The 72,089-nt window shown below is 40.4% G+C and overlaps 1 protein-coding gene, 1 long non-coding RNA gene and 1 pseudogene across 3 annotated transcripts; all 3 read left to right on the forward strand.

Annotated features, from left to right (window-relative positions):
• Window positions 1-22,265: 22,265 nt before the first annotated feature.
• Window positions 22,266-29,236, forward strand: LOC139463574 (uncharacterized). Of its 2 annotated transcripts, XR_011653051.1 has the most exons (4): window positions 22,266-22,312; window positions 26,820-26,880; window positions 27,259-27,340; window positions 28,352-29,236. It is a non-coding gene; the product is annotated as an uncharacterized lncRNA (long non-coding RNA). The 2 variants fall into 2 exon arrangements; XR_011653052.1 differs by lacking the exon at window positions 26,820-26,880.
• Window positions 29,237-33,220: 3,984 nt separating this feature from the next.
• On the forward strand, window positions 33,221-34,460 carry LOC139463703 (sonic hedgehog protein-like; annotated as a pseudogene).
• A 9,420-nt stretch (window positions 34,461-43,880) lies between these two features.
• LOC139463704 (uncharacterized) lies at window positions 43,881-51,096 on the forward strand. The gene is made up of 8 exons (XM_071244959.1): window positions 43,881-43,956; window positions 44,333-44,449; window positions 44,668-44,721; window positions 45,174-45,395; window positions 48,235-48,340; window positions 48,915-49,090; window positions 49,399-49,719; window positions 50,450-51,096. Exons 1-8 carry the CDS (start codon window positions 43,881-43,883, stop codon window positions 51,094-51,096), a joined length of 1,719 nt encoding a protein of 572 aa, XP_071101060.1.
• Window positions 51,097-72,089: the final 20,993 nt, after the last annotated feature.

Below are 72,089 nucleotides of genomic sequence, written 5' to 3' on the forward strand. Positions count from 1 at the left end.
ATGAATGGACCACTTAAACTGACTGATGACACCAGGTGTTCGGAAAATGGTAAACATGTCCTGCCCTACCCGTAGCACCCGCCATTCTCACATTTTCTTAAACAAAGTAAATATTTATCGTCCGACGTCGCACAGCACTACTCATGTAAACAAATCAGAAAATCAAATGCTCGATGAACCAGAAAATCCAGTGACGCGATAGTGCATTTACTGATTTTGTTGATACTAATAAAAGCGGAATGTTAATTTCACTAAATGGACATTTTCATCCCCTGTAGACATTCAGCAAAACACGTGGGGGATCTCCAGTGGTCTGCCCTGACTGAATTATTTACTTCAATGGAATTGATCTGGAAAATTGATTCCGAAAATGCACCCCTACACGAGAAAGGTAATTTTACATGATGCACGTAGAATGGAAGGGACGTTGGAATTTCTCCAAGTGGCCGTGCAATCATTCGCTTTAATTCTAGATCGCAACCTCTTTTCCATTTTAAGAATAGAGCATTAGAGTTGAAAAGCTGCTTGTTGTAACAGTATAACCCTGTTAGTGTGCCCCAGCTGTACTCACAACCTTCAGAGACTTACAGTGAATACCAGTTCCCCACAACAATGGACAGTCTCTTGTGTAATGTGCTGCTCAAAGGGCTTTGTTCTCCCATTTGCCACTGCGTAATTAGTTCAGGTCAGTCCCTGATCTGACCTGTGTACATTGAACCTTGACATTATACCATTCATCTGATGCCACACAACCGACGTCTGGAAAACACCTCAGATAACTTAATAACGTATCGAGGTCATCACTTCAAAATGGTTCCAACACTGAATATGGACCGGTGATCACTTCATATAATAATCACCGCATTTTGTTCCTTTAACGCCAAACGCTCCTCTTTCGGCAGATAATAGAAACTGATTATTTTCTGGTGTTGACGTGTAATATTATCTTGTCAAAGATTTCGCTTTTTAGGGGAATTACATCATATCCTTTACTAAAACTTGAAAATAGAATACCAAATTATTTTGACGAATCAGTGCTTGAGTCATTAGTTAAGGACTAACATGGTTATTTTTCAAAAACAAAGAAATGTATACTTACGCGTACGATGATAATGCAGAGATCCGGTTAAACCGGAAAATCATAAGATGCAATAAAATCGAATAAATGCACACTTAACGTTTTTGCTACCAGGTACATTGTAGGATAGGGTCCCTGTTTCCTTTACTTCACATATGCAGTCCGAATCTCATAACTATCCATCAAATACTCCCTGTCACAATGAACGTGATAACACCTTGGAAACAATTTACGTCGAGTCGACATTGCACGCCATATTGACGTCAACACTGTAAATCGATAAATTGTTTCAGCTTAATTCTGAGGACCCTTATCAATAGTTATAAATTACGGTTATTTCATCCGTGAAGTAATACTCCATATCCTTGGCTGGTGCGATCTACTCCAATGCATTAAGTGATGCATGTTATTTAGATGAATGCATTTACTGTACGATAGGACATGTACATCGTCCCGTAAAGATACAGGTTAGAGGGGGTCAATCCATGCTTATCAACTGACGGGGTAGGGGTGTCAGGTTCGCTGACGGGGTTAGTTCATGTTATCGTTTCACAATTGTGTATATCGAATTGTTCATATTGTGAATCACTGGCTTGTTTACAGACCGCCGTCATATAACAGAACTATTGCTGAGTGTGGCGTTTAACAACAGACAAACAAACAGGTATGTCATTATCCTCGTGCGCTGTTTGTGCTAGCCACACTACACAGTGAGCACTCCAATGCCGCAGCCGACACCTCATGAAACCATTATTTGCCAAACGGGTCTACCTACACGTGTGACATCAGTCTTCCGTGTAATAAACTGCACCCAAGACATAACGCTGATTCGTCTATGCTTACCCTTTGCGCAAACACCTGGTGTCATCACTGATTTCAGCGGTCCATTCATATAATTTTCAAAGCTATGCCTAGGCAGAAACCTAGGATGGTTATTCTCTTGCATTGACAATTTATCTTTCTTTTATTGCTAAGATACACCATAGGCCATGCTAGCTTTAAGTTATTGTATTCTTCTTGTCGTCCTTTGATCATCTGATGTTTTAGTGTTATTAACGTTTTTAGAATGCCTTACATTTCTCGGGTTATAGTTTCAAAGACATGAAGTTGGGAATTTTTTTGTATGTTTTACTGATAATCGCCTTATGAGATATTTTGTCACTCGGTACAGATGGCCACATGGCATAAAGGTTATAACATCCATAAATCCATATTTCATTTGCATTCTGACTGATACATTTGACTTAAACAGTGATGACAATTAATATTTTAATGTATTCGGATAAATCATGAAAAAATCAAAAGTACTGCTAATATTTATCCATTTGCTATCGAACATATATATTTATTATTTACAGACAGTTATGTGAATCTATTATGAAACGACATATCGTTCTTGGTTAATAAGTTATAATACTTTGGATTTAAAATAGTGCGCACATGTGGTGTTTATATGTATAACTGGTAGTAAGTGTCGTGGCACTGTAGCTCACCTAGATACATACAGTGACACCTCGGTATTCCGTACCCCCGGTGTGGGAAATCCCAACTTCCGGAATGGTTGACGTTGGGAAAGTCTATATTTGTAGTTAATGACACCTTACTGCGTACCTATCAAGGACACTTGATTGCCAGATTAGTCCGTGTCTTTTAAATTTTCTGAAATTTGGGGGAGCAATAAAGAAAATCCACCTACTGGCTTGTAAAAACTTCTTACGAATTGGACCACAGACACCCAATGCTATAGTTTATGGTCAATGTGGTGAAATTGGATATCTACTATAAACAACAGTTCAAGATATATATCTTTATAGAAAATATAAACTTTTTTTTAGAACCAGAAATGTGTATATATCAATTAGTAAATTAAAACGTCGAAATGTGGTTGTGAAGTTTAGAGGGGGACATTGACGGTTGAGAAATAATGAAGGAAGATAGCAAACAAATCGATATATGAATGAGAAACTGTCCTTTAAGTGGTCGGGATGTAGAGGATGAATACCACTTTTACATTTGGCCTCCATACTTGCCATAAAAGGCGACTATGCTTGTCGTAAAAGGCGACTAACGGGATCGGGTGGTCAGGCTCGCTGACTTGGTTGATACATGTCATCGATCCGAATTGCGTGGATCGATGCTCATCATGTCAATCACTGGATTGTCTGGCCCAGTCTCGATTATTTATCAGACCGCCGTCATATAGCTAGAATATTGCTGTGTGCGGCATTAAACAACATAGAATGAAACAAACAACATTTGGCCTCATAAACCAATGCTAACGGCTACGAACAGCTTTGACATTTGGAGTGAAATGTTTCAGCTCCAAAGTTGGCGACAATAGTTTCATAACCAAGGAGGTCAAATTTGAAGATCAGATCAAAACAAGACACAACAGAAACTGGAAATTAAAGTAAATTTTGTTATTATAAAACATACAAGTGAATATTGTTTTAGGACACAGTTAGCAGTATCCCAGGTATATCAAAGCTATACATTGGCAGTCAGTGCTTGGTATGACAATATTAACAGAGCAGCCAGGGAATATCCAGTCTCGATTATCTGCCGAAACAGATTCCCTTGGGCGTGAAGGACAAAGTAGCTGTGAAAATGTTATGAATGGATCACCGAAAAGCAGTGAATAGGGGTAAGCATGTCTTCCGCTACCTGGAGCGTCGTTCACTCGGTCATGCGACGGCAGACAATAAACAAACCACGCAATCACGTGATGGGCAAGACTGAACGTTCACTGACACGCGTTAGCGCATATATTGATTTGTTGAAACTAAAAATATTGATTCTGCTGTGTCTAAGTAAAGAAAGTTAAGAAATGTGTTCGTTTTGCAACACGGTCGGGGCAGTTTTAATGTCTCGGCCCAAACAACGTATCCCACCGTTTCAATCATTAACGGCAATTATGTCACTGGGTCTAACCACTCCATCCAATCTATACGTGGACATATTCTTGCCCGCGTCATCACGGGTCTAAAACATCTATAAATAAAGTAACATGATAGTAAGATGATTTTCTTCCTATCGTTTTCGTATACCTTGGTCGATCTGTAAAATATCTTTGATATCGATGACCCATATTTTATATTTTCAATAAATTATCACAAAAATATATCTATTTGATTCTATACTGATGGGGCAGGGCACGCTCGCCCTTTCTCGAACACCTGGAATCATCACTAGTTGATGGTGATTCATAAACACATGCGACCCGGGAAGACCCGGGACGTAATAGGTCTTCAGCAACCCATGCTTGCTGTAAAAGGCGAATATGCTTGTCGTAAGGGGCGATTAACAGGATCGGGTTGTCATGTACGCTGACTTGGTTGATGCATATCATCGTAAACCAATTGCGTGGATCGATGCGCGTGATGTCAATTGCTTGATTGTCTGGTCTAGGCTCGATTATTTACAAACCGCCGTCATATAGCTGGAAACAACAAACAAACATAAACACATGCTTATGATAACGTCGGAACCGTATAACGGACTCTTTGCTTTTATCAGTGATTTCGTATTACCACTGGAATGGTTTTGTGGCTACTATTTGAAAACCGATAGTAGTGTGGTCTTCTCTTGCAGACATTTGTATGTCGAGTGTCGAATCATAGTAGTATCTGATTGAAGTGTGTCAGTACGTATTTGATCATGATTACACCAAGTGAACAAGTTTCACGTCACGGTGAACAGTATTTCAGCAATGTCACGACGTGTCTACTTGATGTGAGAGGAAGGCCTAAACGTTTACAACTTTTCTTTAACAAACGAACACTGCATGGACCTCGGACAGATTTGATGAAAGAGGTCAGTTTTACATATACAATATTAAATGAGATAACAAACTGTTCAATGTGTCTGTCACTTCGTCCTAACATTCCAACATTCATTATATTATTTGACCATACTTTCAACACTTCCATATGTAGATACTATGTGCGTGTCTTAAAGACCATCACCATAATTTGAACCTTATGGAACACATGACTAACTTGCACACCCGCTATCACCTTCATTTGAGACACATTTTTGTGTGGGGATTACATTGTATCCTATGCATGTTTCTGCCAATTCAAACACCATGACTTGCCACACTTGTAATGGACTCCACCATGTGTGAGACAATGGAAAAGCGTTACGAAGTTGTATAAACGTCTAAGTTCCATACACACTGAACGGTCCTTATCTAAGGTTTTTATCTGGAGAAACACCCAAGCAGAACGTCGCAAGCGAAACTGGAACAAACGAGTACATGATAAGTTGATTATGAACCTAGAACATTTTATCTCTCTTAGCAACAATTTCCACACCTGTTTTATCACATCTGAAATATGTGCCGAAATCCAGGAGAGTTTTAGAGCCAGTTGGCAAACTGATGTACAGAGAATTCACAGCAGGAGAAGTGTAGGAGGAAACAAGTTGAGACTGTACAGACATTTTAAGAGTGGTATTTGTGTTGAAACATATATTTTGAACTCAATTCCCAGGAGAAATAGAAGTGCCTTAGCCAAATTCAGGAGTGGAGTAGCCCCAATAAACATAGAGACTGGGCGAAACACAAATACACCGGTGGAGGAGAGAACGTGTTTTTACTGTAAGGATGAAGTTGAGGATGAAATCCATGTTTTATTACACTGTCCCCTTTATAATGTGTACGTTTTACCCTCTTAAGTATATGTGTGGATAAATGTTGTACTTTTAATGATTTTACAGATGTACAGAAAGTTAGTTTCATCTTAGCTCACCCGGATGTTGTTTTTTATTCCGCCAAAACCTGCAAACTTTTAATACAGAAGCGGAAACAAGTTTTATACAGTAATCGATAAAGGTTTTATTTTGTGTATATTTTATGACATTTCAATGGTATATTCTCCATGTTCTTAGCTCTGTAGTGATAACCTTTCATGTGTATATAGTTTTATGTTTTGTGCAGTTTTAGTTCATATATAGTCTCTCGTAACCCTTAAAGGGTGGCTCACTTTTTATTGTATTTTGTATAGCATATTTTTACCCTGTGCTTGTGAGGTGAGACTTAAATAAATTATCTGTCTGTCTGTCTGTCTGTCTGTAAAATGTCGTCCCTCTGAATTACTTCCTGGTCGTCGACTGTTTTCAAGGGCCTTGCACTTTCCCCACGACGGCTACCTGCGGTAGGTCAGGACATGCTGCCCCCGGCTCAAGAACACCCGGTGTCACCCTCTTCTTGTTTAATTAAGTGATATGTATTTCACCAACTGTAACATCACTACTGGTAACTTCGGTTCAGAAATAGATTTTTGTAAAAGGGTTCATTTCAAGAGTTGCAGTCTTTGAAGCAATAGATGAACGTTAACCTCGACCTAGAACAACCTACGCCATAAAACCTGAAACAAATACCTATGCAACGAAAAACAATCCGTAACAACATAAAATAGAACACATGAGGAAATAGTCAGATCGGATCCAATATCTGTCTCCACACGGTTTAATGCTAGCTTCCATTATCCTTCCGTAACCATATGACATTATAGTCTCGTTTCTGAATGTGAGTGCCAGTATAAGCGGCAATATAATTCCAAGCCTAATGTACCTGTAGGCTGTCCGTGTCTATTACAGGAAGTATGTGCGACAGTTCTGTCTGAGGAACAGCTCAACGTTGTGTTCCAAAACCCTTCGGGGATCTCTGTGAGTGACGGTTCAGGTTCCAGAGATCTCCAGAAATATGTCACGTCAAACGTAGGATATATCCCTTGTAATGCCTGTAATGTTGTCTCAAACGTATGTAATATTTACAATGCTCTTGACTGAATATATGTATTAGGTGGTGTATTATGTGAAATAACAGATTTCTGATCTTGTTCTGGGTGACCTCTAAAGTATGACATTCTGCTGCACATTTTAAACACTGTATGATAGCAACATAAAATGCTAAATAAATCGATTTCTTCTCATTGGGCCTGCACAGCTCATCGCCTGATAACGGTTGTGAGTATTGCCTGATATAAGGACGTATTTAACGCCATAAACACTCTCGATAATTCAATATAACATTCACTATGACAAGGCTAAATGTCTATCCAGTGGTATCTACACTCCAGTTAATAAATTATAATGACACATTGATAACAATTTGCAACTAAACTTGAGTTATGTGAAATGTGGCTGCATGGATATCCCTATTTGTTTCACAAGATAAATAGAGGTTCTCAGCTGTTAAACTCACAAGCAAGATGACCTCTTTATGATATAATGTATTTTTTCAAACTCTGTCGTCGAAGAAACATTTCTCTTCTCTCACAAACAATACCTATACATTGCAAGTTTTATGGAATGTCCTCATTAACAAATAATATCCCAAGGACAGTGATAAGTCAGTCGGCCAGTTAGTCCTTACAGTCCAACATTTTTATACAGCGGCGTAACTACTATATAGTCAAAACGACATACTGTCTTTAATTGTAAGTTGACGCCTTTCGCGGCAATCCATAAGCATGCTCGCTAACGTAATTGCCCTTTACCAAAGATAACCTACTCTAGTCTAGGAGACGTCACGTTGGTATTAAATCTGCTTGACCTGTAATGACGTTGCGACATGGAGTCAAAACGAAACACGGTAAAATACTTCGGCCAAATCCAACTGTTTTAGATTCGTGAAACGATCCCAAGACGCAGAGGTTTACAAGTAGATAAAAGGAAACTGATGCCGTTTGTGTTCTAGCTACATTGTTTTGAAATTTTATATCTCAAAGCTGTCTAAATATTCAAAATGTCGCAGCTACTTTTCCGTTAGAGAATGGTGTTCGGTACCTTAGACTGTTTGATCATAATAACAATTCTCCTCTCATTTGTCTAGATGTCTGATAGTTTATGCTGACACGACCGCCGACTGACAAGGACGACGCCATGTTTGTTTGTAAATACAGAAAGCAGTACCCACCTGACCTCTCATATTTGTCCGTTGATGACCCAACGGAGCCGGGGATCTTTCTGCCAGGAAACCTCACTCTTGTATGATAAATAGAGGTTATCACGTGAGTGTGTTTTGGGATGTTAAATACTCTGTATTGGGATGCATTGTATTTAGCGAGCTAGTTTGCCTTTTACGCCCACCCAATGGATCTGTTTCCTCGGATAACCGAGACATGTTATTCTCCGGCGTTCATGTTTAATGTAATGGATTTGTTTTGTTTGTTTTTTTGTTCAACGCCGCACTCAGTAATATTCCGGCTATATGACGGTGGTCTGTAAATAATCGAGTCTGGACCAGACAATCCAGTCGTTGCCATCATGAGCATCGATCCACGCAATTGGGATACGATAACAGGCATCAACCACGTCAGCGAGCCTGCATAAGTTCTTGTAAATTCCCAGAAGGAATTTTCACCCAAAATATTCGACTTTTGTTGGAGCGTTGTAACACTTCGGATTTGGGAGGAAATAAAGAAATTAAGGAGAAACAGAAAAAAATATAGATTTATGCAAATGTGTTTATGTTGCAAATAACTGGTACAAATAATGCTATATCATTGGCAGCTGGTATCAATGTTGTTATAAATGGGTACGTTATATTATTTTTTATCACATACCCTGTAATATTAAACCTACTCCTGTGATGCATATATCATTTATATGCATAGACGAACCGGAGTTTATGTCATAACATTCAAAGCACTTTCTCTCATCCTATTGACATAAAGATAGCTTTAATTTTACATTATTTCCTGGCGGCAGTCTTTACACTTTCAAACAATAACTTTATGATTTTTATCTTCAGTCCTTTTCTCATTACAGAATGAGAATATTTGCCGATATGGTTTTGAAAGTCTCCCCAATATACAATGACTGTCACCTGGGTCAGCTTTGCACCTGTCAGGTGACTGCTCACTGCGATTATGGTGTCACCTGTGATTATAATCTACTTTACACATTGTGGTACGCTAATCAATGTTTATCTCACGTTTAGCTAGATGATAACTGCTGTTATTTAGTGTGATATTTGTCACAATTGTCACTGTATTAACTACATCTATAACAGAAGTGAAAAATCGGTTTTCGAGCATGTTCGCCAGGACTTTAGTATAAGTTGGGATAATATTAACAAACTGCTCATCAGTAACGAATCATCATTTGTTTTATCACATGGTCATTGGAGTTCCAACTAATCGGTAATGCTAAGGAGATACCGACACAATAACAACAAAAAAAGTTCTGCCCTTGTCCTCTCGATTTGAACCCCATCGAACATTTATGCGATGATTTGGAACGATGGGCGCAAGCGACAGACTCTGCAACACGTGGCACTGACACTGCAACCCCAGGGGCCACAATGTCATGGCTTCCATGGGCAGCTCCCAAAGGTCTGATTCGTACCTCACTGCTTCCATGCCAGGCATTTCTTGACACTCAGGGTGGCCACAAGGTACTGTTTGCAGATGGACTTTCCACTGATTCATTAAATGAATCCATCAAATGTCACAAAAGTCATTTGCGTTTCTATTTGGGGCTATCTAGAGTATATCAAAGACCTAATGAATACACATTGGGGTATTTCAGACAATGGCTTTTCGGGTCCATTTCCTAATTGCTCTCTGTGTGAGAAGGGGAAAACACGGGCCTAACCTTTTGGTTCTTTATTTGATGTGTTATACAACGTGCATTAGTTATTATTGTTCCATGAACTTCTTCCAAATGGCCCTTTGGAAAGTATATGCTGTGAGAAGGTCAAAGGTAACGAGATAGAAAAAATTAGCATTTGTGGTTACACATTTTCAAATAGAACTGATACATATATCTATAAACTTAGCTTGACTGTGTGGACCTTGCAAACGCAAGGGATTAACATTATCAAAGCGTAAGATCTCTTTTCACCTTATTATCAGCTATTTGAAAGAACTTGGTCTGTATAATAAATGTTAAATATGTATGTGATAATTAAATGCTTGTTTTTAAATTTGATGTGGTACTATAACTGACGTTATTGAAGGCTCTATCAAGGGGGTTAAAGTATCGAAAAATTATTGTCCAGCTGTGTGACACGTAATCCTATCATAATCGATGTAACTATCATCAACAAGTTTTTTTAAGCCAACTCATTGCTGAGTATTTTTTAATTTTGGCTAGTATTGTGCACAACCACCAGGAGAAAAAGTGATCCTGCTGGGCATGCGGGAAGCAGAGGTACTGTAAGTCCCCATGATCCCTACGAGGTGGCCTAGCTTTGTTTACTGGTGGCCTATAACCCGTGTTTTAAAACTGTATACATGATATTGTTATGATCAAATATATTTTATGAATTGTTTTTAAATATAGTATGCTAAAATATGTTTCATAAATTGTTTTTAAACATAACTTTGCATAAATTACTAAATTGTGCATAAATTAACTTGGTCTCGTCGCTATATGGCTAAATTAATGCCGACGCGACGCTACATTTTTAACTCACTCGCCTGAATATTGCCCTGATACCAGGTCATTGTCTAGTAGGAAGGTGAAATTGTCTCGATGATTCAGTAAATTTATCCACTTAATGAGACCAGTCACACGAGGACCGATCAAAAGTATGAAGTTGTAATATTTGTATTTTATAATTTACGAGAGTCGACTCTGATGGCACACATATACAATTGTGTAATACAACAGTTTACTTGTAAAACGTTTATCATCCATTGCAATATCACTGTCAGTGGTGAAAGTTATACACTGTGGAACTATTAAACAACAATATAAGATCTTCGTGTACATGAAATTGGTCCACGAATTGGAATGACAACATGCTTTATGAGAGAATATTTGAGTATGTAGAGAAAGTATTTTGCAAACTCATGCTTTATGAGAGAATATTTGAGTATGTAGAGAAAGTATTTTGCAGATTTAAGCAGTTTAATTTTCTGATTTGATTCAGCACAGAGGTACAAGTATGTTAAGGATAATATCAAAGCAAACTGAAGGCAAAAAATCCTAAAAACTTAATGTTATCATTATAAGCAATTTATTATTTATTAACTCTAAAAACCTCCCCCTGCCTCGGATATCAAATAGTCGGTCTCTTCCTCGTATGATTTATATTGTGACTGATTATATTGATACATCATAACAACGTAGTTAATGGAACTTTGTGTGGGAAAAGGAGGTGATGAAGGAAGATCACCTTTGTTAACAAACGTAAATAAGCCAATCTTACCGGTCGTATAATTATCTAGAATGTAGTTGACCTCGTCTCAAACACTCACACTCACCAGTAGAAGACACCTTCCAAGTCCTACTCAGTCAGTCAGCTCAGCCAAATATCGTGGTCGTGATTGCTGATTATCGGATTTGTAATGATGTGGTTTTGGGGCATGAAGTATTTATATTAGGTCATAAAGTGTCTACGGTTGTGTCAACAGTGCTGTAGTCAACTATCACTACTATCGCCTCACTTACACACCTTGGGATATCTCTCACCCAGTCACACCACTAGTCTTTCCCAGTGGTATGATTGGCTTCTCTCTCTTTACTTCTATTGGTTTTCTGGGTATTTTTGTATATTAATCCCACCCTGTGTAGAACCATCAGCCTGTATGAACTCAACACAGACTCATTCATTATTCACCCAATGTGAAAAGGGACAAGAAGCAGCCATGAAACGTTGTTACAAAAAGTGCAAATATTGCTAATTAATAAATGTTTCATGCCTCATGTTCTTCTATCTTCCACAAAATACTTCTTAGAGAAAAAACATGGACATGAAACAAATACACTAATGCATGATAAAGTGCACAAACATGTACGATTACCAACTAGATGTGAAGCGTTTCTAATTTAATCCTATCATTTTTCAGGACTGCCAGGAAACGCGCTCGACACAATCAATAAATCGAGGTACGCTATCATTTTATGTAATATCATTCAAGGGGCAGAAACAACAAAATATGTATGAATGGAGTTTCGCGTATAAAACCCTTACCATATTCATCAGGAATGTCTGCTAAAAGCAGAGTCCGTTCCGACTGTCAACAGAATCACGATCAACTAGTGATGATGGAATGTGTTTGCTAAAAGGTCAGCTTATCCTGCCGCAACTGTGGCACCCGTCACAAATATGAAACATGAACGACAGAGATTAACCCAGTCTAAACTATCTACCGAAACAGATTCCATTTGTTGTAAAAAGCAAAATACAGGTGAAAAGTATATGAATGGATCACTGAAAATTAGTGATGACACCAAGTGTTTGCGAAAAGGGTAAGCACGACCTGTACCTGTAGCAAACGAATGCAACGGAAAGTCAAATATTCACCTGATCAAACATGGGAACATATGGTACACTTCAAACTGTGGAATTGGACATCAGTTTGGTCACTGATGAGTCAAATAGGGAAATGTGCTCCACATGTCTACCATAACACCTTTTGAAGGCTCAATTTAGGCCTTGAATGTTGTAACCCTGATCCAACAACGTTTAAGCAAGAGTGGAATGTCGTTCTGCTTAAGGATGAAGGAGTAAGTTTATACTCACAAACGTTGTGTTCCTCATAATAAAGAAGTTGACATCTATACAATCTGGTCCCTAAAGGTATAGTTTATAAAACAGACTGTAACTGTGAAAATCATGTATAGGTGAGACATCTGGCCCCATCAACACTAGAATTAGATATCAGAAAAGTTCTACCATCCAATCAGATAGTAAATCAGGTATCTCGAACCATATTAGTAACTCACTAATCACAACATCAACTGGGAAAACGCCCAAATCCTCTCAAATAACGTCCATGACTTCAATACAAGAAAACTAACAGAAGAAGTCCATATTCGCCGCCACAAGCCAATTTCATCCTATCCGCCTGCTGTGAACTTATTAAGCAATAATCACCCCATCTATGTATACTCAATCCTGTTTAATTGGCTTCCTGTTTTTTGGCCTCCCAAGCATGTGTTCTCTGTCCATCCTGCTGTTACAGTATTATCCTTCTGTTGTTATTTTTTAACCTACTCATATATACAATCGTTGTTACTGTCAATCCTCCACCCACCGTATATACCGTGTGCCATGATTCTTATTGAGCCATTATTTAAGATACCGAAAGGTCGCCAGTACAGTAAAGTAAGGTTGTTATCCATAAATTGTGGTTACTTTGCCATCCGTCAACTTCAAAGAAATGCCTATCAAACAATGTATCTAGAAGTTGTGAAATGTACACACTGAAGGCTGGAGCTGCTGGAATATTGCTCGGCATGAAAAGAAAGCTGGCTATTGGAAAGTGGAGAGTGTTTTCCACTCTGAATCTATGCATATATCAAAATATGAAACAGATGAGGCGGTCTCGCTGGTCTCCTTTATTTCTAGCTCAGGTGGGGAAATCATTGAAAGACAATTGGTTATTTGATTGTTATTGAACGATATCAGATCATCGCTATACCTGAAGCTCAAGTTACACTTCTTGGCCAAATTATCTTGTTTTGACTTTGCCAATCCAAACAGAAATTATTATTCATATGCATAAAGAACAGATTCGCAAGAAGGGGAGCATAATTGGTGCCCTTGTGGATGCCTACTTCTTGCCTAAATGTCTTACCCCCAAATTTTACATAGATATTGTCAATAACGAAGTCCAGCATTTCACATAGTGTTTTCTCAGTAACTTTCAGATGGCAATAGCTTTCATTTTTGACTAATTGTCCTGAACCTCTGACTATAGATATGTAACTGTATCTGTAGTCGCCACGTTTTATTACACAAGCGTGGATCAAGGAATGAAGTTTTCCTTTTCCACTCAAATACCCTCTGTGAATACACAGAAAGACCTTCCTTGATTGTATTAAGGACTATGGTCAATCATTGAGACAGGGATTTGGTGGTACATTTGCTGGACCCAGCAATATATCTCTATTTGTACGGGTAAAATACTGTTCTGAATACAAATATGTTTTTATCATTTTGTAATGAATGCATGTATTTGATCCAGACACAGACTGAGACCCATTTTGTTAATATATGTGATCAACCAGCCATGGGACCTTATGGTGAGAAATCACATGTTGACTCCTCATGATATTTAAAAAACTACAGTATCTTAGGAACATAAAAATGCAAGGCACAAGCTTTAATTCATATATATATTACACAGATACATGGCATCAAACATTTGGACTCATTTGCTGCAAAGTTCCATTTTCAGACCTATAACTGTTTATCTGATAATTGCAGTTTTTATATATATTGTCAGATTAGTTAAACGTAGACATAAATGCTAAAATGTTTTGAATGGCGATTTTTAAGGAAGAAAGTTGACGCAAAATGTCTTTTTTTCTGACGTCAGCACATTTGCACCTGAGCACCTGAAAAGGTGCCTTTTCTCCTGGTGGGTGACATATTTCTTTTAGTCTTCGTGTCAATGATCTAATGAAATGAGACTGACAATGTACGTTTTGTTAATACGATACGTAGCAATAACCATGGGAAAGTTGGTAGTGCTTTTACGTCTGTTCCCCAATTTCGTTTTCCATTTTTATCAAAGAGGACCATCCTATTACGACATTGTTTTCGTGAACCTGTACATGTCATATTCAACAATAATAATCAATGTTTAATAACCATTATATATGAGTAGATATAGATGGGATCACCATATACCATGACATTAGGTGTATTAACCTTAACACCAAGGGATTGCTTGCAAGCATATCACTGTAGTATTTCTTCTAAGTTGTAAATCTGATGAATGTTTAAAGAACCCAGGAATAGTATCATCTGTACCAGCTGCCTTGTTACATTTAAGATGCTTTATTCTACATAAAATCTAATCTCTCGTTATTGGAAAATCACGAATATCCTTGGTAACATTTAGGTTTGTATGTTATCGAGCGAGTCTATCTGATACTGCAGGCTCCGCGTCAGACTGGTCTTCAGTGTTGGAGGACGACAAAAGATTCCTTACTTGTTGGTACGAATCATTGGTGTTAATATTATTTCGAGATGCATGCTATCCATTGACAATGTTTGGGGACATACCAAAATCTTTTCGAATCATAAATACCACTTTCCAAACACTGTTGTTTTTGTTTATAAAATCCATCTCTCTTTTGTCTACAGGTAGCACAATACTTATATCTAATGCAATTGTACTCATCTTGCGAGTTAGTGTCTTCATGAAGCTTGCACCTTTCCCTTGTCAGTGTCTCACACTCATTTTGTGACAATAACATCTGATCTTAAAGTTCGGATTTGTCTTTTCATATCAGCACCAGACAAACATATCGATTCTAAAATATATTCAATGCTTCTATCAGTGTTGTTAAATGCTGTTTCGACGGATGATAAGTAATTCTTGGACACTATCTGTTTTAAATTTTTGTCGAAAGAGCTCTTGTTTGTCATAATCCCAAATGCCGTATACAAACGTAAATGACCTATCACACTTACAGTCTTTCATCTGATAATTGTCGGCGCACGTGAGGCGCCAGCTTTTTTAAGGAGACCTGAAACTGAATAAACGACTGTGACAAAGTGTGACCTTCGCGAGGCCCAAAATACGTACAGACGTCTAGGTCATGGTCATCCGACCGGAATAGATTCTCCCTGAGGTTGTACTTGAATATTAGTCACACGCTGCTGCTCGCCTCAACGATCTATGATGTAGAGCAGAAGATTCAATAAAATGTAACTGTGCCCGATGTGTTAAGTGTTCACCGGCTGCCGGTCACATTTAACGTATGATCACCTATCAATGAAACCACTGCTGTAACCAAATCTGAGGTGATAAAGAATCCACTGATTCTGTTTCAGAACTATGAAGCTATCTAAATTGTATCACCATGATAAACATTAGAGCAGGCCAATCTTCACGAGAACGTCCTTTCATGGGATAATCTATTTCTTATTATTTCTTATTGATTGTAACCACACACCCTGATTGTTGGGAGCGTGGCTAATTTTACTATTTTACTGTAATAGTTTTTCTTAGTTGACAGCATCCGTTGTTCGTGGGCTGGAATCCTACAAACTGGTCTGTTAATCCCGCTCCCGTGCCTGTGGGTCTCACCTGTGCGGTAAGTGTTCAAGGCAATTGTGCCACATCAACCTGACATGCCCTGAGATATCCATAGCAGAGAGAAAGCAAGCCCACACATACAGCTGCTAGTTACACTGACATTCTGAGGCATGGGAGCACCTATGGGGGTTTGTTGTTTTTAAATAGTTTGTTCAAGATAATACTGAAACAAATAATCTCATCTATACATAAAAATAATAATAGTTCGCTGTCCAGAAACAAGTGTGTCTCTGCAACATCCCCGGCCTTCAGAATGCTACCAAATGGTTGGTTCCTCAGACTCCGGTGAATGTTTATATCATCTATCCCTTCATTAATGAAGAATGCTGACCAGGGGCAGGATCTGGAATACCCAGTGCCGCCTTTCATTACAACAAGTTTTCAATATTTCTTCTACCTGCGGCAATGTTTCTTGCACGAATCTCCATGGAGTTTTTTTACTGTAGATGTTATTGTCCAGATGATGTGATCAGCCAATCCCTTGACCTTCACACTTCATTCTCCCGACAACTTTACAACTGGCGTTTTAAGTTTAAGTTAAGTGATGGTCGTTCAAGAGGAAGGGTAAGGGTCTATTGATGAAGACATTGTGAATGATGAAATCACGGTATTTTCCTAAGATATACAACTGTACTGCTTTGAATAATTTGACATAAGAGCCCCATTTACAGAGAACTGTACACGGCGGACCCCATCCTCCAAATGCTTAATATCCAGATATTACCTAAATATAGTTAATGCTGCTTAATTAATTCCAAATGCCACCTAGATAAAACACTGTTCCCTTACGACGTGTGCTCCATGATGCACATCTGGCCATTCAGTTACTCCAGTAATGGACTTCCAGTCTTCAGCCCCAAACAGTGGCGAGGACCTTGATCAGATTCCAACACGGGCGACGAAGACCGCAAAACAACATGCAACATATTCATTCATCAACGTGCGATGTTATATGAGTTGTTGTGATCTAACATGTTTAGAATAAAATCGTCCTCTGGATGATGTCAGTTTTCATAGAACTGCCCGGTCTTCATCGCTAATATCAATAGATCGATCAAGACAGTATCGATCAACGTTAGTTGAAATGGAAATTATTCTTTCACGATTCAAAAACATTGGAGATTGGAGAATTTCTTGGAGCAGTTTCACAATGAATCGAGACGGAAACGGAATGTGTGAGTGAATATGACAGATGTTTTACATTTCACGTTTTTAAAAGGTTCATATAAGGTAATTTAAACCCTGTGTTGTAGCAGACTTGCGTAAGGTCTTATGTGTTTGCTGTACACCAAGTGTGTTTTATGACACGGATGTCTCAGACGTTACATTTCGTTATGCAAAGTAATCGTTCATGATCATCTGGCCTACGGTTCCAATACGACTTCGTCATGCATCACTACGTTTCCTTAACTATAAAAAGCCAAGGTAGCCGAGTCGTCTAAGGCGCCACAATACGCTGTGTTACGTCGACTGAACACGCCAGAAATCAATGAATGTGCATCAATGCGGGCTTTCCTCATACATAATGATGAAACGCCGTGATATAACTGGAAATGCGAGGGCTGGTCAAAAAGCCTTTTGCCTAACAAACAAAACCAACGATCGTGAAAGTGTCTTTATTTTATTTTTTCAACATAATCTTACTGCGTTTCAATAAACATCCCATACTGATAGTAAAGCATTCAAGTAAGGAAGACATTTTCAGAAGCCATCCTGAAAACCACATTCATCGTTGTCATCATAGCGCTTTCCACAAAGGGGTTCTTTCAGTTTGGGAAACAGGTGGAAATCACATGGTACCAGATCTGGCGAGTATGGGGGGACTATTCACTGTTCACAACGGCGTTATATCTAACTCACTCACCCACTTAAAAAGGAAAAACAGAGGTCTTAAACCAAATTCACACACTGTTACTTTGAATTTGTACCTTGTTTCACACCAGTTACACCAAGTTCTTGTTTCTTGTTTGTTTCACGCCGTCCGCAACAGTACCGCTGGGGAAGGGAGATAGAAAGTCTGTGGAAAATCTACTGATCGGAGACTGTTGCCAGGATAGACATTGACACTAAGTAGGGAGCATATCGTATATGTATGGCTCAGAAGGTAAAGTTGAGAGTTTACCTGTAACGTACCGAGATGCCAAGCAGGACATAAAGTCCGACCAAGGTGGTGCCTGTGAGGCAGGAAGTGATGACAGGAGCATATGCACTTCCAACACTTTCAGGTAACATGATGGTGGACGGTCTTCTTGCATCTTCATATGTTTTCATGGTAGATCAGGGTGTGGCTCCAGGTCTGTTTTGTGCCATGTCGGGTATAACATACATAAGTCTGTGTTTGGAAAGTCACTTCACTGACAATGTACAGTGCATTAGTCGCGGGTTGTCACACATGGAACAGAATTGTGTATAACAAATCGGTGGAATTTATACACTGACAGTGAATACCCTATTCGCGTATCCTGTTGTATAGATGTATAATAGGTTTCATAAAACATTTGATATTATCCCCGTGGATATTCAAGGATGGAATAACCAGAATTGGTCTCTAGTCAACTGTGCCCCTCACCAGAAACAACTAATATTGACCGGGTTTTCGGGGTTTGTCTCTTGTCTGATCACTTGTCATCATTTCATGTTGTGGATCGATACTCATGTCACTGGTTTGCCTGATCCAAACTCGATTCTTCCCTGGTCTCCATAACTGAGCTTTACTATCACTGAATATGGCGTTAGACAACATTCACTTACTCATGCATTAACCGTGACATATTATCCATGCATACGTTAGCTCTAGCTATTTAGTATTTTAGTGTTTATAGTTAAAAATTCGGTTCATCTAAACAGAATCTTCTCTTCGAATGTATTTCCAATGAGATGAGAGATGGGCGTGAACAGTGCAAACGAAAGGCATTAGACAGGTCAAGTCAAATGTATGTCTCAAGTCATTCGGCAAAATCTGTCGATGTACAGACGATACACATTGCGCGTGACAATAACAGTGAAGACAACACATGCCCCCCGAGTCCCTACCCCCAAGCATACATCTCACGCAGGTGGCCCAAGAGCATACTCAATACAAACGATATAATCACTCAGATTCACTTATTTTACGTTCTTTCATAATGTGCATGTGATAAATAAATTTGGTAATACATTGTAGGTAGATCAGACAACTGCTGACGGTTAAGTGGATTGATAAAAATAACCACACCTATTTTTGTATGATATAACAATGTGGACATTGACGACACGGGCTAACAACTCGATGTTCGCCTTCTTTATCAGACGCACAGAAGGCACAAACTCGTTGTTGCATCAGTCACTGTTGTTTGGGTTCACGCGATCTACCCTTTTTCTGCCATGAGTGAGTGAGCATGGTTTTACGCCGCTTTTACACATATTCCAGCACCAGAAATGGGCTTCACACATTGTACCCATGTCGGGAATCGAACCCGGGTCTTCGGCGTGACGAGCGAACACTTTAACCACTAGGCTACCCCACCGCCCCTTTTCTGTCATGAACACATGAGAATTTAAACGCAAATGTGTCACAACAATTCCAAACCAGTTACTACAGTTGACGTTAAGTATATGCGGATGTGTATATCTAAAATTCTTTGTTTATATTCATATATTCATAAAATCCACCAAAATCACAAATATTTTGCGATATCCATACACACCCCAAACCATATCTAAATGACGTGTCTTGAACACAAGGTACCACCATTTCAGGACAATTTGTCATCCATGAAATCAAATGACATCGAAGTTTATTGAGAAAACAACATGTGGCTTCCTCATAGATAATACCTATAGTCATGTGAAATTTGATGTTAGGATATTTAGGCAAGAAGTAGACATCCCCATGGACAACAAACGTGCTCTCCTCATTGCTGGCCTGTCTTTTTAAGCCTATGATGGAATTTCTAACGGGATTTTGGCCAAGAAGTTGAACTTTTTCTTCAACGATCTGATATCGTTCAGTAATGGTCACATAGCCAATTCCCCTCCACTGATTTACCCACCTGAGCCAGAAATAAAAGATACCAAATATACAACCTCATCTGGTTCATATTGAGGTTTATGCTATGTTCGACAAGAGGGGCGACTTCAACTTTCCAAAAGCAACATTACTTTATTTCGGGCAACATTCAAGCAGCTCCAGCCTTTGATGTCTAGATTTCGATTTGAGGTACAATCGAGTATGGTCTTTTTACGCAAATTCAAAGAGAGGCCTTCGTGCTTCAAATGTTTGATCAGGGTTACATCAGTTAAGGCCTTAGTTGAGCTTTTAAAACGTTTTATGGTAAAGTTGTTATATGTGGAGAAGAAATACACATATTCAAAGAATCAGACCAGAAACAAAACTATGTCTGATGCAATTTCCTATGTTGAGTTGTATGTCCCCGTGTTTTTCCAGGTGAACAATTAAATTTCCTTTGCATGTTAGCAGAGATTTCTTCTTATTATTGTTCTGATGTCCCCCTCCATGATGTGTTGGAGTCTTGCTAGAAGCGGTATAAACTCAAACTCACCCCCTTATGACCATGGAAACACTCTCCATACAGGAAAGCAGATGTTGAGAACTTGTAGCATATCTTTTAACTCCATAATTCACAACCACAGTCAGTGGTGTCATTCTCAAAATACTTCCTGGTCGATTTCACTCATAACGAGTGTTTGCGGTTGGTCAGGTCATGCTTCCGCGTTTCAAGAACACCTGGTGCCACACGATATTCTTGCTTTATGTTCTCTGTTACTCTGCTCGTGACGGAATTGGTGTCTCTAAGGAATTGAATATTTGATTAACTGTACTATTTTAACTGTCTGTGGAATTACTACAGATGACTTCAGTTCAGAAATACTTGTTTATGTACAGGTTATGTAAAGGTTCTTGTGTCATTTTTAAGCGTTGCGACCTTGGAACCAGCAGATGAAAGTGAAAATCTAACTAGAACGGACTTCGTCATATAATACCACAATCAAATGCCTGTGAGGGCCAGTATATCATGTGGAATAACTCTCCCAGATTCCGATATTGTTCTGGGTGACCTCTGAAGTATGACTCTTTTCCACATATACCTAACATTGACCGAATGCAACAGGTAATACTAAATAATTCGATTTCTTCTTTTTTGACCCAGGGGGCGGTGGGGTAGCCTAGTGGTTAAAGTGTTCGCTCATCACGCCGAAGACCCGGGTTCGATTCTCCACATGAGTACAATGTGTGAAGCCCATTTCTGGTGTGCCCCGCCCCTGCTGGAATATTGCTTAAAGCGGCGTAAAACCATACTCACTCACTCTTATTTGACCTGCACATCTCAACACCTTACATTGATTGTGGGTATTGCAAGATATAATGACGTATTTACCACTATACACACTCTTGATGAACGTAAAGGTTCAGGGCAGCTGAATGTGACGAAATGAAATGTTTTGTGATCTCCCAAGTTGATATACTTATGAAATGACATCATAATATGCAATTTAATTCGACTTATTGGAACCATGGCTGTGTGGATATCCATATTTGTTTCAAAGTAATAAACACACATGTAGATATCTCCTCGCCTATATCATATCTATATCGTAGCCAATAGTTCTGTGGCTAATATAGCCTTGAAAGTGAGCCAAAGATGCTTGTGGTAAGCGATGTCACATGGGTATTCCAGTGACTGAAGCTTAGTTCATTGCAACCTACCAACAGTTGGGAATGTCGACAAGAAGTAATCTCCATCTAAATCATATGCTATAATTTCAATAAAATAAATCTATGTTATAAGCTGTTACAACAAAGGTAATCATAAATCAGGTTGTTGGTTTCCAGATGCCGATCGCCATGTGGGTGTGAAGGGGTAAACACTGTGGGACAAAGAGACGTAGAGTAACGTAATTTCTGACATGATAAACGTGAATAATTATTGTGAAGGTCCAAAATATGAGATACCTTGCAGATATTGTGATGTATCTTATAATACGAATCTCACTTGAAATAGCTGAACGTATTCTGGAATAGTTATCAGTACTGACCTTTGTCCTTATCATTTATTTACTTTCTCACATCAGGGATAGGCAAGGCTTCTTTGTCAGATTACGATGTTTATGTGGGAAAATTACAGGTTAAATGCTCATGAGAAACATACGTAGCCTCGAGAAAACTCTGACACAAACACGAGTCATTACAGGATTCAGTTAAAGGTATACAAACTGATCGGTATGTTATCATTTTCGTATTTCATATTTTTGGGCTGTATTTAGAATTGTTATAACTTTACTCGATATTCTACCATGACATTGAAGAATGCTTGATTCTGATTGTTTAAAAAGATTTTGTTCGTTTTGCAACAGAAACCTCTTTTTAAACATATTAAGCCTTTTCACACCCAAACCGTGCGTATGAATACATCGATAGGTTACATATCGATCCGTAACAAAATAGCTGCCGATCGATCAACCATAAAAAACTGTATACTGTATCGACATTTTCTCTGATAGACGGTGGGTCTCTAGCACAAGCCAGGTCTTTAATACGCGCCGGGTCAACGGCTCTTGCGAAATGAATCTATTAGACGCCCGAGTGTCTAATAGAGGAAGTACGGTACACTTGATATGGGATGTTTTTCGATCGATTGCTTCGATGATGAGATTACAAGATTTAACGAAGGCATATCTTTTGCATACGAATGATAACCTTCATGAAACTCTTGGGGTTCGTTGGCGAATAGGTAATTTCCTCACTGAAACAAATCATAATGAAAGTAAAATATAACTTAATAAAAAGTGTTTTTAAAAACTTTATTCATGGCACCATGTCGTTTACAAACCTTTTGGAATCAATATTTATTGCCATCTCCGTCACCATCTGACGTTAGACATTGGTGGGAGGGAATTTGAAACTCCATCAGAAAACACTGCTCCTTTTGAAAGACCACGGAAACAAATGTCCCGACATAACTGCAGTCACTTGAACACAACGGCTTATCATACTTGATGAAACTCATTTCAGAACACGCACAATTAAGCTAAACATACACGAACCATTCTGTCGGGGCAAGGCTGTCACATTCCTTTGACATGCTGGCTTCGATACAAACACGAACCACTCTGTCGGGGCAAGGCGGTCACATTCTTTTGACATGCTGGCATCGATGCATACACGAACCACTCTGTCGGGGCAAGGCTGTCACATTCCTTTGACATGCTGGCATCGATACATACACGAACCACTCTGTCGGGGCAAGGCTGTCACATTCCTTTGACATGCTGGCTTCGATACAAACACGAACCACTCTGTCGGGGCAAGGCGGTCACATTCTTTTGACATGCTGGCATCGATACATACACGAACCACTCTGTCGGGGCAAGGCTGTCGCATTCCTTTGACGTGCTGGCATCGATACATACACGAACCACTCTGTCGGGGCAAGGCGGTCACATTCCTGCGACCTGCTGGCATCGATACATACACGAACCACTCTGTCGGGGCAAGGCTGTCACATTCCTTTGACATGCTGGCATCGATACATACACGAACCACTCTGTCGGGGCAAGGCTGTCACATTCCTTTGACATGCTGGCATCGATACATACACGAACCACTCTGTCGGGGCAAGGCTGTCACATTCCTTTGACATGCTGGCATCGATACATACACGAACCACTCTGTCGGGGCAAGGCTGTCACATTCCTTTGACATGCTGGCATCGATACATACACGAACCACTCTGTCGGGGCAAGGCTGTCACATTCCTTTGACATGCTGGCATCGATACATACACGAACCACTCTGTCGGGGCAAGGCGGTCACATTTTTTTGACATGCTGGCATCGATACATACACGAACCACTCTGTCGGGGCAAGGCGGTCACATTCCTTTGACATGCTGGCATCGATACATACACGAACCACTCTGTCGGGGCAAGGCTGTCACATTCCTTTGACATGCTGGCATCGATACATACACGAACCACTCTGTCGGGGCAAGGCGGTCACATTCCGGCGACATGCTGGCATCGATACATACACGAACCACTCTGTCGGGGCAAGGCTGTCACATTCCTGCGACCTGCTGGCATCGATACATACACGAACCACTCTGTCGGGGCAAGGCTGTCACATTCCTTTGACATGCTGGCATCGATACATACACGAACCACTCTGTCGGGGCAAGGCTGTCACATTCCTTTGACATGCTGGCATCGATACATACACGAACCACTCTGTCGGGGCAAGGCGGTCACATTCCTTTGACGTGCTGGCATCGATACATACACGAACCACTCTGTCGGGGCAAGGCGGTCACATTCCTTTGACATGCTGGCATCGATACATACACGAACCACTCTGTCGGGGCAAGGCTGTCACATTCCTTTGACATGCTGGCATCGATACATACACGAACCACTCTGTCGGGGCAAGGCTGTCACATTCCTTTGACATGCTGGCATCGATACATACACGAACCACTCTGTCGGGGCAAGGCTGTCACATTCCTTTGACATGCTGGCATCGATACATACACGAACCACTCTGTCGGGGCAAGGCTGTCACATTCCTTTGACATGCTGGCATCGATACATACACGAACCACTCTGTCGGGGCAAGGCGGTCACATTTTTTTGACATGCTGGCATCGATACATACACGAACCACTCTGTCGGGGCAAGGCGGTCACATTCCTTTGACATGCTGGCATCGATACATACACGAACCACTCTGTCGGGGCAAGGCTGTCACATTCCTTTGACATGCTGGCATTGATACATACACGAACCACTCTGTCGGGGCAAGGCGGTCACATTCCTTTGACATGCTGGCATCGATACATACACGAACCACTCTGTCGGGGCAAGGCTGTCACATTCCTGCGACCTGCTGGCATCGATACATACACGAACCACTCTGTCGGGGCAAGGCTGTCACATTCCTTTGACATGCTGGCATCGATACATACACGAACCACTCTGTCGGGGCAAGGCTGTCACATTCCTTTGACATGCTGGCATCGATACATACACGAACCACTCTGTCGGGGCAAGGCGGTCACATTCCTTTGACGTGCTGGCATCGATACATACACGAACCACTCTGTCGGGGCAAGGCGGTCACATTCCTGCGACCTGCTGGCATCGATACATACACGAACCACTCTGTCGGGGCAAGGCTGTCACATTCCTTTGACATGCTGGCATCGATACATACACGAACCACTCTGTCGGGGCAAGGCTGTCACATTCCTTTGACATGCTGGCATCGATACATACACGAACCACTCTGTCGGGGCAAGGCTGTCACATTCCTTTGACATGCTGGCATCGATACATACACGAACCACTCTGTCGGGGCAAGGCTGTCACATTCCTTTGACATGCTGGCATCGATACATACACGAACCACTCTGTCGGGGCAAGGCTGTCACATTCCTTTGACATGCTGGCATCGATACATACACGAACCACTCTGTCGGGGCAAGGCGGTCACATTCCTGCGACCTGCTGGCATCGATACATACACGAACCACTCTGTCGGGGCAAGGCGGTCACATTCCTGCGACATGCTGGCATCGATACATACACGAACCACTCTGTCGGGGCAAGGCTGTCACATTCCTTTGACATGCTGGCATCGATACATACACGAACCACTCTGTCGGGGCAAGGCTGTCACATTCCTTTGACATGCTGGCATCGATACATACACGAACCACTCTGTCGGGACAAGGCGGTCACATTCCTGCGACATGCTGGCATCGATACATACACGAACCACTCTGTCGGGGCAAGGCGGTCACATTCCTGCGACATGCTGGCATCGATACATACACGAACCACTCTGTCGGGGCAAGGCTGTCACATTCCTTTGACATGCTGGCATCGATACATACACGAACCACTCTGTCGGGGCAAGGCGGTCACATTCCTGCGACATGCTGGCATCGATACATACACGAACCACTCTGTCGGGGCAAGGCGGTCACATTCCTGCGACATGCTGGCATCGATACATACACGAACCACTCTGTCGGGGCAAGGCTGTCACATTCCTTTGACATGCTGGCATACAATGCAGTGAAATCCTTAAACTGACAGGTGAGGAGTCAAAGGAAGAGAAGAGTCCCTTGTTTCAATGCCGGATCGTCTGCAGCCTGACACACGGCTGTTCCATCATATTCCAGTTCCATTGGCAACGACGTTGTACCAGCAGGGTCATTCCCAGCTGCAGTAAATCTACAGGTTAATGTTCAACCACATCACAGATCAGGATGATCATCGTGTTTCGAGTAAGTTGTCAGAGGCACGGAGACTGTCAACAACAACATTGGCAGCCATTTGGACGAGTGACCGCGATGTAGGTCAAGTTCTGCCACATCCCAGTTTGGGCTGTCGAGGCATTTCTTTTAAATTTGAATTATTTACTGTGGGTAATTGCTAACCTACTAATAACACTTACACATTAAAATACTAAGTAGAATGTTAATTAAACAATAAATATGTTCGAGAAATAAATTCGTTTAGCATTTGTTTAAACTATATCTCCAAGTCATCCAAACAGTGCAATGAAATTAAAACATACATCATTGGACTCAGTTGGGATGGTTATTTGTCATCTTCATTTTGAAAAACTCTGTTTTGAAACCTAAATTTGAACTACGCAGGTGTATTTTAATGTTGAACTTTAGTCATAATTGATACATTGATTAACTACAAGTGGCCTCTTTCAGGAATGTTCTAAGACAGCGGACCTGTGTACCTGTGACCTGTAGCGCTCGGTTCCAATACCAGGTATCTACTCAACAGTGGGGCTACATGAAACTTCCAAACACAATAGGGGCGGTCGGGTAGCCTAGTGGTTAAAGCGTTCACTCGTCACGCCAAAGACCCGGGTTCGATTCCCGACATAGGTACAATGTGTAAAGCCCATTTCTGGCGTCCCCCGATATTGCTGGAATATTGCTAAAAGCGGCGTAAAACCATACTCACTCACACTCACTCAAAACACAATAGGTTTAGCTCCTAAATGAAACCACCAAATATTACGAACAAATGCATTTGCTTTTCTTTTAGGGGCAAGTATGCATCAATGCTTTTAACAGAGATTTCGAATGATTATGAAAATGGTTTTGTCGCTTCTATTTACGTACGTGCATCATGGTATTTCAGACTCTGGCTCTACGGATCCATTTCCTGATTCCTCTCTGTCTGAGCAGGGGAACAGGAGCCATATTTCAAGGGGACGACACAGGTATAACCTTGTGGTTCTCTGCGTTGACATGTAACAAGTTATACAGTGTACATGGCAGCGACGTCAAACGGGGATGTTTGTCAGGACTATGACTCAAATATCATTGATCTTAGATATTATTCTTCCATGGACTTCTTCCAAATGACCATTCGGAATTCTTTCGGCACATCCTATGTAAGTGGCAAAGTCACAAGAATCTCACTTGTACGCTCGTGGTTACACATTTCAAAAACAACTAATGTATTCTAAATTAAACTTGGCATATACCTTCTTTAAGATAAAATTGGCCCTGCTTGAATCATAACCTCCTGACGTATGGCGTTACAGTGCTGTATATTTGATGTACAGGAAGTCTTGCTGAAATAAACAACACATCTCCGATAAATCCTAGTTCAAGGAATGAGTGTGTGCCATTAAAAACTTACCATTTTGAACTTGGAGCTGTGACCAACCTTTGTATCGTTGGAACCAGAATTCCTTGATTCTGGTACAAGTGCACATCGGAATACTGGCCTGATACCCAATGCCTTGTCTAGCCGAACGATGAAATTGTCTCTAATGATCATTGAACAACTTAAGATGTTCGAGTCTATAATATACTCCATGTCTGTGAAATGGTGTAAAGCATAGACATGCAAACTGAAAGCAGGAAAGCCCCAAAGTCCATGTTCAAGTCAAACTATTTGTTAACTCCAGATATCTAACCCATCGTATATCAAATAATCGGTCCCATACTTGTATTATTAATAATGTGACTGATTATAGTTATAACAAGTTGAACGTAGGTCCTACATATTTGTATGATCAACGGTATCGTATCATATGTCTCCTTTTTCAATAATAAAATTCGAATAAATTACTACCGTGTCTCAAAGTGTCCATTTTAAAAAGGTGAACATTTAGTATAATTCTCTAGATATTTTAAATGTTTTGTATATGGTAAAAGGAAATATATTATCAAAAGAGTATTATAATATATTTCTATAAATGGCACATACATACGTTTTCCAGGGCAAGTTCTGGTGGCACAGTGTGCAGCAGTGATAACGATGTGTTCCATATCAAAGCGGAGATCAGTGCATATGCCATTTTGGCTTCTCGGGGAATACAGGAGATTCCAGTTGTCAAAGTTCGTCTATTTGTAACACGTTTTCTTTTAATGATAACTACAACATCCAGGTTTCACTTTCTTCAAAGCATGCCCGACAAACTTACATTACAAGTAATAATCATATTGATTATTTCAAGACAATAAAATGAATCCATCGTTCTATTTATTTAACTCATTGGAATCATTTTGCATAGTTTAATAAGCAGCTACACTACACGTGGTTTTACTTTCTTTTTTTAAACACCATGGGACTTGAGACGACGATGTTTCGGGGCTATGTCTTGTCCCTTCAACTGGTGATTACCGAATGTGTGCCTTCGCCATTCATGGGTAGATAACCCAAGTAGTACTCACTGAGATGATATGATTATATACAGGCCGGCATGCTTAACCACGGTGGTGTCAATGTTCCAAGATAACACGAAAACGAGGAAGCCAAAAGGATTAATGAGAGAAGCCAAAACAACAATAGTGAAAACAGAGTGATGGGACTTGGTGTCATAGGAAAGAGCTGACCAGCTCCATAGACAAACGTAGGATAAGAGGGAAGGTCAGCGCTGCCCTACACATTTGTTAACAATCGTAAAGAAGCCAGTCTTACTGGACGTAGCACTAGCTACAATGTAGCTGACCTGTTCACACACACGTACCACCAGAAGAAGCCGTCCAAGATCCACCCAGTCAGTCTCCACCCAAGGGGATGTGTGTATGACCGATTTAACCGAAATCGAGTTACGCTATCATCATATGTCATTCAAGGGGCACATACAATACAGTGAATATGAATGGAGTAACGTGTAAATGAAAGCGGAAAACCTCATGAGAAATGTTGTACGATTCCGACTATATCATAAGCGGTGGAGCAGGATACGCTCACTTCTTCGATTACACTTGGTATCATCACTGTTCGATAATGATGGATAGGCGCATGCTTTTGATGTAGTCGGAATCGTACAATGGCTCCTGCTTTTAGCAATGATTTCTTATGCTGAAAGAAAGTATGGGCGCTATTCTTCTTTTGCAGACATACACTGACTGAGCAATGTGATTCTAAAATGACACCATGTCTGTCATCAGCTTCGTACATATATATAATCGACCTGTGGAGATCCGGGGTAGAATAGGTCTTCAGCAACCCATGCTTGCCATAAAAGGCGACTATGCTTGTCGTAAGAGGCGACTAACGGTATCGGGTGGTCATGCTCACTGACTTGGTTGACGGATGTCATCGTATCCCAATTCCGTAGATCGATGCTCATGATGTCAATCACTGGATTGTCTGGTCCAAACTCGATTATTTACAGACCGCCGTCATATAGCTGGAATATTGCTGAGTGCAGCGTTGAACAACAAACAAACAAATAAAACATATATATAATCAATTTGGAAGATGTCTTTTACCAACCATAATTTTCTTCGTGCTGCTTGGTTCAATGAATCAATGTATGTGGTGTTGTATAAGTAATAACCTACTTGTGCATGTTCACTGACAATATTTTATATATGTCATCCATCGCTTTGGTAACTCGGTTCCTTGTCTGTTTACAAGGCGTATTGCACCAGATTTCCGAAGGAGGCCTGAAACTGAATAAAGGACAGCGGGATGCTATGACGTCAAGACAGAATTGGCTAACTGGAATGTTCTTGGAAAAAGCAACCAACCGCCAATGCTTGGTGTGGACACAAATCTGACGGACTCCCTGCCGGACATTCCCATTCTCTGTTGGAGACTCCCAGTACCAGTTCTGTTTGCGCCTGTGATAGCAGGTATGTAAATACTGGACAATGTGACCCTCATGAGGCCCAAAATATGTACAGACGTCTGACCCGCATGGATTCTCCTTGAGGCTGTACTTGAATATTAGTCACGGTGGTGTGATCACAAATTCGTGATTCACTGCAGTATAGGACTTCTGATCGAAGTGCACGAACACGCGCTGTTGCTTGCTTCTACGATTTGTGAGGTAACGACTGAGTCAATACGTTATAGCCGTGTCTGATAGATGTCTTAAGGCTGTTTGACTTTGTATTGTTAAATCATAGGAGTATGGTGTCCTACATGTATGTTTTGAAAGATTAATGCCTTCGTTTATCCTTATCAGGGTTAAGCAGCTGTCTATCGTAAAACGAGATAAGCTGTTATTGTTGTGACTATTTCCGTTTTTTACTCAAACACATGTTCAAGCACGCACACACTTTTGAAAAGCAGACACACAGTAGAACAGCACATAGTAAGCATTGCATATTCAGATATGAATAAGTACAAAGTAATAACATTGTAACAGTTTATGAAAACTGATGGCAATAAAAAATCAAAACAACTTACATTGTTTATTTACACATACATTAGTTTATATTAACTGACTATGGTAGCATTCATTTAATCCTGGAACATAGATATAACAGTTTCCCACCTTTTCTCAAATGTACCCCACTGACAAGATGTATAAGCAGTACATGTTTCTATTGAATATTCCAATTTTAATAATTTGATATTAAATGTCACGTTTGGACTGTTTCCTTTCATCTCATACAAGTACTGTTTGTTTGGACTCCACTACTTCAGCTACTGCAAGATGTTCATCCAGTAAAGTTAACCAGGGATTGATGCAGGTCTGCATATTCAAAGGTCGTTAATCGTAAAGGGTTTTAAATCTTCATTTGCTGCGGGGAATCTTTCCGGGGCCTGTATACACAATTCATGTAGCCAGTGTTATCAGTAGTCACTTTGCTTGTAGGTACAGGGTGTATGTACTTCACCCAATCCATTAGTTGATTACTACCTTGAACATATTCGGATAAGATTGTAACAGCGTAGAATAAATAGAATGATGATGTATCATGTAGATAGTCTTAACAGATTAACTTAAATATATACTTTGACCTCGTGTATTAACAGTTAACATGTAATTGAACTAAGTACGCTGAAACCAATCAGTATCATGTATGTGATGGCCCCGGTGTAAGAGCGCGGTCAACTCCCAGTAACTTATGCACACATGCCAATAAATCCCTATGATTGTCAAACAAGAAATACCGACGTGATAAAGAATTCGCCATTTTTGTTCGAAACTTTAAACCTGACGGATGTTTATCACAGTGACAAACATTGGAGCAGGTCAGCTTTTAGGACAATGTATTTTTAGTAGGATAATATTTTAAAGCATCGTTTCAAATTTTATTGTGTTTATGTATTAAAGAATAACTGTCACAAACTGTCTAAAATCGCGTCGCGTTAATATATGACTGTTATCCTTCGATAAAAGCACAAAAAATGAAAACTAGTCCTGATAAATACAAAGTTAATCTCCTTTCCAATAACATTCAATTATAATTCCACGTCAGCCTGCCGGAAAATAAGACAACACATACACATTTTGCAATTATTTCTGATTCATGTATTTAACGTTGTCCCTGATTATTACCACTCCTATGGGGTAATTGTATCCCTTAGCGGACATTAACTGCTGTTCGTGGGTTCGAATCCAACAATCACCCGATTTTACGCATTGGTCTGTTCACGCTATTCCCGTAGAAAACGTTCAGTTGCTTGTATATGCATATTAGCTTTAAATTCAACGAACTCTCTCACTCTCTTTTATTGATGTTCTGACAGGTGCTGGTCGTACGTAGGTCGTCAGGGTAGTCGACAGACACTCACTGTCGGACAGGGCTGAGAGGACAAACTGATCATCACTCATCTGGATCTCCATACTCTTGGCATGTGGCATGAGCACAACAGAGCTGACAGGGACGAGTATATCACTATCCACCCAGAAAATATCGAAGAAGGTACATTTCACCTGCACATGTTAATACCTTGCATAAGTAACTGCTTACGGTATACATTATTTGCCTTATCATTATATCCAACAATCGGTAAAGAAACATGCACAGCATATTAGAAAGGCAAGATTTGTTGTCAATTCCTATAGAATGAAAAGTAGGTGAAGATATTGTGTTGGTGAATGCTATTATCAGAAATATTCCAGCCATGTCAAGGCGTTCTGTAAATAAACGAAAACAGTTACGGAATCATCACCAAAGATTGAACAAACGTATATGTTTCCAAGCAGAAGTGAGGCGAAATGTGGCTCACAACTGCATGCACGTGTGCGCAGCTGCTTGTTCGGTCTTGTGCCGGATTTTTGTAGTCCTTGACCAGTGAGATGCCATTTTGGTATGACGCGGCCAGGGGATCGAACCACTGACCTTCCACTCTCCTTGCAGACGCACTTCTCTTCACCACAGATGCGGTGTTTTTATCAAGCAGGAGAAGGATAAGAGATGGGAGCATTCGATTTACACTAGTCTTGTTGAGCAGGGTGCATTATGGTGCTAGGAATTAGAATAGAATATACACATTGAAGATGTGATTTAGATGCTATATTACCAGGCAACTATTGCAAATTCCTGCACTGTATTTGTACATTTCAGGTGCGATGGTAAATTTCCACAAAGATCATCTGATGGAAGCAAAAGACATTTTGCCGGTGATCAACAGTGGCATCAACCCGGAAAATTCATCCTACAACGGACACCATCTTCCAAGTGCATAAAATTGAAATATCACCTCTTATGAGCAAGAGCTAATACATTCCAAGTGCCACCTAGATAAAACACTGTTACCTTACGACGTGTGCTCCCTAATGCACATCGGCCCATTCAGTTACTCCAGAAATGGACTTCCAGTCTTCAGCCCCGAATAGTGGCGAGGACCTTGATCAGATTCCAACACGGGCGACGAAGACCTCGAAACGTTATGCAGTATGTTCATTTATCAGCGTGAGGTAATTTACAGTAGTGATATATTGCAGCCAGTGATCAATATTGCAGCACCCGATTTACTGACATTGAGACTTGGGAAATCCTATATGAGATTTTATTATCTAACAGGTTTCGCATGAAAGTGTATTCTGGGTGATGCCATTTTGTTATATAATTGCCTTATCTTGATCGTTAGAGAGTATTGATCTACATGGACAGATGGAAATTATTCCTTTAGGATTAGCAAACGTTAGAGATTGGAAAACTCCTTTGAGCAATTTCACAATGACTAAAACGAAATGTTTGATTGAATATGATAGAATCTTTGCTTTAGTATGGATTATGACGCCATAATTATTGTTAAGGAAATCGCGAGGCAACTTCAAAATTGCATTTTAAACTTCAAATAGGGTATCTTAAACCATGTGTTGCAGCAAACTCGTGTTTGTAAGGTCATTCATGTTTGTTTATGACAACAGAGATCTAAGACGTTACTTCTCGTAATGCAAAGTCACCTATCTGATCAACTGGCATGTGGTTCGAATCCGACTTCGTCATGCATTGTATGTTTACCTAGTATGGCACCAGTATCACAAGACCCTTGCTTGTGTCCCGCCGTCCGCAACAGTTCAGCTCGAGAATGGTGACAGAAACACTATGAAAGATCTGCTGATCGGAGACAGTGTAATGGTGATGGATGAAAATCAGGAAATGGCCTTCAGTGATGTGCATCTAATGATACACAAATTGGATGAGGCGTATGTCAATTATGTCATAATCGAAACGGAAATTGGACAGAGATTAACATTAAGCATGGAACATATCGTATATGTATCCTCACTCTGGAACTCACAGCCTGAAACGAGAATGGCTAAGAAGGTAAAGTTTGGAGATTACCTGTACCGCCCTGAAATGTCAAACCGGACATTTAGTTCGACCAAGGAAGTGACGAAATGAGCATATGCACCTTCTACACTATGAGGAAACATGGTGGTTGACGGTCATGTTGCTTCTTCGTATGTTTTTATGGAGGATCAGGGTGTGGCTCACGGGCTTTCTTCCATGACGGTTGACGTAGAACATACACAAAGCTGTGTTTGTAAAGACACCTCAAGTTCCAGCTCCTGGTCTCCACTGGTCAGGGCCTTCCAGACAATTTGCTGTGCATTAGTTGAACACGAAGTCTGTGACGGGTTGTCACACATGTACTACAACTGTGTACCACTAATCGACTACATTTAATAACTGACGGTGTTGTCATTAAACAAATATAATTACACGTCTTCATTCTTATTAGCATATAAGTTTCATCTGTCTGTCTCTTGGCTGATCACTTGTCATCGTTTCATGTGGTGGATCGATGCTCATGTCACTGGTTTTCCTGATCCAGGCTGTATTCCTTATTATCTCCAACATTTATCGATACACAAGCTTTTCCAAACCATTTAGCATTGTGTTTCTTCTAAATCTAAATTCGCTTCATTTTTGCAACCAAACGGAATCGAGAAAGAAACGCACAGGTATTATGTAGTTCACTGAAACTGACTACACAACAAATCCGGTATAAAAATTGGATATATGTTATTGGGAAGTGTTTGTGGCCTGCTATTCGACAAACGGTGCGTCAAAACGCAGCCATGGTCGATTTGCAAGGTCTTAAACGGCATCGTTTTCACACTTGTTCGTGGAGGAAAACAGTAAAGCAAAATGCACGTGCTATAAAAAGCCAAGCATAAGCCAATAATTTGTCATTCAATTGTAAACATTTTTGAAGTTCGAAAATGCCGAGACTCAGCGCTGCCGATCGGAATATCGCCATATGACGTATCCAAAAAGGGGAATCACAGTCTGTTGGACGCCACTTCAACGTTCACCACAGTACCATTTGCCGCCTTTGGCGCCGATACACACAATTCAATTCCACTGCAGACTCGACTGACCAAGAGTTACCACCCCTGCACAGGATCGCTTCATTCGACTGTTCGGAGACTGCAGGACGCATCCCTGGTGTGAGGAGGATATCGGACCAGACTGTCAGGAACCATCTTCAGGAACCCAGAAGACTAGTTATCGTCCCTGTTTTGCAACAGATCCATCGACAGCGACGCTTGGTGCCATACCGTACAGCCTTGGAACTTGAGAAACTGGTGTGGTTTAGCGATGGATCACGATTTCTTTGTCACCGGCGAGATGGAAAACAACGTGTGTATTGTCGTCGAAATGAGCGTTTTGCTCACATTGTTTACGTGCATTCGACAAATTCGATGGCGGTAGTGTCATGGTGTGTGTGTGTGTGGAGGGGGCATATCTTACACCACGAGATCTGACTTGGTTGTGGTTCCGAGAAATTTGACAGCAAATCGCTACAATGATTCAAATTCTTCAACCCCACCTTCTTCCAATCATTGATCGCCAGAGGGAGCTGTTTCATCAGGACAACGTTCCACCGCGCACAGCTCGAGTCACGGCAGACTACCCCCATACTGCCAACATCAACGTATTGCCCTGGCCGTCGAGATCTCCAGATCTCCCAATCGAACACCTTTGGGATGAACTCGATCGACATGTATGTCAAGGTCAGAATACGCCGCAGACACTCCCACAACTGGCCAACGCGTTGCGAGCAGAATGGCGCAGAATTCCGCAGGACAGAATTCAGAGTTCAGCTGTGACATGACAATGATTAGTTTTTAATGCCTGTGTACAACGACAACATGTGACTATCGAGCTCCAAAATTTCATATTTGTATCTATGGTATTAAATTGAATGTATCGACTTTATTAGGTACAGTAAATTAACTAAAAATCTACCTGTGCGTTTCTTGTTGTTTTGAAGAGTGTACATAAGTGTCTCGAAGATAGACATTGCACGTAATAGAAACAGTGACGAAAACCCATTACCCACAAACCCCTAACCCACTCAGGTGGCTCAAGAGCTTGCTTCATTACAAACGATATATTTTTTACGTTCTTTCATTATTTTATGAACACATTACGTGACATTAAGCGGATCAGAAAATGTCTCAAGTATATAAGGAAATCAATAAACGTGTTTTTTTATGATTACATATAATCTACAGTCAAAAACTGTACTAAATACTTCGAGGTATCCGATGTTCGACCAAACATGATGAATAAAGAAGGAATACGTAGGAGCCAAGCTTTTACTTTTACATTATTTTGTCCCAAACACATTGTATCATCACTATTTGATGGTGATTCATGTACACATGCTTATGATGTAGTCGAAATCGTAGTATGGACTCTACTTTTAGCAGATGTGCCTGTACTTACGTACAACATAATCTCAATACAATCTGTTTCTGCGGATATATCGGGACTGGTTCTCTGGAATTTATGTTATTATGATCATGGAAAGGTTTTGTTACGTAGTTTTAACTATCTGACGTAGTTGACGTTCAAGAGTGCTTTGTATACTAAACGTATAAAGAGGTTATCACGCGAGTGTGTTAGGATATGGTAGATATCCTGAATTAGGAATAAACATTGTATTTAGCGAGCCTTGGCGAGCTAAATACATAATGTTTATTCCTTATACCCAAGGGTGAAAACCTCTTTATCATATAATGTCATTCTTTAATTCTGTGCTTGAAAATCGCTTTCCCTCTCTCGCAAACATCACCGAAACATTGCGAGTATCCTGGAATTTCGCGCATTACTATTTATTACGTCACAGGGTAAGTGATGTGTCAGTCGGACAGTGACAGTAGCCAATATAGTTCCAACTGAAATCTCTTATACAGTGGACCACATATACGCAAAACAACAATTGTTTTTACTTGCCTTTCGCGGCAATCCATCGGTCTGTCCGCTAGAGTAACTGCCTATGTCTCGCTACTCTCCAAAAACGAAAGCAAGGAGTATGGATATTTGGACAAGAAATTTATGTTTCGTAAATCATAAATTGACACTTTCTATAGATTATCTACGCCCCTATATTTCACAACCATAACATAAAACAGGCACATTCTTTGGTTGAAATAATTGTATGTTAAGTGTCATATTCGGATTGGTTGGGAATATACGGTATAGAGAATACATTACTTTCTATGCTTACTCGAATAAAGCTGTCTGGGCTTGAGCAGGCTATTTTTTATTGACGAAATCATATATTAATATGATAAGGACAGAATCGATAGTCAAAGGTAAATAAAAATGTCAATTCATTTGACTAATTATGATTGTACTTATGTAAAGGTGCTGAAGTTGAAGCTACAGATAAAAACATGCATATAGAAACATATATGATAACATCACAATGACGACAATGGGTGTTACAGTACTATCATATTATCTGTTCAACCTATAACCCAAATATAGGTAAAAATCGAGGTGCAGAATTGGTAACGTAACATTACAACTTTGACCAATTCTTGCTATCAACAAGTACCATATTATTTCGAAAGCATGATAAGAAACTGTCCTTGATCTGAAACACACCTGTGACATTCCCTTAACATTTGTTCATTCTGCTTGAAGCCGCAGGTAGGTAATACATACTTAATAATGGGATACATTGGCATTATGAGTCGTATTATTCTCATCTGGGCTCAAAGTACCTGTACACTATGCGATGCCCGTTTTAGCATGAATTAGTTTAAATATACTGAGTCAAATTAAAAACTTCACATTTCTAAAAGTAATCCCATATATGATATACAACGGACAAATGTATCAGAGAAGGTAATTTTTAATCATTAATGTCCAAAGAAGGATTTTAATTAACGGTGGTAACCATAATTTGTTCCAAGCACCTACGGTATTCGGTAATAACATCAACAGTTTAAATCATAAGTCCCAAACACGAGAATCTGATGGCACATAAGTTCAGTAGCGTGTATGGCCACCATGTGCGTTGACAACTGCCACACAACGCCTCCGCATGGACCTTGTGATGCTTGTGAACACATGATTGGGAAGACGGCGCCATTGTTGCTGCAAAATGGTGCCAAGATCTTGCAAATTCTGTGGTCGGTTCTGGAGAGTGCGCAGACTTCTGCCAAGAGCATCCCAGACGTGTTCGATGGGATTGAGGTCGGGATACCTTGACGGCCAGGCCATGACGTTGACTCCCGCAATCTGAAGGAAATTCCTTGTCAAAATTGCTGTGTGGGGTCTGGCATTGTCGTGTTGGAAGATCAAACTGGGTCCATGTGCTGCCATAAAAGGCAGAAGTTCTGGTGCCAGTACCTGGTCGCGGTAAGCTGCAGCGTTGAGGTTGCCATGGATGACAAGAAGCCTGGAACGTGCACTGCCACAGAAAGCACCCCACACCATGACACTTCCGCCTCGAAATCTGTCAACTTCCTGTACACAACACTGGGCGTTACGTTCATGACGGCGCCTCCACACCCTCGCCCTACCATCAGCAAATCGAAGATTAAATCGGGATTCATCACTGAAGACGACTTGATTCCAATTCCTCTGAGTCCATCGTAAGAGTCGCTGTGCCCACAATTGACGTTGAAGTCTGTGTAATTGAGTCAGAATCGGCCCGCAGTATGGCCGTCGTGCTTGAAGGTGAGCAGTTCTCAGACGGTTTCGAACAGTTTGAGCACTCAGTCTACCCCTAAACAGTTCATTTCTGATTGATGTAGCCGTCAAAAATCGGTTACGGAGGTGACGTAAGGCAATCTGTCGATCCTCTGCACACTTTTGCCACTATAGTGCCGTGCACATGATTTTGATCGATTCACCTGTACAAAAACGGGTGTTATCTGAAGACAATACGTGGCCATTACTGTTTAAATACACAATAAGGGCCCACAATGATAACTGGTCAAAATGTTAAAATTTTAGGATTGTGAAGTTTTTAATTTGGTTCAGTATATGTGTAAAGTTTCGTTTTTTTGTCGTTTTTGTGTAACCACTTGAATTGAAAACGTCAGAGAATAATCACTCTCAAGTATATTTCGAAATAATTCCGTAAAAGGCAGCATGGGGTTGAAACGTAGATGAATTTATCAGTGAAGTCAGAGATGACACCAGGTGTTCTCGAAAGGGTCAACAACTTTTGATATACAGGTAGCATCCGCCACTCACACAATCTGTTGTAATATAGCGCCAGTAAATAAAAGCCTTTCTATATTCATAAGAAATCTCTGCCAGCTCTCGATATTACAATTCCGGCCATATCATGACCAAGCATCCATACATCACCTTCAAATCGTGATAATACCACGTGTCACAAAGGCATGCAAAAGCAGGTCAATTGTTCACCTGAAAAGAAACACTGTAATAAATGGTACAAGTCAAAATAGTGAATTGCATCGGGATGCAGCCCACATGTCTTCCACAAAAACGTATTAAAGCTTTACTGGGGTTTTAAATGTTGTAACCTTGATCAAACAACATTTGAGCAAGAGTCGTATGGCGATCTTTGAAATCTTGGTAGAAAGGGCATGCTCGATTATACTTCATGTCACTTTTTATGTACACATTATTTCACTTATTTACTTATTTCATATCGGCGCCTTATTATTGTTGACTTATTTCATTTATCAGAATTGATTTCTATATGGTTGTTTTGTTTTTGTTCATTTACGGTTTACGATGTAAACTGAATAGATGTCTTCAGCAGATTGCATGTCGACATCGTCATATAGCTGGAATTGAGTGCGGCGTCAATTCCTAAATCTACTGTTATTGAGAGATGTTGATGACACTCAAAAGTTTTAATACTCTTGGTTGCACAAACCCTGCTTGAATACAAGTTTACGTACATTACTGATAGGGACCATAAGTGTCGCGAAACTATGCCTCCGGTACCAGCATTTCCGGTGACAAGCAATGCTAATTTACTAGTTCTGCTTTCGAAATGCGCTACCGCCAAAGCTTACTTTGCAAGACAGGACCGAGAATACAGTAGTAAATTTCGTCCCAGCCCCACTTGGAACCCACAAAACTACAATTTGAAACATGGTGGCAGCGTCGGGAAGAGCTTGAAATATGTAGGCTAAGATAGATAATGATATTTATCTAACTTTCTAACTCTCTGAAGTACTTTTCTGAGAGAAAATTCCGAACTTTCTAATCTGGTCAGTTTTCGATCAGCGTGATCGAAAATCGTGAATCGGGCTTTCTGTGCGATAAGTATAGACTTCCTCTGAGAAGATCAGATATATTCTGAAGATTTATGTCTCTGATCAGATATGTCTGTGATATATTGACGTCTAAAACGTCTCTAAATTGACATAGAAATGTCAAATTCTGGTGAAAAGTTTGCTAATGAAATGGAAGCCACAGAGGTCACAACTGCTCCTTACCAAGCAAATAATCTGAAACTCTAACCACATTAAGGCACCCGATTCGCTTAAACTAGCGGACTATGCAGTCAAAAAAATGGACGTTATGGAAGCAAATGTGGGACACTATTGTGTCATTTCTAGATTGAATGAACAGACTTGTGGTGCAGATTACTTCAAGTCTTTGTTAATTTCCACTATGGGAATGGAAGGGCTACAAATTTACAATGGTTGTGACCAATCTGAAACAGATTCTGCCAAACATATATTTGTTAAACTTTGTTAAACATTCTCGAAGAATGTAATGAAACGTTTGAGAGATACAAATTCAACACTGGAACGCGGCAACTAGATGAAAACAATGAATCTTGTGTTGCAGATGTAAAACAGTTAGCCAGAACGTAACGTAACGTAACTTTTGTGAATGTTTAAGAGATTCATTAATCCGAGACAGGGTAGTTTTAGGTATCAGGGACGACAACACTCGTAAGAGACTCTTACAAGAGAGACAACTCACACTTGCATCACTACTAAAGCAAATTGTCAAAGTGGTCAAACAGCAGAAGTAAACAAAATCACACATAGACAATCAAACAGAAACTTCACAAGTAAATATAAAAGAATCAATCACAGTCAATCACAACAATCAAAGCATAGTGACAATTCTAGTAGAAAATTGTCACAAACTCAAGGAACAAAATCACAAACATGCAAATTCTGCGCACGTGATCACCCATTCAAGAAAGGACTTTGCCCAGCCTGGGGAAAAGACCAGATAACCCAGATCACTGAAACATGTGAAGCTTGTCAAAGCTACACAAATAGTTAACAGAAAGAGACTCTGATGCCAACAACAGCTGATTTCCCTTGGGAAATTGTAGGTGTGGATTTGTTCACATGGGAACAAAACGAATATCTCCTGACAGTTGACTATTTCAGCAATGTCTGGGAGGTTGATAAGCTCAACACAACGACCTCCGCAGCAGTATTCAAAAATCATCTCAGACAACGGTCCACAGTTTGTATCTGAGGACTTTTCCAAGTTCTGTAAGACATGGGACACTGAACACTGTACCCGCTCATCTTGACATCCCAATGCAAATGGCTGGTGTTAAAGCAGCTAAAATCATGATGACAAAGTGCAAGAAGAGTCAAACAGACTCCCATATCTTCTAGAGACCCGTAACACTCCATCTCAAAGTACAGGAAGCAGTCCTGCACAAAAGCTTTTCAATAGAAGAAGCAGATCTATTCTACCAGTCACTGACAACCTCCTTAGAAGTAAGGAAGACTTCAAGCTGGAAAAAGTTTGCCCACAATAACAATGCTGATCGACAAAAGCTCATCTACGATCAGCATGCAAAGGATCTATCTTCATTGATAGAAGGAGATACAGTTCGCATCAAACCATATCACCTTGGACACAATGAGTGGGAGAAAAGTAAGATCCTCAAACGCTATGATGAGCGATCATACGAAGTTGAATCTTAATCGGGTAACTCAGACGCAACAGAGTGTATCTGAGAAAATCGCTGAAACCAGCTCAACATGAGCTCATCAGCGATAGCAATATACACCTTTTATCTGATGTACTTGAACATAGTGCATCTCCATCTGTTGCTGCTACCCCACAAAAATCTACAGCGAGTAAACAGCATTCCTCAGAATCTCGACGTCCGACTCCGATCAGCAAGCACAAGTCAAGTCCTCAAGCCATCAGGAAATCAGAAAGACAAGCTCCAGGCTACCTCAAAGTCTTTGTTGCTAATTAATAATAGTCATCTAAATGACTCTTAAGGTCATCTCAATATGATAGATTGTGTTTCTTTTTCAGGTGAAAAGACTTATAATCTAAAAGATTAATAATGTGAAAATCACTCTGAGAAAGATTCTATCAGTGTGCTGAAGACTAGTGAAAATTAAAGGACTTTAATTTCTTTAACAAAGGGAGGATGTAACAATACCTCGGTTTGTTCCGGTTTAAGTTATGTTATGCAAGAACCGGAAGTGCTCCGGCGGTTAATAAACATCGTGTTTAAATGAACACGGTGTTTTCTTTTTGTGCTTGGAAACCACAAAACTACAACTTGAAACAGTCGGCTCGGGATTTTTTTTGGATAAATTCAAATATTTAAATATGTAGTGGGTGTGTTAGATAAAGGAGATTTGGGCGGCTGATGTAGTACCTATTTCTGTAGACCTAAATGTAAAAGCTTATACCCACGCGGGCGTAGTGACTGGGAAGACGTGGCAATGGCACGCTCCTTGCATCCTCTGCTAGGCGGAAGCCACGTTTGAGAGAGCCGAGATGTGAGGAGCGTGTTCATTCGTTGAGCGTGTCCGTTTTCCCGGTCACATGGACCGCGTGTCGGCAATATAAGACTACCCTGGGAAGGGAATTTGGGGAAAGTAAGTGTACCAATCGAAAGTGAACTCAAATCTGTGACAGTACATAATAGTAAATTGTTTGGGCAGAAAAAGACGCTGTCAAACGCCAAATTATCGTGGCTTTAAATTGTGTTAGACATAATGCAACGGTCAGTTCAAATAATCATGGTTCGTGGTCGAAGCTTAAGCCCAAAAATTCGAAATCAAGCTGTAGCATTGCTGAGGGATGGCAGATCACAACGATATGTAGCCAGACGTTTTGAGGCCAGACAAATTCCGTGAGTGTCCTTGATCAGGTCGCCCAAAAGCTTCCACAAGACAGTTTGAGCAGTACCTGCGCGTGAGAGCCCTCAATCAACAGGTGCACGTTTATCGGTATCAACAGTAAGACGTCAACTGCGTATCCACGGCATACGTGTACGACGTCCCAGGGTCGACCAGTGTTTCAGGACGACAATGCAATGTCACACAGAGCAATGATTGTCACAGAGTGTCAACAGCAACACGGCATCAGGCGTACGGATTGCCCAGCATTTGCCCCTTACCTTAATCCGATTGGACATGTGTGGGACATGCTTGGGCGTCGATTATATGCTAGGGTGCTACGTCCTGCCCTGCTTCGTGACCTTGAGAACATCTTGATATAAGAGTGGCTAAACATCCCCCAGCGTCAGACTGGGTTGCTAATTCGCGGGAAGCTGAGGCATTGTAGAGCTTGCAGCTTGACAAAAAGTGGGCCATACCCGACATAAGTGTTTGAGGGACAAGCATAGTCGCCTTGTACAGCAAGCGTGGGTTGCCGAAGACCTATTCTAACCCGGATCTTTGCGGGTTATCTTATGTAAAGCTGGCTTTTTAACAGTAGCCCCGACTGAATAGAAATAACTAGCCTACTATTAATTTCGTCAACGAGTTATGGAAATGTTATTGTTAGAGTAAATTATATTTGCATGGAACGGAAGATGTTGGTAATATCATTTTAATGATATTTTATCATTTGCAGCAAAGCATGCGGTTACTCACATTAACTGTTGCTCTTGTACTGATTGCTGGTTGCAGACCTCAGGATAATCAGACACGAGACGGTATGGTACATTGTTGGTCAACAACTTATGATGTTTGTTAACGCCACTTTGAACAACTTTCAGTCATAAAATGGGCTTGTAAACTGTATAAAGTCCCAATTAAATTTTGAAAAACTTAAGGAAAATGGTTCCGGTAGAACAAACCATGAATTTTGGGTAAGTCCAAACGGGAAGTTAATGGATACATCTCTGCACTGGAAGCCACCTTCAGCCACCCAGCTAATCAAAATATATCACAAATCTTCTGTAGTCTTCTATATAAGTTATTGAGGCAAATACTAACACGCTACTAATCATTTCTTCAAGTTAAAATGAAGCCCAAATGTAAAAGAAGTTTTATGTCTTTCAATAATTGTACTTTGAGTTTTCTGTTTAGTAAAGTGCAGTCACGCAGCATGTGGAGTCCACGAGGTGTGTGTTACCGACGGGTCTGTTGAAAGATGTAAATGCATTTTTGGTTTCATCAAAAGAAACGGAAGCCTTTTCTGTCAACGTACGTCCGCATAAAACCTTACCGACATACACTCTCTTTGCATTTGTTTGTTAACTTATCATTAACCTTTTCCAAAGTTCTCAGTAATGCGATTGAAAGAAGCCATCATTTAAATATTACAGTAATTTAAATTCCAAGATGCAGTGTTAAATTATATATCATAAGGTGCATTTAACGTGTGTGTAACAGTAGCGTGCATTTCTTTTGTTTCATTTTAGCGTCATTCAGCGAACGTCCTCTTGACAAAGTGATTCGCATAAACAGACAAACAGGTAAGATGGTACTTCACTTAGCACTAAATGAGTGAGTTAGTTTTACGCAGCCTTGAACATCATTTCAGTCACATAAAGGCGTGTCGGCATTGGGAAGAAGGCGCAAAATGTTTGCGCAGGTCATAGACGTTTACCGCATTGCTCACGAGTACAATGCTCATTAACCGAGAAACAACCTTAGTTCCTTCGCCTAGAACGACTTTGCAAACCATTGCCCTACTTACTAAATCAAGAACAAGACGTAAATAGACTATTCTCGAATAGATTATGAATTAACTTTAGTGTGACAGTACCTAAACCCATCGTGTCAGTACTTTTCTATACTTGATATCATGATATAAAAGTACATGGATCAGGTGGTCGCCCGCATAATTCCAATTTGTCTCCTTATATACCTCAGCGTTGTTATGGGAATGGCTTACATTGTATCTTAATTCGAATTCTTCACTTAGGAATCCTGCATGAACTGTTCGAGGGGGATATAAAGTTGAATCTTGGTCAAAAGCGTGCAATTGACGTGTACAAGGAGCTTTACACCTGGAATATTCTCGGCAAAAGAAATGTAGCCTCGATTATACCAGGAATCAACACAAACGTTACCGACAGCTTACCCAAAATCCCCATTCAATACTGGCGTCTACCAGTGCCTATCTTCTTCTCACCAGACGTTCCAGGTAAGATTGGTAACTCATGTTCACACCCATCGGGATTTTGTGCTAGCAATATCCCTCCGTCACCCTCCGTTTTTATTCCCCGACCTCATATAGCTGGAATGCAAACAAAACATAATACGAGAAATCATTTCAGGAATGGTAAATTAAAAGTTTCTTTTGTTATTAAACTATCATAACTACCATAACCTGATCTGAAAGGTCCTGTGAGCTGATGTCGTTGCAAGTCTTCCGTCGTCAACCTTAAACCTTTTACCTTCTCCGCTTATTGTCCGAAATGTATGGTCTGATTAAGCTAATTGTGCAAGGCCTCAAAACTTTGTTTTTTTAAATGATTATAAATCTTCTTCTCCAATCTGAAAGGACTGGAGGCCTGAAACATGGCGAGGTGATCACCATATGTAGTTCGAAGTTAGTTCTAAGCATCTGGATCGGAAAAACAATTTTGCAACATATTAATATTCATGCATCTTTTGTCGTAACATCTTCTCATCAGACACCATCAGATCAATGAAGCTAAAACTACACATGCTTGTTCCCACCCAATGATAAAACCTGAATTTGTTAGTTCGAAAACAAACCCATTACCACAAGTATCGATTGAACGATACAGACTGTACCACAAGCTTGTGTTTATGAAACACCATCCACTATGGCGATACCAGATGTTCGCATATCCTAACTGGCGGCCACCGTCACAAACACATGCAAAGGCAAGGTAACTTTTCTAAAAAAACAGGAACATGAGGTACGAATAAAATTTGGTAATTGCCAAGGAAAGCTTTGATGAGCTTCACTTACTCCTTGGACGTTGTAACTTTGATCAAACAACTTTTTTGCAAGAGTCGTATGACGCATGCTCGAATGTAACTTAAAAGTTGTGACATCAAAGGCTGGAACTGTTGGAATATTGCTCGAAATAAAGGGAAACTTGACCATTGTCATACAGTCTTGTTGAGAGTGTTTTGTCACTCTGAACCTTTATGCATAGATCCATGGGTAGCCTTGTGGTAAAAGCGACCAGGGTTTGATTCCCGACATGGGTACAATATGTGAAGCCAATTTCTGGTGTCCCCAGCCGTGGTATTCCTTGAATATTGCTAAAAGCGGCGTAAAACAATACTCACTCACTCACTCACTAAATATAAAACAGATGAGTCCGTCTCAATGGTCTCCTTTTTTCTGGTGCAGGTTGATAAATTGATGGAAGCTGTGTATGGTCCTTACTTTTTGTTCTAAATATGACATTTGGTAAATATGTAGTAGGCAGTGGCCATGGGACACATATGTTTCGTTTTTCGTAATATATTTTTTTAAATGACCTGTGTTTAGCCTTTGCACTTTGGCTGTGCTACTAAGTTATCTCCAAAGGCCATGCATTGTGTTATGTGATGTTTCTCGACTTTAAACGCTATGGTTAACCCAAAAATCGGTTCGTACAGAGCTAAATTGTGAAATCAGTAGGTAATCGCACAAGATCAATGAACAATCAACACAGTATATTGAAATGCACACAAATTTGTTTACACTCATACCAGGACCCACTTGCACAAAGCGATCTTAGCGCTAAGATGACTCCTAACTCCCATACTTAAAAACATAGGCTTACGGTAGTCTTAGCGCTGCGATCGCTTTGTGCAAATGGGCCCAGGCAATACACTAGCTCAAATATGTGATAAAGTGGTCAATATATGTGGCAGCAGCAATCTTCAATGCCTTATTTCTAACTATTACGAACTGAAATTACGAACTGTCACAGTTGAACATCTTAAATGAGGCACAGGCTCAAACTTCTTGAATCCAGGAATTAGTGTTGGAATGAAATAGAATCGGTGTATTCTGATATTCCGTCCGCACATGGCAAGTAGATAGAGGCAAGTCAGGTGGGAGTAGGAAGGCCACGCATCACTTGTACCGACTTCTGTTTTAGCTTAGACCATTCCTTTTTTGACTGGATTCCAAAACTCGTACACAGAAAATCCGTACAAGGAGGGATACCTTGTTTGGTCCAGCCAATGTACGACCAAAGCCCTGTCTCAAAGATTAACTATAATTCTTAGTACAATCAAAGAAGGACTTACTTTGAGACAAATGAAATTTTATCGCCTGGCTGCTCAAACACGCAATGGATTTGCTTGAATTTTTGCAATGTTAGAAAAGAAACCAAGATCATTTATGTCAAAATATGTTTCAACCATTTACAAACTATCCCACACGACAGGCTTAAGGAAACAACTTTATTCCTTGTTCCATGGGGCATTTGTGACTAAACGTGGCGAACATTGCCATTATTATCTAATGGTTCAGGACACGGAGATTTCAAAGATCACCATACGGCTCTTGCTCAAACGTTGTTTGATCAGGGTTACAATAGTCAAGGCCGTGGTAAAGCTTTCAATATTTATCATGGTAGAATGTGGAGGACAATATGACGCGTAAGTATTCTATTGTTCTGGCCTGTACCTTATGTTCTCGTGATTATTCAGGTGAAATCTTGCCTTGCCTTTACATGTGTTTGTGATGGATGCCATCATGGATGGGACAATATACTCTCTTTCTTTCGTTAACGCGTGGTATCATCACTATTTGATAGTGATTAATAAAGACTTGCCTATATTGTGGTAGGACTCTGAATTTGGCGGATATTTTTTAGGATTATGGTTCTTTTTCGATTCTATTCAAAATTCTTTCGAAAGGCATAATTTGCTATGAAAACATGCACAAACATAGCCAGGATGCATGTAACCACTCTACATGTAGTACAGTTACGTCGATCAGTATTCATAAGTAACTTCGAAAAATGTCTGTTCATTCGCTATCTTCTTACTTATATTATTTTCAGATTCAGTTCAACAATTTGTTTCAACTATGGGGCTCCAAGGTAACAAATTGTTTCGTCCGTATCATGCTGGTGACGTTGACTATGTATTGCTTCGAACAGGTCCTGGGTAAGAACTGGTTGTAAGATCGAAGTCCTAACAGTCAAACAGTCATTTTTAGCATCAGAATATGACTTTCTATGTATATTATTTTTTATTTTTTATTAGTTAAAACATGCACTGTTGACATCAGCTAGCATACATATGCAACACTGCCATGTGTCTCAAAACAACGATAAACGTTCTGGTAATTAGTAAACATGCCTGGTGTTTTATATCAGTGGACATATTTTCAGTGAAATCGATTAGGTTTTTATTTGAACAGTGGTCCATTCCGAACTGGAATAAACTGCAAATGATTCATTGCATTTGAATAACTAACCTTTAATACTTTTAGGCTGTGTCGCATTGTTTTACTGAACGAATGATTAAATAAGTAGCCTGTGAAGTTATTATTGTTGACTATTACACACTTTGCACACAGTGTAAATCTTCAAAGAGTGCACACCTGACATTTTACGTTTATACCCCCACACATAACATTGAAGTACATTTCTAAATATTCTTCCGATGAAAGAAAACTCGGTTATTCGTCCAATTAGATTCTGTTATTACTTAAGTAAACTTGTCACATATTCTCCAGATGTTGGTCATATGTTGGTCGACAAGGGGGACTGCAGGAGGTTGCAGTGGATGACGACTGTAGCAGTGTGGAAACGATAGCGCATCTGTTATTTCACACACTTGGACTGTGGCATGAACAAAACAGGGTAGATAGGAACGAATATATAACCCTACACCCTTTCAACATGGAAGACGGTACGTCCCATTCACGTGAAGCAAAGTGGCAGTTAGTGGGACAAAGGTTGTTTAATACTGAGAGATTATGGATAGTTTGAAACTTCAAACTTAGAAACATAATTATATGTGTAATGATTCTTTTATGAAAGCAATCAAGCATAAGCATATACATATATATATATATATATATATATATATATATATATATATGTGTGTGTGTACATCATGTTATAAGGATTGGTAATTCCTCAAACTGTGTTTCTGAAATCGAACGTTGTAGTCGTTATAGTAGAATCAATTTAACATTTTGCTTTTCTTTTGTTCAGGGGCAATGGTGAATTTCCATCGGTATCATCTTTATAACACATGGGATATATTCAACACGAACAATCTCGACAATTATACAGGACATCATCTGCCGAGTATTACAAATACATCACACGCCTCAGATATTGAAAAATACCTGCATGATCATGGCAACTGTTCTCGGATGGAATATGACATCTGTTCATTACTTCACATTGGACCGTTTGCCTACTCCAAAAATGCCGAACCTGTCTTTTCTCCTTTAACATGGAGAGACCCATGCGACGACGCAAACGTTCAACACGACACTGACGTACTTGCCTGCATTTATCAATCACATTGTAAGTGTGACTTCATGATGTAACCTGATGTAATCGCTCTACATGACATATTGAGGGAGAAGTAATTGACCATCTCGTGGCAGGTCAGGCTCTACGTACCTAGGGATGCACTTTAGGGACAGACTCCAGAATGCCCATGTCAACGCTCGCAATAAAGTCAAAGCCACAAACAATTATGTTACTCATCCTTTCGTACGGTCCTTCGCTTGAATGAAGTCGGCTGGCCTGAAAAGTGAAAAGGAAAGCACTCTGTTTGCTGCTCAGGACCATTCACTTCCCACTCGACACCTTCAATGTGTGGTTTTGCATCAAACTGTAAATATGAGACTGTCCAACTCATAGTCAGTAAATGCCTATCTTTGACACAAACACAGTATCTTAGGTGACATGATCGGAGTGGCTCGATCCTTTTAACATTCTTCACCATGCATGTGTTTTTGACACAGATGTCCATACATGGCACAACCAAGAATATGTAGAGGGCGTCATGGAAAATGATGAATATATACTTCCAAGGAACAGGACCGTAAATTGGCTTAATCTGATCTCACACGAAACAGCTTTGCTGCATTTATTGATATATTTTTCAAACATAAAATAACGATAATACTATTGTTTGTAAAGATTTAAAAGAACGTCAGCTAGTGTTGTTATATGAGCCAAGGGGGTTGAATGTGCTACATTAATTGATGACTCTGCTATGTTACATCATGTGTTGATTATGCTTCAGATGCATTGGAATACCATGAAGGTGCTAGTTGCTTTCCACCATCATCACTGGTTCAGATGGAGAATGGCAGGACCAAACCCATGAACGAGTTGATGATCGGTGACACAGTCATGGTCATGGACGAGGAAGGCCGGATTTCCTTCAGTGACGTCAACCTGATGATGCACAAACTGGACCACACACCCATCGAGTACGTCATACTTCACACTGAGGATGGCCTAACCTTGACACTGAGCAAGGAACACGTGGTTTTTGTAACTTCAGTTTGGAGCTTTTCATTAGAAACTCGGATGGCGTCAAAGGTCGAGGTCGGCGACTATCTGTTCCGCCCGGAAATGACAAATGGATCGTTTGTTCCTGTGAAAGTGACAGCCATAAGAAAACAAGTAATAACAGGGGCATACGCACCGACGACCTTGGCAGGAAACGTTGTCGTTGACGGCCACCTTGCATCATCCTATGTGTTTGTGGAGGATCAGAGCCTGGCCCATGGCTTCTTCCTTCCCTGGAGGATCGGTTACCACGTATACAACACCATATTTGGCAAATCCCTCCATGAGCCGGCCGCAGGGTTTCACTGGTCACTGAGAGCCTTTGTGTCTCTCTACTGTCGTATTGCTGACCATGATCTTTGTGATGATCACTGAGAGCCTTTGTGTCTCTATACTGTCGTATTGCTGACCATGATCTTTGTGATGATCTCTTGAGAATATGAGGTGATGTATGTATGCAACACAACATAAAACCATGCTTGAGCATGAACATAAAATCACTTGCTTTGTCCTGTCCGTTTATTGATTTTTAAACAAGTATGATGACGCCACGTTATTGTTCCTGCAGTTGATTCTGAGCCAGGCATTCACTGGCCATTCTGAACGTGCATTTTAAACAAGTAAAGCTGCCGCAAATATTATAGAGAAATTAAATTTCAACCACAATATAGTTTTCACCAAAGAAGTCATTAGAATATTTTGATTTCAGAACTAGAACCTGATTAGAAGTAGAACTGATTGTCATGATTTCTCCATTACAGACTTGTGTAAATATTCCTTTATCAAATTCAGGTTCTGAATAGCCGATATAATAGTTGGTATTTCTTGAACTTTACATTTTCAATTAGTCTGGTTATTGCCGCTTTTGCTCACAAACCTGAATTACGGCTAGTAACTGCATCGAGTTTTCAAAGCACTAAAAGCAAACTAATGTTACATCACAATATTCCAATGCTTCTGCGGTAAAGCTATTGTGGCGTCAAAACCTTTGCTTCAGTATTTTTTGCTTTATGACATAGTTGTTTTTTTAACTCGATAATAATTCATATATACACTCAGTGAACCCCCGGAAGTGCCTAATGCTTGTCATATGAGTGAAACTATCGAAATTCAATTGAGACGAGCGAGTTGTTTTTTAGACCACGTTGACCAGTAGTCCAGTAACCATACAGTGTGTCACTTACTGACGCAAATAACAGCAATGTTCCACTGTGTGCAGACTGCAGTAAAGCTGACAAGCAATGGATCATAAATACTCAAAGGCAATAGTTATTATGGCATACAAAACAATAAAGAGAATGAGTCTAAGATTCTACTGCCGTGGTTGGACACCTGAAGTTTACTGAGAAAACAATATGTGAAATGCTGGACATCCTCATTGATAACTTCTTTGTAAAATTTGGGGGTAAGACATTTAGGCAAGAAGTAGGCAGTGAGACCGCTTCATCTGTTTCATATTTAGATCTGTGCAAAAAGATTCAAAGTGACAAAACACTCTCCACAAGACTATGTGTCAAGAGGGATGACTTCAACTTTCCGATAATCAACTTTCCCTTGATGTCAGCAATATTCCAGCAGCTCCAACCTTTGTTGTTTACATTTCACACATTTTGAGATACCATCGAGCATGCTTTTTCTGCAAAGATTTAAAAGAGCGTCATACGACTCTTGCTCAGAAGTTGTTTGATCAAGGTTACACCATCCAAGGCCTCAGTAAAAACGTTTTATGGAAGATATGTGGAGGACATTTCCAAATTTGACGCATAACCGACAAAAATGATGTCCGATACAATTCCCTAGCATCACCTAATACATATTGAATGTTTCCGTTACTGAATATAAGTAAAAGTTTAATGTAACCTCTGAGACAGTTTAATGATAACTTGTTTTAAACACTTATTACAGAAAAACACTGCAAAATCTAATAGCTAAATGTCTTATGTAGTTGAAAGTAAATGCATTTGATTAAATATTTATTATTAATGATGAATACATCATACAATTAGATTTAATACTAAAATATGTCTTTCATGATTTGAATGTTTATACATTATTCATTTAAATGGAAAAAAGAATTTACCCACAAGTATGTATGGTGCAACGTTTCTGTTAATAACGTCACTGTTCCACACACTCACATAAGCACGCACAAGAGGCAAATGTCATTTTAGACAATCTGGAAATTAATGTGTATTAAAAAGACCGCTTTTGACATTTACATATGTATCTTTCCCGAGGCTATAAGTGAACCGAGTTATGAAGAGCGGGTCAAGTGATGACAGAAGTACGATGACACTCACCGTGTGGATGACGGTTGCCGCTACAACAACATGGCTTCCGCTCGCACGCCGAGTGTGTGTAAAACGGTTAGGCAGTGACTCAAACACTGTATCTTAAGCGACATGATGGAGTGGCTCGAATATTTTATGACCGTCTTCGCCATGCAGTGAGGTCCATTCATGGTACGACCGAGAATATGTAGTAAATAATAAATACAAAATTCTTTGGAATAGGCCCGTACACAGCCTTAGACCTATCCAGGCCAACAAATCTAACCTTGTCCTTTTTTATAAATCCAATGAAATCATTCATATCATTGACTTTTCTGTACCTTTTAACACTATTGTGATTTACAATATTCAGATTGTTTGTTTGTTAGTTGTTTAACGCCGAACACAGCAATATCCCAGCTAAATGACGGCGGTCTGTAAATAATCAAGTCTGGACTAGACAATCCCGTGATTAACATCATGGGCATCGATCCATGCAATTGGGATACGATGACATGCATCAACCAAGTCAGCGAGCCTGACCACCCGATCCCATTAGTCGCCTCTTACGACAAGCATAGTCTCCTTTTACAGAAAAGATTGGTTGCTGAAGACCTATTCTATCGAGGATCTTCACGGGTGACAATATAAAAAAAAAGACATGGTTAATATGCGGACCTCGTTTTCGAAATGTCACGCTTGCATCACAAGTACCAAGTTGTCCGACTCCCCCATTGTTCTCGGTGCCTTAGGTTTGGTACCTCCCAATCTGTTGACTGACATTGGGAGAGTACCCGGCTTTCCTGCCAGGAATACAGCCCTTCTGGCTATCTGGGTAATGCAGAAGGCTGCAGTGTTGTAGAGTCTTAACATTCTCACAACAGTTATCTGTGGGTTCGACTGGGCAGAGCTTCCTAGGAGAAGTCTCATTCGCTGTCTGGGCTGCGTGTAGAGGGGGCAAGGGCCCTGAGCTGATGAGCCTAACCAGCCTGACTGTGCCAGGATCACCCAAACCACTCACTTGAATTGGGGTGGTTGATTGCTGACAGACGCTCCTGCTTTCAATCACTGTTTGACTGGATGCGACTAGTATACTGGCTTGATCAAATTGATCCCTGAACTTGGTACAGATGTTCTGTATTCTTCATTACGCCTTGTGTGAGCATTAGCGTTGAAATATTTCGAAGCACTCGTAAAATGAGATTAATTGTCCCCTCTCTCCTTTCGCTGTACATAAAAGTGACAAAACCCTTTATGTACGAGCAGAACACTTAGTCTAACGTTTTAAATTATTTAAAAGTATAAGATCAGCATAATATTTTAAATTATCAACATGACTTCTCAAGTTTCCTTGGTTTACTGAGTAAATCACTTGCACATGTTGTGGGTAGGACAGAAGGCCTCCATGTTTTCAAGAGTTCATGGGTGGTTTATGGCAGAACAAAGTTTTTAGTTCCTTACCTTTTTATTGTCTGTATGTACAAATAAAACATTTGATATAAGTGATTATAACTTTGCAGCTTGGAATTAGAATATGTGTATACTTTGAATGGTTCAGGTTTGTGTTGAAAACTTAGCAAGTGTTTCGTTTCTCGTTGTAGTTTTCTGAACCTCAACATCACCAACGAATGTCTTATGACGGTAACGATAACGCTTCAGCGTTGTGAAAACGAAAATATGAATAAACTTTTGGTGAGAGTATCATACTGTGTTTCTTGCCGCAACACTTCAATATTCATAAAAGCAGAGTCGATTGAACGATCCCGACAATATCATGAGCATGTGTTATGAACCTCCATCATTTAGTGATGATGCCAGGTGATGACAAGTTAAGCGTATCCTGTCCCACCTGTGTCACCCGTCACAAACACATGCGAAGACAAGTCAATTGTTCACCTGAACCTACAACAATACAGCCTTGTGAAAGCGTTGCTAGGGCCTTGAATGTTTTAACTTTGATAAAACAACTTTTGAGCAAGGGTCGAATGACGCTCTTTGAAATCTTCGTAGAAAGATCATGTTTAATTGTACCTCAAAACTTGTGAAATGTAGACGCCAAAGGTTGATGTTGAAGCGTCATTGTTCCCTACATGTCTACAAAAAAACGTTTGGAATATTGCTCGACAATAAATTGACATTTGACTGTTGGAAATTTGTCATTACTCTTGTCATACAATCTTGTCTACAGTTTATACCAGAAGCCTAACTTATATTTCTTAATCAAATTGCCGTGTTTTTGATTTCTCTAATCCGAGCAGAAATTCCTATTCATGTGCACAAGGAAACAGATCAGCACGAACACAACTGGTACCCATGGGGATGCCGATTCCTTGCCTGAATTGCTACCACAAATACTAAATGTTGGTCCCTGTAGATACTAATTTGGTTTAACGGTGAGGTGCGGGGATATGGAGTTGAACGTCGCGTTCAAGATTGTTGCTCTTACATAGCGACGTGCATATTTGCTCCAACATTTTCAGGGGATAACATCACTGGGATAAAAGTGAATTCCGTGTTTGTCCTTATTCCTTTAAGGCTCAAGTTCTAGCTGCTTCCACCTATCAGGGTTGTGGTGGGTTGTGGTGAATTCCGAGTCTCAATTTGCGTTGGTGAGATTCCCAAACGATTAAGTCATGACGGATCTTCTCATATTTTGGGGTAGAATAGGTCTTCAGCAACCCATGCTTGCCGTAAAAGGCGACTATGCTTGTCGTAAAAAGCGACTTACGGAATCGGGTGGTCAAGGCTCGCTGACTTGGTTGACGCATGTCATTGTGTCCCAATTGTGTAGATTGATGCTCATAATGTCAACCACTGGATTGTCTGGTCCAGACCCGATTATTTATAGACCGCCGTCATATAGCTGGAATATTGCCGCGTTAAACAACAAACTTACATCTTTATATGCTGGCTAAGGAAGTGGTACATATCAACTGCAAGGGGGTGTGTGGAATACAAGCTGTTAACTTTAACTGATCATGCCGATTATAAGCCTAACCCATGTCCTTCGTTATTGACAGCTTCTAGGTGATCCTGTCAGTCATTGGAGTATTTTATGAACGCTTCCCGGTATTGGTGATATTGCACTCGTACAGAATTGCTGTGATAATGTAACAAACATGGGGAATTATCGACGAGTAGCGATTCCTTTCCTGTGTAATCTCCATGTTATTTCATGCATGTGGCAAACAATATATTACAGCTAACGTTGCATAGAATGCTTATGTTTGTAAAATTCACAAATCTAAGTGGATTTTAATCCTCGTTGAACGAAATACTGAGTATATATGTGGATCTGTTTTTACACAACAATATAAGTGTCCTAAACTTAATTTAGAAAGCCCTTTCATTATATGCTGCTATACTGACGGGTTGGGTACTTTATATTCATTATTTGCAGTTTCAACTTCCACTTGTAATTGGTCCATAGGCATGGCTTATTAAGTCGTCCAAGGCGCCGCAGCTCCCCGTGCAGAGTTGCGTCCCTTTTTCGTGACGATCGCTTGTTCGAATGTCATATTCTGGTCACACCCATGTCACACCATGGTAATGGACGTCTCATAACTGGCAACATCTAATACATGTACCCATTGGACGTAACTGGAATACTGTTCAAAGCGTCGTTTAACCCCAATCACTCACTACATACCCCGACATGTACCCATAGAAGTCTCAATCCTCGAGCAGCACTTGACCCCGAGTCCAGTGAGGTTCAACAATACCAACTCAGCAGTTGCACACTCTGAACATGTTGATACAGTACAGGATCTCATGGTTTTCCTTCTCGATATCCCACCTTGTGTGGAACGTATTGATTTTGACGCAATGACTGAGCCTTGGGATGAATCACGTCACGCATGTAACAACTATGCTTGTCAACTACTGATCAGAGAGGTGTGAAACTGGTGAGGTTTGATTTCACTGACATCCATCATTTACCGTTAGTCTGGGGGCATATCCGGAAGTGTTCGTGGCTGCTAATTCACTGCGTACGATTACATCCGGTTTTGCGCACTGAATGCATGGTAAATGAATAACCGGTTGTGGGGAAGTATATCTGTACCAAATAAATAAATCTTGCAGATTTCGTGTCTTTAACAACCGGAATCAATATTGCGTGATTTTTACTAATACTCGGTAATTCGAGTATTGAGAGGACAATTACTATGCGATATAATCAGTCATCACCTCACAAACGATCACAAATGGTTTTAGATAATGGTCGATTTTGATTTATTATGTGAAGCTTTGGGTATTGCTAGCCAGATATATTAACAGAACATCATGCTGGACTAAGAGGCGCATAAAATGGGAAGTGTTTGTTTGTTTGGTGTTTAACGCCGCACTTAGTAATAGTATAGCCTTATGATGGCGGTCTGTGTTAGGTGGTCAGGATTTCTGCCTTGAGTGATTGCGTGCCATCGTATCCCCATGGCGTGGATGGTTAGGTTACCTCATCGGGGATGATATATTCCCTTAGTCTCCAAACAACAATATGCCAATGATGTACACTGAACAATTTCAATGACATTCCTGATGGCATGCCATGGTTTCATGCTGAAGACATGGACACGAGATACTTAGTCCGTACGTCGCACATGTGACGTACAAGGTTGACCTCGTCCGTCTTGAATGGATGACAGTAGCCTCGCTATGATGACAGTTCACGTTATTGGGTATTTTCATTTATTCAAAGTCAGGAGACTAAATGAAACGATTTTAACGAATTTTTTTATGTTCATGTATTTATTGCTAGTGTCATAGATAATGTGTATTACGTTTCTAAACGTATTTATTTACTCATGACATAAGCCTGTGTCGTGCATGTCATCCTAATGACATCAGTAGATAACAGGAAAGGGCATTTTTCTCACAATGAAACAACATGGATTCCTTTGATCATGGTGGAGACAACATGTTAATAGTGAGTGAGTGAGTGAGTGAGTGAGTGAGTGAGTGAGTGAGTGAGTGAGTGAGTGAGTGAGTGAGTGAGTGAGTGAGTGCTTTTAGCAATAATCCAGCAATATCACGGCGGGGGACACCAGAAATGAGCTTCACACATTGTGCCCATGTCGGGAATCGAACCAGGGTCTTCGGCGTGACGAGCGAACGCTTTAACCACTAGGCTTCCCGACAGCCCACATGTTAATAGACAAATGGTGATAACGTGTTGCCAAATCGCTATTGAAGGTTCCCGGATGGGTACAGTTTGTATCGAAGCTGAAGTTGACTGTCACAGATACAGTCGTGGATAACGTGTCCGTGAGTAATGTCTTGGCGAATGATGAACTGTTTCACATCAACACACACTTCCGGCGTGCGTAAAACTTGCGAGCAATGGTGTATCAGGAATCGTATTGAGATAGTCAAACCATTCACTCTCACAAAATGTGTATAGCCGAAGGCTCCAAGAGTCAAAACGATTTAAAAATCACTTTGTGCATACACACCTTGTCCACAAGTCGAATGACAATGTTCCATCAAGTCCACACATAAATCCTGATCAGCACAAACAAATGTCAAAATATTTCAGGAAGCATTCCATTAAATACATTGGAAAAAGTAACACCCCAGTTTCATTTGTTCATGAAACTCCCGTGACCACTAATCGCGGCCTATGCATGCTAAATGTTCAAATCGCCAGGAGGCAACAGTCAGTCAGTCAAATCCGTGTGGAACCGGGGTAGAACCCTCAGCACCCATTGCGGGTCGTAATTGACGATTAAATTGGGCAACCCGTTTGCCGTAAGTTTGCGCCCCCGTGTTGGTGGAGGAAGGTGGTCTGGTGGTTTAGGGCACTGATTCCAGGAATAGCATTCCTTGCCCAATACACCACTTCGACCCTTACTTCAGAAGAATCGGCTGGTCACGCCAAGCCCTGGGCATTAAAATTGCACAAATTTGTCACAATTTAAATGTTATGTTAACCGTTTCTATGAATCTGTTATATTCATTGAATTTGAAATATTTACAAATATGTTTACAAGTATGTACTTTGCCTAGGTATGTCGTATGCCTAGAAGCCGTTGGCTCATGGTATGATAAATTGTTGATTTTTTTAACAGAAGAGTATATCATCCCCGTAGCCTTGGTGCTACAAGTCAGAGAACCGCTTGTTTATAGCACTGTCTTTATGACACTCCATTGTGGATGGGCATCTGGGATGACGAAACAATAATTAAATTTTCGTTGTGTTCACTGCAATTCCTGTATTCTGATTAGCTGAATTGGTCACGTGTGATTGCATTCATTTCCTAATGAATGTAAAATATTAAGCCAAGCCCACCGAGGCGCACTACTTTTATTACTGCGAAATGTCGGGGAATCCCTATATTACAGTCGATGGAATTCCCTTTTTGTTCACGTGTATCGTCATGCACAGGTCATTTAGCGACTTTCAGGCACATTCATTGTCCAAACTACCCTTTAAAACCGAAGGCCGAGAATGAATGAAACACCAAACGTGCAGGCTCGCTCGCTTGTTTTTTTCCTGCTCGCCTCGGTTCAACTTTCATGTCTTCAGGTTCCGTTTCTAACTATCATTTTGCCAACTACGCGTATTCATACAGTTTGCACATCGGTTTTTCCATTCATACCCCAATGAACCGAACAAAATACACAGTCAATCGTTAATTATACCCTACAACATGGATCCTGCAAACCACATTGGGAAAAAACGTTAGCTTGACAATGAACCAAGTACTAATGATAATCATCTACCTCCGTAACAAGATGAATACTGGCCAAGATTTTTGGTTATTGAGTCTCCAGAGAAGCAGTCAATTAATCTCAACCCATCTGCTATTTCCAAAGGAATGTATGGTGCAGCAGGTGATGTCAAAAATATATAACGCATAAGATCTTGATCACTTTGTACAGAATGTGCTAAAAGACAGCAATCAACTCACCTGCTGTGAACTGATACATTGGCTGGAATATTTCAGTTTCTGTCAATAGGGGCCTCAATTCAAGTAGAGGAACTATTAGGGATCAGGATAATCTTTTGGAGGATACGACAGAGATTCACATTGTATCTGAGTTGAGAGATTTTCTAGACATCAGAACTAACGATTCAAACCAGTGCGTATCAGTTTTCGTTTATCCCCCAAACTGCACCCAAATCCATCAAAGCAGCTTATGGCAATCTTCAAGTTGAAATATAATTCCCAAATCCATTGAGATGTCAGCATTCATGCTCGTCTAAAGAGTGTCCAATATGGAAAAGGCATTTTGAAAAAGATATATATATATATAATATCATAACATTAGCTACACTGAAGCTAAGAACCTTGCTCCATCCTGTCTATGACATGAATCATATACCTCTGTTACAAGAAGACCATCTGTGACAATGGCTTCAACTGAATTGGGGAGTCTGCTACAAAAGGTCAATGCATAGTCACTCACCAATTAATGCACCCAAATCATAAATCATTTACAAAACATGATACAGTGGAATTGCAGAGGTTTTGGGCTTATTTTAATGAACTCGGTCTTCTTCAACAAGAGTTTAATCCAAAAGCATTCTGTATTCAGTAGACATTCCTGAAGGAACTGATAAAACAGATATTGATAGGTGTGATACTTATCATAGTTATTCATCAACACTGACAAAACGTCAGATGGTGGGTCCGTATTGATTAGACAAAACATACTTCATAGTCAAGTGCCACTCAAAACTAACTAACTCTTCAAGCTGTTGCGGTGTTGGTAACATTACATATTGCTATTACACTTTGCTCATTATATATTCCACCTTCATCTTGACATTTCAGAATTTAACTGATTAGGCCCTTCATTATAATTGGCGATTTGAACAACAACAAACTGCGTATCTTTAATGATGATTCGAATACCTATCTGCATCCGGCCACTGAGACACATTCGCCCCTCTATCTAACAATTGCAGATCCTTTGATTTTGAATGATTTCGGATGGACGGTAAATGATGAACATTGTGGAACTGACCACTTTCCAACGCTCCTCAAAACCATTATACCTATTGAAGAGATTCCAGATGGAAGTTCAATAAAGCTAAATGGACTCAATTCCAGAAGGTATGTGCTGACAATCTTTTATCTGAATAGTATCAGAGTGTAAATCACCCTATTGAATCATGTTCACAGGATCTTATCAATATTGAAATGAACACTATTCCTAAATCATCCACAGTTCCTCGTATTAGAAAGCCATGGTTCAACAATGATTGCAGACAAGCTAGAAAACAAAGGAAAAAACCAAGACATTTTTTAATGTTTATCCATCATCGATTCATCTTAACAAATAAAAACTATTCAGAGCAAACGCTCGCAGAACAACGAAATGAACTAAGCGTTCTTCATGACGTGCATTTGTTTCCGGAATCAATATTGCAAATAACTTAGGGGAAACAGCAGCAAAGAGTGCTTCTCCTAATGACACTCCCGAATTTCAAAAGCATATACATTTTTCCTCTGAAAATTCAGGAAGTTATAATGAATCCTTTTTCCCTCGATGAACTGCCTGCAGCAGTTGATAAATTCCATTACGCTGCAACTGGACATGAAGAGATCCATTACCAGGTCTTACTGAAGCATCTACCTGATAAATCTGTGTTAGCACTTCTTTGTATACTTAAACACATATGGGAACGTGGTACGTTCCAGATTCCTGGCACAAAGCAATCACCATTCCAATCCTAAACCAGGATCATACCAATCCAACAAATTATCGTCCAATTTCTCCGACTATATATATATATATATATATATATATATATGCTTGAATTTTTATTAACTGGTTCTCGCCGTGAATAGCCGGAAAATTGCTGATGCGGCATAAACAATATTCACTCGTCCATTCCATTTTTCTGGTGGCGTCACTACTATGTGCTGCTGGTTATGTAACTGTCTAAAATCTAACGGTTGATCTGTTTATAAATCCAAGTCCAGTTCCAGGTAAACGAGAGTGACACGGAGTAAAATATACTATTTTGAACTATCTGGGCCCTGTTGCTCTGAACCCGGCTTTTTAACGTCATGATAAATATTTAAACACAAGTTAGGTAACCAGCCGTTAAATAACTGTTATTACTGTTAACATGAAAGGCCAAGAAAACCTTCACGGACTACAGGCTGCAACAGAGAAAGACCGGAGGGGGGCCCCCATTATCAGGCTTCTTCTCGAATTATTGAGTTTATGCAAGTTTCATCGGCATAACAGCGGGCTTAGAATCTGAAGTTCTTCCAAGTAAGTGCTTTCAGAGTAAAATATTTCATAAAAGCTTAAATCTGTGCTGAACTAATTTTCTATTTATGGAATTTTACTTCGTCTACTTCACTCTTTCATACGTTCGAAAAGTCGTCTGTTTATATTGACACAGGATAAACCTTTTCCATATTTAAACATGACCTTGAACTTTTTCGAAAGAATATTTGTCTACCATGTCTACAATATCTAAGCAAAACTGCCAATATTGTATAATACTATATACTATTTGCGAGATATGAATATTATCAACCAATATCGCGATATTGTAAGCCGTTAAAAAATAACGCATGTAGAATGTTAAACACAATTTCGTGAACCGCCGTTAGGCCTATAGGGCCGGATCTGGCGTAATGTATCTACCGTAGCGTCAACATCGAGCCCAAAGCCTGTTGGTTTAGGAAAAAATAACTGACGTTTAAAAATTGTTTCTAAAAACATTAATGGATTGCAGTTCATTTTCAATAGGGGCGGTCAGGTAGCCTAGTGGTTGAAGCGTTCGCCCGTCACGCCGAAGACGTGGGCGTACAATGTATGAAGCCCATTTCTGGTGTCTCCCGCCGTGATATTGCTGGAATATTGCTAAAAGCGGCGTAAAACCATGCTCACACACCCACTCATTGTCACCATCTTTAATTCATGTGTTCTCTAGTTTGTATATATTAGCTTGAGAAGAAAGTATTGGCAATATAATCTCTATTGCCTCGTCCATCGTGCCTCCCACCATATGTGTCCACTGTTGGCTGTTTGCCTGGGTTGTCGTTGTCATCTTGTAGCGGCTCATTCAGTAATATGGATATATTGTGGAGAACAGCATAGGCAAGGGCAACATGACACCCGCGGCGTGGATTCATCCTTATCTGTAGAATAAACAAGAAATGTTTGTCTCAAATACATAAATACATCATGTCATATTAAAATCTACATTTTAGAAGCAACCTGTTTGCTACTTTGAATCATCAATATTACTAGTAACTGGATACGTTTCTTATTTGTTTCTGCACTGTAATCGATGTAAAACTAAATTTACATTTCTTGTTGTTAAGCACTTGAACACACTACACCGTCCAAACTTTAAAGTGATAAAAACATCAAGATTAGATGTAAAATATTGTAACTCATGTAGAACACAAGCTGTCATTGTATCTCTGCTGAGCATTGCCATGGGATTTGGAGAAAAGGCCTGCAAGGATATCCACTGTCTCCCAATAGAAAGGCATCTGATATCTGATATCTCTAAGCAGTCACACAAAGGGGAGATTCTAAATATGTGGCTGTCATGTTTTCAGTTGAATCCCGATTCACTTTGCACTTCCTTCATAGGCGTTGTTGCGTCTGGCGACGGCGAAGCCATTGAAAGCCTGAGACGTCATGACGGAATTGGCGGTGGATCGGGTATTGTGTGGATGACATCACCATGACTGAGCGAATCCACTACACATTCTGCAAGAACGCGTCACTGGACAGTACTTTCTAGGCAACATACTGAAACTTTTGTTGTCCCGTTTAAAAGTCGTGTAGGTCGACATTTTGTCTTTCAGGACTACAACGCCCGTGTTGACTGTGCACGAAACGTCAATGTTCACCTCAAGCAGCCCAACATCTATAGAAGCCAGCAATGAGCCCAGACCTTTCCCCCACTGAACACGTCTGAGACACAAAGTGAGACGTGTGCGTCAACGTCATAGGCCGCCGACCACGTTGGCTGAACAGACTCCTTCAAATGGCCATTGCATGCCTCGTCGAGTGCGTGAATGTGGGACACATCGTGGCGGTATTGCGCACTGTTATCTAAAAATGTCAAGTTTGAAATTTCCCATCTTACCCCGATCGCCCTTCTAGACCGTTGGCGGTCAAAACATCTATTTCACTATCGGTTGTGATGTGTTCCCAATGCGTTCATTATTATCATGCAACTATTGCCAGACACTAATATCTCTTACACGTTTATGTTATTTCTGAGTATCCCTATTTTTTAAGAGTTTATATGACACACTATAGAAGGTCCACTGGTATTCATCAGACACCATATAGTATTCCACTCGTTTCTTTATAAACGTATGAGACAGGGAGGCGGGTGTATCAGCTTAGCGAGAGATCGTTTGGTTGTCTTTAACCAATTTGGCGACTCTAACGAACGGTTTTTGGCCCATATCAGACGAGTAGTAATACTTCATCATACTTGTTAGTTACTCCATATGTTGTTTCAATAAGTATCACCACTTGCGTTCCTTGTGTTTATTCGTTCAATGACAATGGGATTCGGTCCACTTGACGGTTTTAGACGTATTGAGTCATGACTACTCGCATGTACCACTTAAACATAAGGGTATAATGTACATATGTACATATATTTAACACCGTCTGATTGTATTTACGTGTGTGATATTGTACAATATTTCTTCTGAGACAACAACCATGACAGCTAAATCTATCATAGCTTCACCTATTTCTTTCAAGCGTCAGTCAAAACATCTTAACATCGCCACAAGACTAATTCCCCCCCCCCCCCCCCCTCCCCCCCTATTTGAATGTTATTTTAAGCAATATTGCGATATTCTTTTAGATTTGTATAGCTAGTATTTTGTTCTTCTTTGAGATTTGCATTGCTTGTCCTTTGGATAAATCAAAACGTTTAATTAAAAAAATATTTGCTTACATGCATACTGGCATTGACACAAACCCTACGGGAAGACCTCTAACATCCTGATCATTCTCAATACGCCATTTAGAAAAGCCACACATTCTGAGATAAATAGTAATTCAGATTAAAGTAAAACTACAAATCCACGTTGAGATACCAATACACGCTTCCGTCACCGCGAGGCTCACACAATACCGCTGTGTGGACGTAATCACCAGATACAGCTTCCTGCGGGACAATGTCTCTGTAAAACTCTGGCGAAATCCTCGCTGACAAAATGTCTCGTGTCACAAGACTACAATACAAGTGACAAGGTGACATTACGTTGCTTGGCAACGTGACCATGGTGACACGGCATAGCATGAAATAGACAATTACCAGCCAAACCACGTGACGTCATTGATTTCCGCAATGGACAACGCAATGATACAATTCGTAGCCAGCATGGCGAAACAGAACAATGAGTGAAGTGTTCTGTTCGGATAACTCATCTAATTTGATCAGCGATAATGTCAATTGTGTTACGTTCACCGTTTGTTACAAATGTCAACATAATAATCGCATCACGTACATGTTTTAACGTCATTAACCATACGGACGTGATGCTTAACGCGGACAGAGATCTGAAAGGTCAACAAGTAGTCCCCTGGTTTTATAATAGAATGTTTGGTGTGAACATCTCGACATAGTGTTTCAACCACACTGTGGTCATTTTAATGATGTTCGCGCTTTCTCAGTGAATAGAGCGGCAAAAACCATGTCCATAATCTTTTCTAAAGGCAGACTTCACTGCACGATTCTAAACATATCATGAGCATGTGTAGATCACTATCAAATAGTCACCATACCAGGTGTTAGCGAAGACGTGAGCATACCCTGCTCCACCTGAGACAACCGTCACACACACACACACACACACACACACACACACACACACACACCACACACACACACACACACACACCTATCCATCCATCTACCTGTCTACATATCGCTATCCATCCACTGCCTATCCATCGCTTGTCCATCTACCTTTCTACCTATCGCTATCCATCCACTGCCTATCCATCGCCTGTCCATCTACCTGTCTACATATCGCTATCCATCCACTGCCTATCCATCGCCTGTCCATCTACCTGTCTACCTATCGCTATCCATACACCTGTCTATCCATCGCCCGTTCATCTACCTGTCTAACTATCGCTATCCATACACCTGTCTATCCATCGCCTGTTTATCTACCTGTCTATCTATCGCCTGTCCATCTACCTGTCTACTTATCACTATCCATCCACCTGTCTATCTATCGCCTGTCCATCTACCTGTCTATTCATCGCCCGTTCATCTACCTGTCTACATATTGCTATCCATACACCTGTCTATCCATCGCCTGTCTACCTATCCGTCCATCCACCTGTTTACCTATCGCTATCCATCCAGCTGTGTATCCATCACCTTTCTATTCATCGCCTGTCCATCTACCTATCTACATATTGCTATCCATACACCTGTCTGCCTATCACTATCCACCCACCTGTCTACCTATCACTATCCATCCACCTGTCTACCTTTGACCAATCCAGCCACCTGTCTATCTATCACTATCTATCCACCTGTCTACCTATCGCTATCCATCCACCTGTCTGCCTATCGCTATACATCCACCTGTCTACATATCGCTATCCATCTGTCTACCTATCACTATCCATCCACCTGTCTACCTATCGCTATCCATCCACCTGTCAACATATCGCTATCCATCTGTCTACATATCACTATCCATCCACCTGTCTACCTATCACTATCCATCTACCTGTCTACCTATCGCTATCCATCCACCTGTCTACCTATCGCTATACACCCACCTGTCTACCTATCGCTATCCATCCACCTGTCTACCTATCGCTATACACCCACCTGTCTACCTATCGCTATCCATCCACCTGTCTACATATCGCTATCCATCTGTCTACATATCACTATCCATCCACCTGTCTACCTATCACTATCCATCCACCTGTCTACCTATCGCTATCCATCCACCTGTCTACCTATCGCTATACACCCACCTGTCTACCTATCGCTATCCATACACCTGTCTACATATCGCTATCCATCTGTCTACATATCACTATCCATCCACCTGTCTACCTATCACTATCCATCCACCTGTCTACCTATCGCTATCCATCCACCTGTCTACCTATCGCTATACACCCACCTGTCTACCTATCGCTATACACCCACCTGTCTACCTATCGCTATCCATCCACCTGTCTATATATCACTATCCATCCACCTGTCTACCTATCACTATCCATCCACCTGTCTACACATCGCTATCCACCCCCCTGTCTGCCTTTCGCCTGTCTATCCATCTGTCTACCCATCGATCTGTTTAGTTTTGAGTTTCGTGTTTGGACTTCAGACTTCTACATCACCTGTCATCCGTTGTTTGCCTCCCTGTGACGATGTATCTGTGTCTATATGTCTGTGTGTCTGTCTATCTGTTTATCCATCTATCCGACACCGACGTACAAGCACCACGTAGCCAAGCGCCTGGTGTTGCTATGATCAAATAAGCACGTGAGATTACTTTTATCATCCTCCGTTAATCTCTGTACCGTAAATAGACTCCTCTTGAGAGAGCTTTAAGCAGCATTACATGTCTGGGCGACTCCGTTCAGCGACGAAATCAGTAATTAAGCTTTATTTTCGTGTACACTTCAGCTCTAGGCTACCTAGTGAATGATGTGATACAAAAACCTCAGCTGGCTTTGAAGTGTTTGTTATTCAATTAAGGATGAATTAAACGGCACTTCTTGTGGACCGTGCTTTTGGATACTTTGGCTGAGACACAAAACGCCTCGAGTGATTCTGTGTTTACGACATTGGGAGTGTAAGGACATCTTTCAAGCAAGTTAGCTTTTTTATATTTTGGAACATCTTGTTATGCTCATGTTCCGGTCTTCCAACAGTCTGATAAAGGAGTCGAGTTACTCCGAATAGAGGAAACCTAATATCCAGACAATTTTATTTGGGAATAAATATTTTTGTCAACAGTGACTTTTGTCCAAAGCCAAGATGTTGTTCTGCAGAGATAGATATTCTTAACTTAGATGCCATTTTTATACAGGTCATTTTGCTCTGAAAACACGTGAACATGAACTCGAATTCACTTAAGGGGTAACTCGACCTCAAATTCGAACTGAGGTAAATGTAAACTCCAACTCATGTAAATGTTGACTCGAATCACCTTGGCCGACGTGTCTTACCCAATCAATTAAAACACTGTGGGCAATCTTCATACAATCAACTGAAACAATCATTTTAGCTTCACAATAGGTTTTTGTCTATTTTGTTCTGTTTTGATGTGGTTATTTTACAATGCACCTCACTGCCAGGATTAAGGACGTTTGAAAGGATCATAAACCTTTTTTCAGCTACGTCTAGGCAATCACCGGAAGTACAGGCATGGGACAGTGTTAAGGAATCACTGAAGTGGTGTGATCAAAGCAGTTCCTGGTAACCTGATAAAGATTTGGAGCCGGCGTGATATGTTAGGATACGTCAAAAATCGATAGAAAGGCCATTGTTCATGTGAGTAGGCATGTCACCAGGTATTTGTTCAACTGTTTCTGATTACTGGTTTCTCGAACGTATAATTAAGTCTGTAGATCTGTTACTGCATGGCATCTTGGCGACATGTTCAGCTACCACCTGCAGAACCCTTATCTTCATATTGTTAAGACAACTTAGAAATGAAAGTGAATACCTTGCCATTGAATGACTCAGGTACGTGTGCCCCATCGTCTTTATGGACAATATGAAATATCTAAACGAATTTAACTCTAGGTATAGACGCTTACACACATTTGGACAATAATCACATTGTCAACTTTTCTACAGGTTGGGGCATAATACGCGAGTGAAAGAGACATGAGCAATGATGTAAACATAATTTCAAGCTGTTGTCAACATTGTTTAACATCTGTGGGCAACAGGTACACCGCCAGTGCATATACGCGTTCGTTAAGAATCTAGTATCAGAAGTGTCTGGAGCTTTAAGGGATCATATGTGCGATGTGGTAATCGTATACATGTAAAGACCGCCTCCGTGGTCAAGTGGATAAAGTGTCTGGTTCGATCCCGCCTGCGTCATACAAAAAGATGGTACAAGATGTCACTTATAGTAACCCCCTGACTGGCGCTCGGCATTACGGGTATTAAACAGGGGGCGGGGTATCCATGTGAAACTGGAGCATGGTATCTCTGTGGGATAACTGGCATTTGCCCGGACTAGTACGAGCACACACACACACACACACACACACACACACACACACACACACACACACACAAGCTCGATTCCATTCTCAAAGAGCCGCTATCTGCCGAGATCTGTGGTGTAGTTGAGTGAAAGAAGTCCGGCTTTCTTTAACCTAATGTTATGGAAATCAATCACTGCATTATCAATGTTTTTTTTGTTTGTTGATTGACGCTTCACTCAGCAATATTTCAGCTATATGACGGCGGTCTGTAATTAATCGATTCTGGACCAGACAATCTAGTGATTGACATCATGAACATCGATCCACACAATTGGAACACGAATGAACCAAGTCAACAAGCCTGACCACCCGATCCCGTTAGTCACCTCCTACGACAAGCATTATCGCCTTTAACGGTAAGCACGGGTTGCTGGCGACCTAGTCTTCCCCGGATCTTCACGGGTTCATTATACTAGGAGTATTCTGTCGGGACACATGTGAGGGGTGGTTCCGGTGTTGTGTTGGACAAAGTCAAAGTCGTAAAGACGAGGTTAACAAGTTTCAGCGAGACGATGAGGGTGTAAATTTCCAGTCTAGGTCTAGACGGTGTAATTGCATAGTGCCTTGTGTCAAACTTAGACATTGTTTTGCGTCATTGAGGTAAATCTACCTTAATCTACAAAAAGAATTATCTTACAAACATAATTGAGAGCTTTGAATCTTAGTTTGCTGCGAAAGTGACATAACCCGGGTGTACTCCTTCCAAAAGGACGGTACCTTGGCATCGTGTCATTTGTGAAGTTGCTAACTTACACAAATGCTTGTCTGAATTTGTCAAAATTAGAGAACGCCCAGGTAAATATATTCATTGTGTCATTTTTGAAAGCGCCGTTGACGTTGCGAACATCATGGTTTCCCCCTTCAGGTCATCACAGAATGTAATGTTGGTTAATAAACGTTTGTTCAAAGGTATTACCATGTGACAAAAACGCATATGTCATGACATCATAGCAATATCTGTGGAGGTCTATTGTGGTAATCAAACGCATTTCAGGAATACGTCATTTTTATGTAAACACCTTCAGATTTGTGGTCTTGACATACAGCATAACGCGAGAGGTTATCTAAGGGATGTTTGTGTGAGAGACAGAATACGTTGATGGTCTCTGGTTCAAGATAACAATTGTTTTTATTTTCATAGCACGATGTTCTATTTACATGACATTCTGGAAGCCCCGCGAATCGATTTGTAAAACCTTAGGCATTTCCCCAGTATTTTCTGTAACAAATTATTTTCTGAAACAAAAACCAAATGCTCGGAACCTTAGATGCTAAGACTTATAAGCTTATTAAAATAAGCATGAAACGTCAGCAAAATAGATTTGTCCTTTTCATATTACGATAGACATTACCGTACAGGTCTTCAGAAGTCGATTTATACTGACAGGAATGGGATTAACCCACTCTGTCCGTGTGGAGCTTTCCTAATACGTTATTTTCAGATAAGTCAGGAAGGGAAGAGGTAATCCGCCACGTCAAGAGATGATTGTCACACGAATTCAACCTCAAACCAATTACCTTTGCCTTGTAGCTGGATTTGTTCCCCAATCCCCATCTTTTCTAAAAAACTAGATGGCCAGCAGCACGAAAGTTACCTTGATCCAAGACCTTAGGGGAACATTTGCTGTCGTGGTGATGCTGGACCTCGACGTGTTTGAAACTGATTTTAGAAATCTCTGAGAAATATTAAGTGTCCCAAAATGTGCTTCAAATGCTCCAAAGGAAGATCACAAAGTATTTTGGGCGTGAAATATATATTGGGAGTATATAGGTTTCAAAGCAAACTGTGGTATTATTTTACACCATGTTGTATGTTTGAATATTATATAAGTAATTTAAATATGTAATATTTGAGCAAGGCGATTCTGTTGTTTCTTGGATAGCTTGTGCCATCAGATACAGTATAACAACATTTTAAAGTATGAGGGAAAGTGTTATCGATGGTACGTTTGGTATCAGACCCGTGAAGATCCGTTGTAGAATAGGTCTTCAGCAACATGTGCTTGCCGGCCTGTGAAGACCCGGGGTAGAGTAGGTCATCAGCAACCCATGCTTGCCGTGAAAATCCGGGGTTGAATAGGTCTTCAGCAACCCATGCTTGCCGTAAAAGGCGACTTTGCTATCGTAAAAGGCGACTAACGGGATCGGGTGGTCAAGCTCGCTGATTTGGTTGATGCATGTCATCGCATCTCAATTGCGTGGATCGATGCTCATGATGTCAATCACTGGTTTGTCTGGTCCAGACTCCATTATTTACAGACCGCCGTCATATAGCTGGAATATTGGTTATTGTAGCGTTTAACAACAAACAAACAAACACTTGGTATCACGATAGATAAATGCAAATGAGGTCACCTGTCAGGAACAACGTTTTACCTGCACACATCGTTGCAAGTAAAACGTAAGTGTTTGATACAAGCGCCGGGTAGCAGTACTCCCGACATACCACGCCGGCCTGTAAAGTTGCACCTGATCTTTCATGTCAAGTTGCTCTGATCTAAAAGAATTCACTGTTTAAATATGCGCTGTCGAAATGTAAAATAATCCTTCTTCTTTAATGGATTATTTGAATAACTACAGATAAGGAAGGAATCGCGAAAATGTTATCAAAGACCGTAGAATGTGACGTGACTGACTATGACAACCCGGTTCTTTAATCAATTTCTTTCTATACGCGTCCATACATAACTGTCACGGAGGAGATTCAATCTTTTATCTTGTATTTCAGCTGCTTTAGACTTCCCTTCCAACACAATGTTTGTTTTTTACACCTCGGCAATAATTTATGCCATCAAGGTAAACGATGTGAAGTATATTTTCAGTAAAAACGTTTTTTACAAAGGCGTCTATTTTGTTTTGTGTTTTTGTACTTCATCT

The sequence above is a fragment of the Haliotis cracherodii genome, unplaced genomic scaffold (assembly GCF_022045235.1).
Source record: "Haliotis cracherodii isolate W230 unplaced genomic scaffold, xgHalCrac1.p SCAF_16, whole genome shotgun sequence".
NCBI classification, from domain to species: Eukaryota; Metazoa; Mollusca; class Gastropoda; order Lepetellida; family Haliotidae; genus Haliotis; species Haliotis cracherodii.

Bases quoted from the DNA above. Each gene is read 5' to 3' on its own strand.
- LOC139463704 (XM_071244959.1), top strand. From the start codon at position 43,881: ATGCGGTTACTCACATTAACTGTTGCTCTTGTACTGATTGCTGGTTGC. The intron at 43,957-44,332 runs GTATGGTACATT...TTTTCTGTTTAG, and splicing joins GGATAATCAGACACGAGACG to TAAAGTGCAGTCACGCAGCA. The intron at 48,341-48,914 runs GTAAGAACTGGT...CATATTCTCCAG, and splicing joins TTGCTTCGAACAGGTCCTGG to ATGTTGGTCATATGTTGGTC.